The sequence below is a fragment of the Hydractinia symbiolongicarpus genome, chromosome 15 (genome assembly GCF_029227915.1).
Source record: "Hydractinia symbiolongicarpus strain clone_291-10 chromosome 15, HSymV2.1, whole genome shotgun sequence".
NCBI lineage: Eukaryota > Metazoa > Cnidaria > Hydrozoa > Anthoathecata > Hydractiniidae > Hydractinia > Hydractinia symbiolongicarpus.
Window position 1 is genome coordinate 4599556 of NC_079889.1, and position 72089 is coordinate 4671644.

A 72089-nucleotide genomic window follows, 5' to 3' on the forward strand; every position below is an offset into this window, starting at 1 on the left:
AATCAAATTCACCCAGCTAGCCAAACTTTTTGTGGAACTGGGGAAGCAGGTAATGGCTCAGCTATTATCCCATTTCTCAGAAAATTTAGTGCCTCACATCTTATTGATAATTTTTGTCAGTATTTAGCTATTTTCAGCGCAAATGTTTATAGGATATTTTTGTACTGTATCTGAAAATTTAATGTCGGTTATAGTATATATGGCTTGTGTTAGCCCATAATGTATTGTATGCTGGAGTTTCCAGTGAAGCAAAACAATCCATAATTAAATTCAGCTGTATTTTGCCATTGGAAAAGCCATTTTATAACAGCAGCAAAAAATTGTGTTTTACCAAAGCATGCCTGGGAATTGTGTGTAAGCAAGCCATAATTAATTACTAAGGGGTTCATTTGTTATAATTTTAGATATATTTAGCATGGCCAGCCTTACAATATTGCAGTCTATTATTTCTAGGAAGAGGCATGGCTTGATGGGGAGTCCTGGAGTATTTAATGCTTATTTTGTATTACAAAGACCCAATTAGCATTCACACTCTACCAGATAAGTCCCTACAATATCCAGCTTCTCTCACATGGCTTGGGTTAACTCAGGGCTACGGTCTCCTGCACAAAGTACAAGAGTTATAGTCAATTCACAAATATAACCTGTCAATTTTTTCAGGATTGACAGTTCCATGTGGCCATCATTCTTTTTTTCCTTCTCTAACAAAGTCTCACTACTGTACAACGTAACACTTCTTGCACAGGTCTCATACAATCTGCCTTTACCTACAATTACATAAACAATCAACCAACTTCCAATCTCTTGCTATCATCCTTTTCTTTTATCGCTCACACAATCGCAAAGTGACCTATGAATTAGTGTCTGATTTTGTGCAATAAATAAATGCTAGAAAGTGACAATTAACTATAAATGGGGCTTTCATGTTTGTCTAATAATTTCATTGTTTCATTGGGCATGTTCATGCTTAAAATTAGCAGGTGAGCATTAATATGAAGTGTTATTCTTTGTTACTGGGTAAAATTGTTTATCTCAACTTATAGTAATCTCCTTTCCACACTTTAATTCTGTTTTCATTATTTTTATAGAAGGAATAAAAATCAAATTAAATGTTGATAATTAAAAGAAGGAGCAGCACAGAGGAAATCTGAGTGTTTTACAATCGTGTAAAAATAATGGCAGATAGGTTGTATATGTACAGGTATATTTTTTAGATACATATAAAATTGTACTTAATTGTAATTAATTTTACCACACGAATCTCCATAATCTAGCTTTCTGTCTTTTTATAAGTAACTGTACTAAAATCGGTAAGATTAACAAGCAACTTTAGCGTAAAGTATTATCTAATAGGAACAATAAATACTAGATTGGCATTTCATTACTTCTAGCCGCAAAACCAATTGGTTTCTGAAAACATAGAAACAGCAAAACAAATTTAATTCGCTGCCCCAATTATGAAAACTTAACAAAACAAACAAGTGGAATTGTAGAATAAAAATATTCTGGTTCTTTTTTTCTTCTAATTTAATATCATTGAAATAAAATAATAACAATAATTTTTGGTGGATTGAATTTTTGTGGCGTCTTATGAAGGGTTGTCAGTTTGGAAATTGACAGTAAAATGATTTTTTAAATATACAAAGCATTTTATTTTTATAAATAACTAAACATAAAACAAATTTCTTGTTTCACAAAAACAGTCTTTTTACAGATATTCCCCTATTCTTGACTAGATTTCTAATATCCTATGGGTAAGAGAAAAACCATGACACTTTTTATTTAAAAGGTCCATCGCTTTCAGAATAAACTAAAAAAATTATTTTTTTTAAATGGAGGTTTAACCCTATTCGGTCCGGGGGGAGGGGTGGATTCTACCCCCCCTGACAGGTTTTTTTAATAACTCTTTAATGCTAAGTTGCATAGCTACAATACTTACTCAGTTTCAATATTTATCTATTAGACACTTGCATGCAAATTTTTTAGGTCCCATACCTTTCAGAGGCTTTGATATTGGCTGTTACTCGAAACTACCCCTAAAAATCTCTATGAAACTCTTATAATAGGAAAAATATAATAACTCTTGTTAGGATTATGTTTAGAACTTGAAACTTGCAACACAACTTTGTTTCATCAAGAAGAATCATTATGCATGTTTTGGTCACGTGGTTAATCCGATTTCCCAATTTTTTCGGATTTTATCTGAAAATCGAAAAAAACCCCGGATTTTCGGGCAATAATTGGCAATTTTTCATATGATCTATGTAAAAACCGGAAAATATGTTAAATAACATTTATTTAGCTTTCAGAAACTTCAAACAGAATGTAAAAATTCGCTCTAGAACTAAAGTAATTGAATTTTAAGCAGATAGTGCCATTTTGAACAAATCTCAAGCTTTTGATGACGTCACAGAAAATGTGCTGACACAAGCAAAAATTTATTGCTGCCATTTTGTTCCTTTTGTGACGTACTATAGGTGTGCCAAGTTTGATTTAATTCGGACAAGCCTATGAAAAGTTATTGAGGGGGGGGGGGGGGGTGGATTCAGCCCCTCCCGGTCATAATATGTTTGAAAAACCCCGGACCGAATAGGTTTAAAAAATAGTTTTTGCTGTTTAAATGATCACAATACATAGGATTAGGGTTCAGCTTTCCAAACCTGGTAAAAATTTACAATAAACACTACTAAAAAAATTGGTAGCACATTTTAAATTATGATTTCTGTCAAAATAATATTATTTTGTTAAGTTGGTATCATGGGGAAATTGGACGTTCAGCATCTGAAAGTATATTAATGTCGCAAAAGGCTGGCTTATTTTTGGTTCGCGACTCAAGTACATGTAAAGGAGGCTACGTTTTGTCTGTCAGGTGAGTAAGTTAGTAAATCCTTTCTTTAAGATTTAAGATTGATAAAATTTTGGACAAATAGTGACAAATAATAAACTTATTTTTGTTTGAGAGCTTATGTCAAAACCTTTTTCATGTTTGTAGTACCATATTTAAACCATTTATAGACTAAACCCAACAAACGTCCCTACTGAAATAAATGCACAGTGTTAATATTAATAAACTCTCAACCTGAATAATTGACAATACTTGAATCCCACACCCAATTTAATTTAAAATTAGTAAACTTTGACAAGTGTTTATCTGAAAAAGGTATAGCTGACTAGAGGACCAATGTATAGCTGAGTATTGATCAGTGCTTAAAGAATAATTGTGAACTTTATCTTGCAAAATATCCAAAGATAAATAATGTCTCCACTGATTCAACACTAAAAAGGAGAAAAAAATTTTAAGATGGTTGATGTAAAAAGATTTGATGAATAGATGTTATGCCTTCTCCAAATAAACTCCCATACTAAATCAACCAGGGTAAATTCTTAATTTTGGAAAACAGTCCCAAATGGTAGTGCAACTTTTTGTATCGGTTTTTAATTATGCTCAGAAACACTTAATGTGCCAGAACTACTGTACCGTAAATGTATCAATTAAAATTACGATGCTTTAGATTATGATTTGGAGTTTATAATACAGGCATTTATTTAGAAAAGAGAATTAAAATATCACTTTTTATTCAAGCAGAATGGATTTTACCATACAAGAGGCTTATTTAAGATATTCAAAAGTCCCAGGAAAAGGAGCCTGTATCAAAATCATTTTTGCTAAGCATTTCTAATGACAGGATTGCAAAATTATCATCTGTCAAAAATTTATTTAATTAATGCATTTAGTTAAAAAATATATAAGCACTCATTCTTATTTATTTTAGTGCATTTGTTTGCGCATTGACGTGCTGGGGTGTGTGTTATTTTAGTCGAATCTAGGAGATAGGATAATGTTCTGTTTTCTACCTAGTGAAAACCGCAAAGTGAGCCATTACATTATTACTCACCGAAATAATCAATACCAAATCGGCGACCAAACGTTCGATGATTTACCTGAAATAGTAGAATTTTATAAAAGACACTTTTTAGACACAACAACCTTAGTGGAACCAGTAAGTATATAAATGAATTTTCTGCAGACATTGGTAATATAGATAAATTTTAAATTTATAATGTCATGGAAAAGTTTTGAAGTAAAAAAAAAATATTTGCTCCCAGTTTGTTCCTTTTTTACATATTACAACTGTGCCAAGTTTGATTCTATTTGGAAATCAATCTAAGTTATGGATGTTGGGCTAAACAAGCCCCCTTTAAAATAATATGTTGAAAAAAAGACCTCAAAAAAAAATACTTAAGGTGCAAAAAACTTATTGTTTACATGCACTATAATATTAGTAAATAATAATAAATAATAAGTAAGTAGTAATAGTATTCAGTAGTCTAAATCTAGTAATTTCCTATATTTAGGCAGCTCGACAAATAGACAACAATGTACTACCTGGTCAGGCAGTTGTAGCACCACCAACCCCAGCTAACCTTCCAAAAGTGAAAGCATTGTACAATTTTCCTGGAAAGGTAGTTTCAGATTGATTGTGTATTCTGTTTGTGTCTGAAAGAGTTTTATCAATGTGATGTGTAGTATACAAGTTTTGTTGTAGGAAATGAATTTTTAAGCAATATCTTTTTTATTAGCGCAAACTACTGTTGGAAATTTTTTATGTCTGGTCAGAACCAAGGAAATGTCTTCTTTTATTATATCATTCTGTAATTGAGAAACGTCCAGAGTTGGTTTTCTTTGTAGCTGCAATGTTGTCATACATGCTTTCAATGAAGGGCAGTGAACAATACATTTAGGTTCATTGCTTTGTTTAAATTTGGTTAAGCTTATCACGTCAGCAATCGCAAAGTATAGATGTTGTTAGTGAAAGATTAAAATGTGCATTTCACATAGCAGCGATTTACATGTGCCAAGACGAGTGACTTAAATATAACAGTTTTGAAGTGTATTATTTTTTCAACTCAGGATCCAGAAGACTTACCATTCAAAAAGAATGATGTTCTGACAATATTAAAAAAAGAAGAAGCAGAATGGTGGGTGGCAAAAGACAGTATGGGGAAAGAAGGAATGATACCTGCAAATTATGTTGAACCTGTAAATTTTTTATTTTTTATACACTATTGTTGATTTTACTTCTACTACCAAATGAAGTTACATTGTGTGTTTTGCAAACCTAAACCATCACTCTCTTGAGAAAAAACTTGATTTATGTGGCGATTTCTGTTTGTGGTAAAATGTTGTGTTTGTAGTTTTTCAGTAATGCCATTTTTTGTGTATTTTGACATTAGCTCCCTTGTTGTGTAGCTAGTTATAGTTGTGTCTTGTGTGCTTCAAAAAACTGAAAACTGAAAAAGCATCACACTGTTAAAAATTTATTGCACTTACCCAATACTGAGATTGACTTTATTACATTACGCGTAAATCGTTTTAAACCTTTGAAAGCTTGTTAAAACTACAATTTCAATTATCTAACTTCACGCGTCTTGTATTTAAGGAATTAGTAGTGGCTCTGTACTAGTTACCATGCTCGGAATTTCGCCTAACAAAAAATTAAAAAAGGAAGGAAGCGTATATTCCGTCTTGTTCTTCTATAAGAAGCACAATGAACTGTTTTTGGTTGCACTTTTAAAGGGATGTAGGAATGACTAAAATACGACATGATTTCTAAAGCAGGCTATAAAGAAATTTTTGTAAAGTGTTGTAACATGCATTGCAGATGAGTCATGAAACTTTTTGTTTACACAGATCCCAAGTCGGACGTCATTCTCTGGAAATCAAATCGCACAAAGTAACCGAAATCGCACCAGCGCACAAACTGGTGGTTATACTACACCCAACACAGGGGGTATACTACCAACAACGGTGCGAATTAATTTGTTTTAATTTTGTTTTATATTATCAACAAAACAAAAGTGCTGTAAACGTTAACATATGTATTTTAACTTAGTAAACCACAAGTACTTCACGATTTACGAAGTGTTTAAACTTTTAAGTCTTTATTTCCCACTTCCTGCTTTGTTTTAACACTATGCACTGCTGTTCCTTTTTGCTGTTTCTTATCTTTTTTTGTCTGTTCTAGTAATATGGTACATATTACTAGAACAGACAAAAAAGGAAATGCATACTCGAACTGAATATTAGGTGTTCCATGTAGACCCCGAACTTACGTTTTTTGTGGTGAAATTAGGTATAGATTATACCTATGCAGCCTCTATCATCCATTTTTCTACTGGCAATTCTTTTTAATATGTTGTTTGATGATTTGAATTGTTTATATTATTTTTTTATAATTTTTGTCGATAGCACGGCTTCATTTTGCCGTTCTCTTAAATCGTGTCTTCATACTGTTACATATGAAATAAGGTTTTTGTGTTAAAACTGACCCTTGAGAACATATAAGGTTTAAGCGTGCGTGCGTACAGCTTTGTTTTTCAGTAACGTGCCACCAGATTGACGCATTTTTCAAGCTACATAGGTTGCTCCGCATTTCATGGGTGTAAAGTAACATGTAAAACAGAAGCAGAAACAAGCTTATTCTTTACATTGCATGTTTTTTTAGATTCCCACCACGGTACCCGCAATGACAGTACCCGCAATAGCTGAAGCTGTGCAAGATCGAACACCTAGTATATATGATCCAATGGAGCTGAAATTCCAGGTCAGTTTAAGTTAATATTTCAAGAAACGGTTTCAAAAGTATTTCAACCACCACTGATGTCAGTATTATGCAATGTTATGTCGCCTAAACTCTATTTTGTATCCTTCAAGTGGGTTTCAATTTGCTTTGCTTCATGTATTGTTTGTTATATGAGCAACTTTTTTTTTTATTTCACCTTCAGTTGCTAGGGGATAATATTGATTTTAGCTTAAGTTTTTTAGAACTTGCCTAGCGAAATATTGAAAAATTGTTTAATTATTTGGTTTTAAGTATTGACTGCTTACCATTTTAAATTCCAGGCTGGCTAGTTACTTAAACTATGATTTTTTTTAGACGATAAGCGTCGCGGTGTAAAGCATGTCGGATAGGAGTTGCGCTTCAATTGAAAAAGTGATCTTGATCATAATTTTTCTAGCGCATAACACGTTTTGTTTCCAAAATTACGTGTCGCGCAGAATTTGGAACGGTGCGCAAATTTTCTGTTCTCATTATGCTAAATAAAAACGTTATAACTTTAAAACGCAACGCAGCGCTGATCGTCAAAAAAAAACCTAGTCTTTTAACACTCAGCCCGGGTCACTCTCAAGAAAACTTGATGTACCTATCCCCCATTGATAATTGAATTTCTAACCTGTTTATACTGCCAATTAATTTTCGTTAATGGCTGGTATTGGTTCATTTGTACATTCCGTGTTCTTGGTACATGCATGAAAACGGAAATAACAAAAATGCCGAATGTTCTAGACTACTGGGATGTGTTAGTAACAATGACTTTCCTAAAAATATTTGTGTCAATGCTTTTAGCATGTCTTGTTTGTTGTAAGTGTGTTTTTTTGTTTTTTTTAGAAAGGAGAACGTATTTTAGTGACCAGTATGCGAGACGATGGTAGCTGGGAGGGACAGTTAGCTAACGGGAAGAAGGGAATATTTCCTTTCAGATATGTGAAAATTATAACGAGCTCGCCTGAAGAAATCGCGGCGTGGAATACGTCATGATACACGAGTATTATTCGTGACGTTGTAACAAGACTCGCCATAATAATGACAGAAGATCATGTTTTTTTTAATGGTCGAAATAATTTGGCCGTTGTCTAGCAACAACCAATAGAAATACATTACAGTAACAATGAATTCGCTCAGCTAATTTTTCATAAGTATTTTTTTCTGTTTTTTTTAATTTTATATTTTTATTTCTTTAAAGTAAAAAAATGAAACCTGTGTCCCTTCGTTGTGCATACGCGTTTAGTTTGTGTTTCGATTGCCGTAAGATTTACCGTCAATGTGTCCCTGAATGCTTTATACCTTACGTTGATTAATTTTTGTAAATTTCGCGAAGATTATTTGTTTGCACAAAAATTTTCGGAAAGGTCAATTCGCAAGAATTAAATTTCGCAAAACCAAATATGACTTATTTGCTAAAATTTAAAAAAATAAATTTGTCGCTTAATTTCGATCTCAATTAAGAAATAAATTGAAATTGCGAAATAATGGGAAATTCGCGAAAATAATTCGTCGCAAAAAATCTTAAAATGCGTTATTCGCAAAAAGTAATATTTGGGAAATATCTTTGCATGATGGATTCGCGAAAATATGTCTTCGCAAAAATAAGTCTTCGCCAAAATTAGTCTTTGCAGAAATAAGTCTTCTCGAAAATTGGCCAACGTTAGGTGGTGACTTGCTGTACTTTTTTCATCATTTCAACTATGTGGTCTCAAAGTATTACTTTTACTATTTATATATATTCTATTTTGCAAATTATTTTTTTTTATGTTATTAATGTGTGCATAGGTTGAAGGATGTTTTGTAGACCATAACGTCACGAACGTGTCGCTAGATTTAAAAAATTTGTCAATAATTTTCTTATTTTTGAATCAATGTATATTGTTACAAGTTTCATGTTGTTATAACAAGAAAACATAATGGTGGACGTCCAGAGAGTTAGATTATCATAAGGATTTGTGAATACCGGTGTGTAATAAAATAGCATTGAGATAATCCTTATACTTTGTTGACGACCTGTTAAGTTTTTATGTAAGTAAACTTTTCTGATTGGTTCAGAAATAGTAATTTCGCCTTAGCACAGAAATTCAAATTCTTTTTGTTAGGAAAATGTATGAATGTTAAACGTTATGAGAGACGTTATGTACGAGAAGTGAGAACAAACATGACTATACTCTTGAGAAGCCATTTCGAAAACAGCTATCTTCCTTGTTTGTGATTGGCTTAAATAGTTTAGTTCACCAAGTGAAGACCGGCCTTTAAGAATCATCAAAACGTTTAGAACGTCCATTCAGTCCGACATTTTATTAGTGGTATAAAACATCGGGGGAAGTGTCAAGGTTTTCTTAGGTTATTCAAAATAATTACGTACTAGTCTGACCAGTGGATAAATCCACGGGGTCGCCCGTCCTTTATTTACCGCATTTCTTGTCTCTTGGTACTTGCGGTACCATTTTGCGCAGAGACAGGCAGAGAGACGGCTATTTCATTACGTAGCTATTCTGTATATTCTAAGCTAGAAATTATATTGTCTAGGAATAATTTTGTGTGGCTGAAATTTTTTTGACTTCTGGACTAATTCATTGGGGAAAATTAGTTAGATTTTTTTTTCTTCACAAATTTGTTGTTTTTTGTTTTACTAAGCAAAAATCGATTTGCATGACCTACTAAAAGTTAACAATTTCCTGTTTTTTTGCTCCGGTCCTGGAATGACGTTATAAATCCTGTACACTACCCTCCCTAGGCGTCTATATGAAAAAGCGTTAATTTCACGGTTTTGATTTTATTCACAATACGGATATTGCTGATAGAAAATAAATGGAAAAATTATCTTTTGGAAAGGCGAATTGGTCTGGTGGTGAATCCACGTATCCTGACAAATTTGGCGACGTGGCGTCGTCCGGGATCTCAAAAAAGCCAAAAAGAAGCTCCGGAAATAAGGTTGACCTCTGTACATTGTGAAAGTTCTGGACCATAATCTTAGCTTCGGTGAATTTTTTATTTTCCATATTGTGGCTTAGATCAACAATATACTTTAATGGAATTATCCCTTCCTCGCCATGTTTATATATCTTCCTAACAATAGAGATAATTTAATAGAGATAATAAGAGCGTATTGCAACAATTCTTTGTCAAAACGAGATTAAATTTACGGCATATGTAGGAAAATATACTAATTAAGGAAAAAATTACATCTGGTGGATGTTGCATGTTTCGGGTTGAAAAGTTGGTTGTGTAGATTGATTGTGGAATACGTCTCTGCTTCCTATATCTCTGTATCGAAGTCGGATGAGAGCTTCAAGAGTGAGTATTGGATTAACCTTGTTCCCAGATTTTTTGCCTTTTTGACATCGAGGCCAGCGGCAAATAAGCGATAGCTGTTTTGACATCAGGCAACAAACTCTGTGGACTAGGATGAGTAGATAGGGAGAGGTTCGAGATAGAGAGACGTTCAAGATAGGGAGAGGTTCGAGATAGAGAGACGTTCAAGATAGGGAGAGGTTCGAGATAGAGAGACGTTCAAGATAGAAAGAGGTTCGAGATACGTTTAAGACAGGGAGAGGTTCAAGATAGGAAAAAGTTAAAGATAGGGATAGTTTAGAGATTGGGATAAGTTCGCGATAAGCAGAGGTTCGAGATAGGGATAGGTTAGAGATAGAGTAAATAAAGTATTTTCAATATAAAATGTTTAAAGCTTTTATGCTTATCGAAAGAAAACATGTGCAGTTTGATAGCCGAAAACATAGAATCACCTATCTAACCTTCTGATCACTGATTTTTCTTTTCGATGAACTTCATTTTCATTGTAAAACGGCGCTCGTCAAAGACCCTTTGTAATCGATTTTGTAAGGCTAATATTTTTTTTTAAATATACTTGCAGCCCTCGTCTATTTTTTTTTAAAATGTCCTGAAATTTTTTAAAATATTCTGTTGGCCATCCTGAGTTTGTAACTAATAGTTATTATACCGTTGAAACCATAGCAGACACTATCAGGACGTAAAAGCGCTAATAATTGCCGTTACTCAGAGGTTTCCGCTACACAGAGGTTCTTACCAAATCGACTGCTTTAATAACCCTCCTCTTGGTTGTCAGTGTATAGTATTTGAAAGGTATTTTCTTTATGTGATCAATATATTAGATTATGTTTAATTGTTGGGAACTTACGTCTTTATTACGCCCTCACATATTATTTTGCGCTATGTGGGCGTAATTTACGCCCGTATTTTGCGGTAAATAACTTTATATTTGTTTGGCAACCCATTTCTGACATAATTAACAGTTTTAACACAAAAGGCACCCTATTACATAAGTGTTGGCCTAAATAACATTCAAACACGAACGTATTATTATATAGAATCTGTTTTGAAATTTCCATAGTCAACATAAGATAATAAGATAATAATAAATATAGTCATTTTAGCGCCTCAATAAAATAATAGGTAGACCTGTAATGAAAACAAAAGACTAAAAATCCAATATTCTAAGTTAGAAAAAAAAAGGTTGGCAATTTGATCTTTTAGAGCAAATTTGCATATTTTATACTCAAACAAGAAGCCCTACGGCTTGAAGATTTCCGCCTTAAGCAAACATGTTGGAAAGCAATTATATGCGTTGCGATCGAGGACAGTATTAATTTAAAAGTTTAAAATGCAAAAAAAATAAAGGAGGTAAAAAACACGAAGAAAAAAGTTTTTGAAGTCGTCTGTAAAGATTTTATGTTCCATAGGTTGTTTTTTTCAAATCAGAGAGAGAGTTTAAGCCTGATTGCATCGTGATCACTGAAATAGACAGTTTTAACGAAGGTCTCGACATTAAAAGTATTTAAATCATTCTCACGGATATAGACATGGTCAATAAGTGAACCTGATATATGAGTTGGCGAGGTTACGACTTGTTTATATCCAGTAAGAAAATCAAGGAAATAGTTTTTATCGCTAAATGCATTCACATTAAAATCTCCGAGTATAATATCAACAATTTTATTTCCCAAAAAATGTTGAATAAGGTATAATGACTCATCTCTATTGAGGGAATTTTTACGATATAGAAGCAAAATATTAATAGCGTTTTTGTGAAACGTTCTTTTTGTCATTCTAAAAAATATTGCACCAGGAATTTTTACAATATCAAACAATTCTATAGTTTCATTATGACCAACTAAAAGACTAGAAAATTTGTCCACATTGTTGTTTGGAATTAAAGTAAAGTAATCTAGTTTTGAGTCGAAATGTGAGTTCAATGGTATCTGAGTTTCCGTTAGGCATAATAAATCACTTTCCATGAGAACGCGGTCGGACCTAATGTCGTTTTTATGCTTGTTGTAGGATCTTGTATTAAGCAAAGTGACCATAATAGAATTTTCGCTAATTACACCAGTTTCTTTTTGTGTCAATTTTGAATGTTCTCGCATGTAATTGTATTGCTCTGTTGCTCGTGTGTCTGACTTAATGGTTGACTTAGCAAATGTACCCGTTAGGTATAAACCGTCTAAACTTGTGACTCGACTTAATGCAACATATATTTGTCCTGAGTGAAAGGCTTGTTGTTTAAATAAATCAAAACAGACAACAATTTTATCAAACGTTTTTCCTTGAACCTTGTGAACAGTACAGGCCCATGACAGCATTAATGGGAATTGCAGCCGTTTCATAGAAGGTGAAGATGAATTATGTTTGTTAAATTTGATTTCTTTCTCTACTCTATTAATTGGAACAACATTTTCTTGAATAGCATATGGATCTGTTCTAATAGCTTTAAGTCCAGTATATATGTCTTCCATATTCAAATATATTCTTGTTACATTTCCTGAGCTATCGGTTTTCAACCGATGAACAGTAACTATCTGCCCGTTAATGAGTTTATCAGATACATCAATATTTGACGTCAACATGACTTTTGCATGAAGTTTTAGCAGAAGGTTTCGCGCAAGTTCACCTGTTTCCATTTGAGTGCGAGAATTAAAATTTTGGACTAATTGCACGGGTATATTTTCTGGAATTTGGTCAATAAGTAAATCTTCGTGTCGCGTTTCTAATTTTACCACTCTGATATTGTTTAATAATTCAATCAAATGTTAATCACCACGCTGTCTCATAACTTCCGTTAGTTCAGCAATCTTAAAATGCTTCCAGCAATGTGAAAGATTTAACACTGCATCGTTGTATTCTGCGTAAACTGTTCTTGCTTGAATTGGTGGAAGTTGGTAAAAATCGCCACATGCTATAACAGATATTCCTGCAAATGGAATGTCATCTGCGCATCCTAATATTTCGGTTAGCCGTTGATGAATATGTAAAAGTAGCTTGTTTGAAACCATTGAGATTTCATCTATTACAATAACGCTTAGTTCTGAAAGCTTGTTTCGCAGCATACATTTCTTTTTATCACTTAACTTAGAAATGTTTTTAGTGAAATTTCTATCCGCTGGTATACCTAAGGCTGAATGTATTGTATTTCCCTAAAATGAGAATTTTATCCTTTTCTAAGTTTCCTGCACGATAGGAAAGTGCTTTATTTAGCATGTCAGAAATTGTTGTTATTAAATGGGACTTTCCACAACCTGCACTTCCTGTTAGAAAAATGTGAATTGGCTTAATTTTATGGTGTGCGTTACATGCTAAACCTTTTACGTAAGTTCTAACCCAATCATTTACCACTTCAAAAATTTGCCTTTGTGTTTTATTTAATGTTCGAATCTTTTCATGGAGTTCGTCATCGGAAATTCCAGGCTCAGTAATAGATGAAAAAGTGTTTCCAAAAACTGGGATGTTTTCGGTTTCACTTCGAATTTCGTCAGTGTCATGGTTGTTTATATTACTAATCTCATTAGAAACATCGTCGTTTTCTGTTCGGCGAAGGAATCAAGATTATTTACATTTGCGTGAAAATTTATCATTGCTTCTTCAACAAGTTCACCAAATGGTTCGCATATTCTTTTATTTGTTTTTATAATTTCTAATACACCGTTTTCCAATAATTTCTCTGTGTAAGTACCCGAGTTTTCACTTAACAATTCTGCTTCCTGGCGAAAAGGATAAAACATAAAGAGCAAATGATGTGCATATCCTTCTGGATTTTTGTCTCGACTAGGTACATGGTGTCTTAGAACACATTTTTCTTTTCGCAAGTTCAACATTTCTTTTGATGACATCAGAGGTATAGTTTTTGGATAAGGAGATTCGACTAGAATCTCAGCTATTATTTCTTCAAGGACTTCTGGTTGACTGTCATTTTCTTCTTGTGGTTTCGGTTTTATTTTCATAGAGTAGCTTGACAAGAACTCAGCATAACACATTTGTTCCAACATGGGGTATCTGCCTTTTTTAAATTCTAAATTTGGTCTATCCATGTATCTATCCAACATGTTTCGTTTAAAAATATCCGTACTCTCTGGTGGTAAACTTAAAATTTCTTCTTCGTTACGACATACCCTGTATCGCTTCTCAGGAATGTTACTATTTGCAAAAACTACAGCTGGAAATGTCTTTCGTAACCATATTTCTGGCATTATAGTAACTACTGCTTCTTGAACTGACATTTCGCGATGATTTCGATACGCATTTGCAATTGACTTCATCTGTTCAAATAATGAATCACCAGTTTCTAGTGCTTGCGATGCAGCTTTTTTCATTGCCTCTGAAGATTCATTTTCAACTTTTGACAAATAAGCACACATGTAAGAAATTCCCATGCCTTCAAACCCTCAGTAAAATAATTATTGATAAAACAAGAATCTGGAAGCCTTCGGAAGTGAATTTGAAATCCAGTATCAGGTGAGATGCTTAGTGCGTTTTCATATTCTTTATTTGTTATCGCTAAACTTTGAAGGATTTGTTCAATTGTACCTGGTTGGTTATAATTCGGTTCGTCTGGATGAAGAATATTATTGAATCTTGGATTCAAATTTGAATCTATGTAAGTTTTTACTTTTTCTAGTATAGCCTTTCTTTCTTTTAACCGTGTTTCTCTTTCTTTCTTTGAGATGTTATCAAGTAAAGGCTCAGCAACAATTGTACGGTCTGTAAAAAACTTGCCTAAAGAGTATCGACAATTCTTGTTTTTATATTTGCGACAAGATTTAGAATGAGAATGTGTTTGATATGTCAAAACTAGTTTGTAGAGATCTGGGTTGCTGTCTTTATTAGGAAGCTGACATTTAACTATGTTATCCACAAAGGCAATATATTCTTTTTTGTTATCGCTACGTAAGATTGGTGCATTGACAACCCATAATAAAGAGTGGATGTGTGGGCTACCTCTAACCTGAAACTCAACTCTAATCGCGTAGTAGTTTACTTTACCTAATGGTCCGTTGACAACTATGGTTTTAAAAAACTACTCAACTCTGTATTGAAAATGTCTTGCTAGAAGAACTGGTTTACTGTTAAGAATCTCTGTTCTTTGATAATAATTTAGATTTTCGATTTCTTCTTCAGATATGTCATTACCTTTTAATTTAGTAATGATTTTAACCAGTTCATTCCATCTTAAGTCTGCACAGGACAAAGTCATAAAAAATGTTGGAAGTCCTAACTGTTTTACCATAGCCAAAACTTCAAAGAGAAATCGTTTCCAATATGCAGGAGTTCCTTTCAACGTGTTCATAAACGTGAAAGCGTCGTCACTGGCTATAAACGATTTAACTCTTTCTTTAAAATTCGCAGACATCATTCCTGCTGTAAGACCATCCGCTTTAATTTTTTGCATAGCGATGTTTATGCGACTATTTAAATTAAGATGTTGAGTCACTGCATGAGCAAAGAATATATAGTCAGTATCAGAGGCAAACTTCTGTCTATAATTCAGTAATCTTTGGTTGAAATACTTGGTCGGGGTAATTGGTACTTGTCTTTTCGTGTGATATCCGAATTTACCTGTTGGAAATAGATAGGAGTGGGAAAGTTCTTCACAATGCTCATCAAAAATTATTGGTATGGGAAATTTGTTCTCTCCTGGAGCAATAACAATATTTCCATCATCAATTTGGTCATGTGGTATAGTTGGAACAAAAGACGTTTCTTGGCAAGGCAAGCGATACTCGTTTAACGGGTTTTCATTCTCTTCTTCGCTATTGTCCAGGTAATCTTCATTCTTGGTTTTTACATCACCGATATTATTATTTGTTGTCGATTTTATTGCAAAATCAACGTTCATTTCATTTTCACTTTTTCCAGTTTCATGTTCAGATGTTAAATTAATCCAGGAAGGTGGTATGTTTGTGAGGTTAATTTCAATATTTGAATAAAGAGGGTTAACGAGTTTCAGATAACAAAGAACTTCCCGAATAGCATCTGGCCTTACCGATTCTAAATAAACGTTAGATTTGAAATTCAGTTTTTTTCTTTAACGCAACTTGCACTACACCATTATTATCCATTCCTCTTGGTAAGACATTGCTTATTTCATCGGCTTTTATTGGAACATTACATATTGCACCTTTTATTTTAGGACACTGACCTTTAGGCATTATTGCAATTCGTTTAAATAAAATTCTTTTAGATATAATAATTTTTTCTAATCGTCGTAATGTGCTCATTGATTCTGGGAGATCAAACATTTGGAGATTATTAGATACAGCCTGGGAAGGAATTTTTCGTTTTGTAAGTTTTGAATGGCATGTTGCACATATGTATTCTTTGCCATCAAAACTTTGTACTCTGAAGCAAAAATGCTCTTCTGAAATGGCAGGATAATCGACGTGGCGAAAAAATTTAATTGACCGCCTATATAAAGAACGATTACATATGACACATATAAAAAATGGCCCATTCTCAATGCATTTTTTAAATTGGTTTATTTTTTCATCAGAATCAGGCAGATTGTTAACACGCTTACGTTTTGTTGCTTTACCTTCCACTACATGGCGTTTCTTTGCAGTTTTTTGTCCCTGTTGGCCCTGCTCAGTTTCCCGATATTTTCCTACGGACTCCCTTTGCTTCGCTTGGCCCTGTTCCGTTTTTTTGTATTTACTTTTCGACTCTCTTAGCTTGGATCGACCATTTACTGTATTTTGATATTTGCCTATAGACTCTTTTATCTTAGCGTGTCCCTTTTCTGTTTTCTGATATTTGCCTATTGACTTTTTTACTTTAGCTTGACCCTGTTCTGTTTTTTGATATTTGCCTATCGACTTTTTCACCTTAGCTTGTCCCTGTTCCGTTTTCCGATATTTGCTTATCGACTCGCTCAACTTAGCTTGGCCGTGTTCCGTTTTCTGATATTTGCCTATTGAATTTTTTTGTTTCACTCGGCCTCTCTCGGATTCACGGTACTTCCTGTTTTGTTCTAGTTTTCTTTTCCTGCGAATGTTAAGCATAATGTTACCAGTTATCTGTTCAGTTGTGAGTATTTTGAAATATTGAGTTTCAAAACACATTGCTTCGCCAGGGGTGACGTATATTTCGCGTATGTAGCTTTCAACATGTTGCAATGAATCAAATTTTAAAAGGACTGACGTACCCTGTTCTGTTATTTGTCCTAAACTAGTTCGGCTATGAGGATCAAATAAATAAATTTGCGGGTGGTCCCAAACTATAGCAAAACTAACACCGCTAATAATGCCCACCATTCCTTGCCCTTTATGGGAATCAGATGAATTATGAAAAGTGCGTAATGAAGTGCTATCGTCTGTAATAATATGAGAAACATTTTCTAAACTTTGTATTTGTATGACCTCATTTTCAAGAACGAAACTATTTGGGAGCTCACTTAAGTACTGGTTTGTGTATCCTAGGTTTGTGTACCACTTTGTTCCTTCGGAAAGGATATGATCAAGATCACCTGGATTCCAAAAAGAAATTTTTTTAAGAGCCGACCAAACGATCGCAAACAGGGAATTACACATACATTGTATACCAGTAAAAGTTCCAAGCCTAACATCCCCTTGATGAAAAGATCCCTGTACCGACTTTAGAATAGTGCAAGGCCCCGGATTAGTTTCAACATCACCAGAAAGTAAAAGTACCATACGGCGACAGCTTTTATATGCGAGGTTCATATTAGCGGTGGTAACGTGTGATTGAGAAAAAAAAATCTTAAAAGCTAGAGAAACCTCCGTTTTGTAATTTCACCATTAAATTCACTACTAAATTTACCGATAAGTTCACTATTAAGTTCACCGATAAGTAAATTCAAGTTCAGTAAGTTCAATTAATTCTGAATATCTGAATGTTCTGAATAACTAGCTTTTATACTCTGTCGAGTTTCTTCTCTTTTATACTCTGCCGAGTCACGGTTGTCGAACCTAAAAAAAGAAAAGAAATTCATTGTAATTTTTTGTTTCAATAGCACGGTATAAAAATTAACAAACTTATGTCTGCTAAGATACCAATACCTCACAAAATCAAGTTAAAAAGTATGTGACGCTAATTTTAATTGAAACATGCACTTAAAGCAGCTTACCTCACACTCCTAAATACTAGCTGTTAACCTGTTGTAATCCACAAGTTTGCTAGATTAGCTGGTTGTATACACGTTTTTTTTCCTATAAGAAAAGCGTTTTTGACCTGCTTCAATTTTACTAGCAAAATGCTTCTAGGCTGAAACTTTCTTACTTTTTATTCTTCTCTTTTCTTTGTTTTAAAACACATTTTCGTTGAGAAAAAAAGACTTATTTTTAGAATAAATTTTTCAGGATATAACTTCAGTAAAAAAATTGTGTTGTTTCTTGACCTGTAATTGAAAATACGCGGGGTTTTTTTTCAATATAAGAAATTTTTAAAATCTTAAAAATGTTAAGACAATGCCCAGCCTCGGTATGACAGGATTCAATTCCTGGAGACCTTCATATTTACATTTTTATACAGTTATTTAATCACCATAATTTCAAAACAGCATATATCATGCTATATCGTTTGTGTGGAAAAATCCATGGGGTCACCCGTCCTCGACTTGATACAGAGGAAGTTGAGTTTAGATCTAACACAGTCTAGATCAGATTGGAAGAGGGTCATTAATATACCCCGTCCAACCCATGCTAGCATGGAAAACGGATGTTAAGCCGAGAATGATGATGATTTCGCTTGTGGTTTTACACAAGTCCCTTTTGGTCGACAAACAGACAAAATACGGCTAGTATCAATATAAAGACTAATCGTTTAAACCTGAAAAAATCCATGGGGTCACCCGTCCTTTATATATCACATTTCATTTCGCTTGTGGTTTTACACAAGTCCCTTTTGGTCGACAAAAAGACAAAATACGGCTAGTATCAATATAAAGACTAATCGTTTAACCCTGAAAAAATTCATGGGGTCGCCCGTCCTTTATAAAATAATATCTTTACATCCGTTTCGGAATGGACGGGTAAATGACGTCATAAAAACACCTTTGTCACAAGTACACGATCCTATACATTTTCTTGATCAGCGTTTCAAGATCTATACGATGAATGAAACAGGCATACACATTTTCTGAAAAAAAAAATTTGTGTTCTGACATGTCTGCTGACGTCAGCAAAATTTAAATGATGGTTGTTTTTCTCTATTATCCTGCCTAAGTGGATTTTTCCACGGGCGTTATCGACTAGTAAACTTATATAATATATGGTAGCGAAGTTCTAAAAAGAACTGTTTTCGATAGTTTTCAATAAGATTTACTTGATAAAAACTGATATATTAACTTCTTTATGGACAAGTTCATAAATATCAGACACCGATTTGGACATTGCAAAAAAGCAAAAAAGAAAAATTTTCTCATAATTTGTTTATAAATCCGCCTAGTTTGCTAAAATTTTGAGGGATGCTGCGTATGCTTGTTCTTTAAAAGCTAAGTTGGTCAAAATACTAAAAAAACCTGTTTACACAAATTTATCAGAGTATTTGAACAATATACTGATAAATTTTTAACAAACGAAAATTATTAAAATGTCAGAATGATACTCATTTTCAATTAGATATAAATGTCCTGTATTTTGTAAAGAGCATTAAAATCATATTAAGTTTTATTTAATAATGCCTAAAAACAATTTTAGGGGTAATAAAATGATAAAATCTTAACAATTTACATAACCAAACTCTACTTTATTATTGCCCTTTAAAGTTTTTTAGACTGTTATGTTAGACTCATTGAGTATTGAGTGCATAAATGGTTACTGCCACATATGGTTAAAAATAATTACTATGTATGTTTACCATACTATGTTTACTATGTATGAATGAATTGGACAGGATTTGATAACAAAATAACTAGAAGTGCAGTATTTGCAAAGAAAAATATCCCGATTCAGATTTGTTAAGAAATTATCACATTTTTGCTCTACATGGGATATATATTCAGTATTGTTCCAGTTAACTGTATTTTCATATAAAATAAGTACAAAAAAATAGTTATTTGTCTCTTTTTGTTTTGGGGTCACAAGCTGATAAAACCTAACAATTTTGCAGCTTTAAAGTGTTATATTTTTATCAATTTTGTGTCCTGGAAATAAAAAAATATGCAAAATTGCTCAGAAAGTTCCTAAAAACATCATATTCAAAGCAAAATACATAACTCATAAAAATAAGGAGTTTAGAGCATTTTTTATCAATTTCAAAATTCTGGGCTTGTTAATTTTTTATCAATTTATTGTTCCTGAAACAAAAGATAATAACTATGTTAATATTTGCTGTTATGAAACAGGGATTTCATATTCAGGAACTTCTGACTATAATGCTAAGTCTAAAATCAAATTGTTTTTTTAACTTATTCTCCATAAACATTTTCTGATAAACTTAAAACAACTGATACCAATGTCCAAAAATCATCAAAATATGGTCTGATATTAATGAACTTGTCCTTATCTTCAAGCGCCTTCTTTCAACTATCGACTGCGTGAACGAGGGTGCCGACTCGCCGGAAACCATGGGGCTGTCGGGCAAGTTCCGGCAATATAACAAAAACTTGAAATTTCGCCTGGAGAAACCAGAAATCAACCCGAAACAACATTTTTTAAACATTTATTACCATGTATAATTTATTCTTTTAATGTCGAGGAATGGTAGTGGAAGACTGTTTTTTATAACATTTATTTCATAAATAGCTGTAATAAAATCCCACAAATAATAAACTAAGTACGACCACAAAATAGCACCTCCCTTCTTCTCGTAAGAATTTAAGGAGCTTGCCGGCGTTGCATTTCGGGCCGTTTTGGACAGACCCAGGCTTTTTAGGGCGGTTACAGACGAAAAAAACCCCAAAAAACCCCGAAAAAACGCCCGCGGCCGCCCTCACATACACAGCGTTTTTGGCGAGTTGGAACTCTGCATGATGTTACAAGAAATTGCACTTCAGGAATGCTCCGGCCGAGTTCGTGCGGGCGGTTTTGGGCCAATTTAATTCGAAAAATTCCCAAATTCGTCTCTACCTATGCGGGCGTTTGCGGCTTATCAGCAACCTCTTCTAACCTCAGCAAAATTTTTGTTAGGATCTAGAGAGAAGCTCAAAATCAGCTCAAAATTTTTTCCCTTGGCACTAACTATGGCAGCACCCCACAGAAAGTCTAAACAAAGTTCACGCAATCTCCCATTTTACAGGATTCCAGGGTTGGAAGGTATGTAATTAGCAAAAGTGGTAGCTACATATATAGCTAGCTATACTTTATTTTTTCCCAGTCAGCATAAATGATGGCATGGGCATAACTTTGTAAAATACTTAAAGATTTATATATTTAGCCTAGATACTTAAAATTCTATTCCCTGTTAAGTTAGAAAAATACTGTACCTACAGGGAAGTTTTAAATTAAAATATTAATTACCCATAATTCAGTTCAACACCACCAAAATTTAAAATTTCTTCAATGTTAGCTAGCTAGCTATTTGGAATGTTCTAGGTGATACCTAGCTCAACTTTTCGGTATGCTCGGTTGGTTCTGGAACGTTTAACAGACAGGAATTCAATATTATCTTTTTCGTCGTTTTTTTTAATGCAGATATAGCAGTTGTAGTCTTTCACCAGCAAGAAAATGGCTTTCTGGCTACTACCTAAAAAATTGCGACTTTGGGACGGGTCGTAAATGTTAATACCGTATGTCATTGGTTGAAAACTATTAGCCTGTAAACCATGCAATAAACTGAAAAAGTACACAGTATCTATACTAGGACTAACTACCCGCGGCTTCGAGGCTCTGTGCTGTCTCTATATATCTATATATATATATCTCTATCTTCCATCCGGTGATTTTAAAGATTCCGCCCCGCGTGGCGATGGCGGAAATCAAAAAATTAAGAACTAGCAAGTTTCAAAATTTTGCTGACGTCAGCAATTTATCAGGTGAGCAAAACTAAAAATTTTATGTGCCAAATATTTTTTCAAATAAGCAAGTAGATCAGAAAATACAGGGGTAGGGCATTTTTGACTCACCCCCTCCAGCCTTTGACATGGTCACTCAGACCCAAACCTGAATAGGGCGGTTAAGGGGCCATTTTGTGCAGGGGAAAGAGCATAAAATTAACATATTTTCTATTTAAGCTTGGAAAGTAAAACAGATTCAAGACATCCTCGTAAGGTTTGTTTTTATAATCCTAAAAAAGCCTGGATAAGAAAAGCCAAAAAAATACTTACACGATAATGCAAAACACTGCAATAGGGAAAATAAAGACAAACTAGTCGGTGGCCCGTGGATGCATCCAGTTGTTTATTTACCGCATTTTGTGTGTCTCGCTATTGCGGTTACCATTTTACGTGACAGACAGACAGACGGAATATGGCTATTATTAAAGAGATATTGTCCATTTTTGGTCGTGTCCACTTTGCAGAGGTTATTTCTCGGGGAACCTTAAAATGACGACTGCTATGGAGCAGTGTCCGCTATAAAGTGTCTACTTTAAGGGTAGAAATTTTCGCAGGGAGAAAATTTTTGCGAGGATAAAAATTCGCGAAATTTCGCGATGTTAATTTTCGCGAATTCTACTTTTGTAAGAAAATTTACAGAAAAAACTTTTGCGAATTTTCCAAAATTTTCATTTTTGGGAACAAAAACTTTCGCGAATCATCACAATGAATTTCAATGAAATATTATATAGAAAAAATTCACCAAATTATTGTCTTATTCTTCTATTCGTTTTTTTGTCTTGAAACTTGAAATTTCTGATACGAAGATATTCAAACCCTTCCTTTTTTCGATTTTCTGCTGATTTCCCTTCATTAAGTCGGGCTTTGGAGCAACTTTAAAGTTAGAGTTTTAGAGCCATTTTTCAGTCTGTTTTTTTTTTTTCGTTGTTATTCTATTTTTTCTACCCTTGTCATCGGAGTTCTTGTTATTTAAGAGTTTTCGGATTTTAAAACTTGAAAAAACTTTCGCGATTTTTCAAGGAAGTTGATTTTTCGCGAAAATAACTTTCGCGAATTTCAGGTTAAAATTCTTACTAGGCAGAAATTTTCGCGAAAAAGGGCCAAAAATGCGAAAACCACGAAAATCTCTGCCCCTTGAATATTTCTGCTCTTAAAGTATTAGATAATTTATGAGAGTTTGACAATCGCATGGCGCATCCTTTTCTCTGAGCTTAACGATGTAGAGAGCCGTTATACTGTATAATGACAGGAAACTGCATGTCAATAATTATTTTTAACTATAGTTGCCTAAATAAAAATCCCTCAAAAAAGCTATAATTACGTAACAATATATACATAAGAATTAAATATAAATAATAAATTACAAATGAACTAATACATTTACAAAATCAGGTATTGTTTTCAATACAAATTGATTGACTAATGAGTTTATAAGAGAAAAGACTATTTTGTTCTTCTGTTAAAGATTTTGTTGCTTTTCACATCTTAAACTCTGTTGTGTAAAGTCTGTTGCGTTATTTCACGTTTCGTTATTGTACCCTGTAAATGGTTTCACTTACTTAAATATACTACACAGAACTATCATCATAACCTCTATTTACATAAGTATTCCTCGTGTGTCCAGTACTTTTTAGTTCATATACTCTTCGCACTCCTCCTGAGCGACGATTTGTCACTGCATATTCCCTACTTGCATTGTAATGTCTATTATGAGGAATGACAGCGAACTCGGACGCGGAGTCGCCCGTTGTCGAAGTGTCCCTCATGTAATACCTTCTACCCAATCCACTACGATCCCGATCATCGACATGTCGTACAACATAACGGCCACTGTCGTAAGATGAACCTGAGCTGTATCCACCATCATTGTACGTTCTGACTCGGTCGTCTAATTTGAATGTGACGTTCCTCGGCGTTATAACAACATCTTTGCCATTTTCATTAACGGCAATGAGATCCGACAATGAGGACGTGCTATAGCTGCGACTGCGACCTCCATTTGATTCATAATCTGTTCGTATCAATTGCCGATCGATTAAGGCATCGGATAAACGTGAGTCGGATCGTATTACACGTCTTTCACGATTATGATAATCACCTCCTACTCCACGGATTGAAAGCTTCGGATTTCGATGCATCAGACGTTCGATATCTTTTGAATTGAGGACAATTTTCCCATCACGTCCTTGAGTTTTTACATAGTCGTCTAATTCCGATCTTCTAACTCTCACTGCAACCGGTTGCTTTACACGAATGCGTTTTCCAGCCTTATATCCGTCGTGTTGGACACGTCTAATTCCTGATTTATAGCGGTTGTCGTGGTGATACTGATGACGTGAAATATCTCTTCGTGGTCGACTGTCGTACGAATAGTATTCGTCATAGTGCGGTCGGTCACCATAAGTATAACCAGAATATCCGTAATTATCGCTACCTTTATTATATCTAACATTTTCGTTGGCGTAGTTGCTGCCACTATTGATATACGTGACATTTCTCCCGTCGTCATAGTGATAGTTGCCATATAAGCGTGAGTGACGGTTATAATAATCGTCATTTAAACTTCGCTGGCGACCGTGTTCATACCGTTCATAGACGTCAGGGATTCTTTTGTCGCTCCACGATTCAGTGTGGAAGTGGTGGTCAGTATTGTCCCGTCCTCCTCCATCTACATGATCATCAGTATCGTACCTATTTGACTTACCTCCACCACTGCTGCTACCGCCGCCACTGCTGCCGCCGCCACTACCCTTATTAATCACTGCAGGTGGTGGGTATACCGGAGGCAGTGGTGCTATAGGTAATTGTCCACCGCTGTGATTACTATGGCTACCCATGCTTTCAATTCCGGAAGAATTTGAATGGGTATCGATTTCTTTATTACCTGTAAATCTAGTACTCCCCCCACCTGGGCTTGAAGGTGTTGGTTCAGGTGAAGGAGAACCCTCAACTTCGGGTTCAGGGACTGGCTCAGGAAGAGGAGTTGGTTCAGAACTAATCAATTGTTCATCTTTGTCCGCTCCCATTGATGAACAGGTACCACCCTTCGAACAGCAAGGTAAACAGCCAGGACAGAACCTTCCACAACATGTTGGACAGCATCTTGGTATGCAACACCACAAACACCAGAGTAAAAGCAGCAAAAGCAATAAAGCTAGGATGAGTATTAGTATCCACCATGGCCAAGTTGTGCATTGTGAGTCAAAATAATCCCAAATATCTTCAACTTCCATGTCGTTGTTTCGCATGACTTCCTTAAACACTTCATTATCCTGATCATCTTTGATAAACTTTTCACGGAATGTTTCAAACTCCTCATGGTCACAGTCTTCGCCGGTAAATTTACGAACACCCCATACAAAGTAGGTCGCATTCACCGTGCCATTTACGGAATCGTTGTATGCAGATAATTGTTGAACAAGGATATCCGATTTTGGGACTTCAGCGTAATTAGCTATGGTTTGAAGTAGTTCGTCTATTTTAGAACAGTTACCTTGAAAGGACGAGTATGGATAGTTGAGTCGAATATGAACCCGGTAACTTAAATCGGGGAAATTGTTGACGAAATTAACAGTGAACTTGTCATAGGATTCCTTTCCACACATATCGATCGCAACTACTAAGTAATCAATTTTAGTGTTCTTTGTGTATCCCTTTTCGGTGTAGTCATAGTAATCCATTAATCCGCATATTTTGTTGTTATACACCGTCATCCAATCAATGTCGGTCAATTCGTTGTTGTTTACGTCACGGACTATAATGGTCAAATTTCGATTTGTTCCATCTTCCGCATCGGAAAACTGATTATTTGGCAGAACAGTTTCATAAACTTGGCCAACTTTCACAGTAACTTCCGATATACCGTTTTCCAGAGTCGGTTTGTTTGTTTTGGCGCAGTCACCGTACAGTTTATAGGTAACATCCCTTGACACGCTAACACACTCACGCATTGTGTTTTTAAATCGATCCATGTCCTTTAACAAATCTTGAGTTTTCTTCACCATCATGCAATCGCATGGAGAATCACGTTGCTCACAAAAACTCCAGTTAAGTCGTATTCTTCTCTGGTTCACATTTCCACGGTCAAACGCGATATTGTTGATGCCAAGATTATTAAAAAAGACGCTTAATCTGTTCGTTATACAAATCCTATGATCAACAAATGGCGATGCCGATGCTTTGTTTAATTCTCCTATTAAGGTTAGCTGGTAATCCGCTGCAGTGGTTTTTCCCTTTAAGTACACGCAAATAGAAATTATAGTTTTATTACCGTCACTGTCCTGAACTTCTAACGTCAGATCATAACGTACTGTAGAGTTTGTGTTATCATAAAGCGGATAACCATAGATTCTGCGAGACGTTTGATTGAACTGCAGCCACGATGACAATGGTAACGGCGTTAAACTTGGTGTCAGTAATTTTAACCTTAGATTTTTCATAGCGCCATCTTCTTCATCTCTGCAAACATCTGGAAGCTGGTAGGACAGTTCGGAGCATCTTGTCGCGTTAATGACGAGTTTCTTCACCGTGCATGTTGGACCACCAGGGGTGTCACCGCATGGATATTGACGTGTTCCTTCTATCGTGCTGACTGGCATGACGTCAGAGAAAATCTTTTTTAATTCGGGATTTGGAACTTTATCATCAATAAACAAAGCATTGACGATTTTTGATACTGCTGATTGGTTGCACGGCTTATATACTATGCCACATTCAGCGAAAGTAAATCTGTTGTCGTTCTTTTTTAGTTCATACGATAAAACTTGCACATTGTTTTCTTCGTATGTTGGACCAAGCATCTGTTTCAAATAATTAACCATCCTTGTTCTCACTTGACTTACATAGTAAACATCAGGATATGACGTATTTGAAGTGACGTCATTATTAACAACGGTCCATTTGTAACCGAACGGTCCTTTATGCACGCAAGTGAGATCGACTGTTACCGGAATTGTTACCGTGCTGCCGCAATTATCCATAGCTTCCAATGAAAACTCGTATTTGCCAACGGTAAGGTTTGACCAAGGATACACACAAATTTGGTCATTTACTATTTGAGTCCAATATTTCAATGAGACATCTTTATCGTTTGATTTTAATTTATATATCAAATTGGTTTGTTCAGCATCGTAAAAATTATTTTTAATGCTTACACAAGTCACCTGGCAACAAGACAAAACAATAATATTGATGTTGTCTAAAACGATAGGTGGTTGGTCAACTTGAACAGTGGACGTAACACGTGACATGCTACGCCCGGTGAAATATCTCTGGATGTATCTTGAAAAACTAGCAGTCAGTTGATCCGAACTTGTCTTTAATTTTGATTCAATTTCTTCGATGGCTTCTTCCTCTTTCTTGCATATTTTCTTTCGGATTGAGCAGTCTCCATATTTCATGTAGTAAACATTGTCCAGACCGTTGTCGGTAACTGAAAAGACTGATACGCGGTATTCCTCAAGAGCAATTCCTCCTTTTGTGAACGTAGAAATGAGTTCTAACATTTTGATTTGCATATCAAGGTAAGCTGTCGATGCTGGCATTTGACTTAAGAAGCTTATACTCATTTCGTAGTAAACCTCCTTGCTATCGTTCACAGTAACGTACACAGGCATTGTAGCTGTACCGCCCTCGGTGTCTTGGAAAGAGAGGCGGAAGGCGTATTGTCTACTTCCGGCTAGGATAGCCTCTGTGGGAAAGCCATACAATTCCTGCCCTGATGCATTGTACCTAATCCATGAATCTCTTGGTAAAGCAGTACCGTCTGATTGAAGTAGAGTTATTGTCAGCGCATCTATGTTTTTGCCGTCATCTGTTGCAATGTCTTTTTCTAATTTGTACTTGTATAAACCGCAGACCGGAATGGTTAAATTTAGGGAGGACTTCGTTTTGGGTGGTGTGTTTTCGCATTTGTTATCCAGTTCTTTGATAGTATAACCCGGAAAGTATTTTTGGATAGGATACCCTGCTACACTATCAGTACCGTACAAGATTTTATTCACTTCGTCAATTTCAGTTGTGCCACAACTTGTTGGTAAAGAGCAATTCTGCCAGCGTACTTCGAACGTAAATGGGTTATCTTGGAGTATTTGGAAAGATACGAAATGTAAACCAACTCCTGTGCCAACAAGATCTTTTAAAGCGTTCATCACTTTACTTATGTAGAAATTGTCCATTCTTTCCTGTCGTGGACCAGGTTGAGAAAGTCGCATTTTGAACTCGATCAAGTTGTCTGGCTTTTTACCTAAATAAAAAAATTCGTGGAAGCTAACCATACGGTTGGGGTTGGGTGTCTATAATTACAACCACCGGACACATTACACATTTTATAAGCTACTTAGAAAACTTTATGTGCTGGCCTTGGGAGCAAAAATATTACAGAGTGCGGAAATGCAAATATTCACCAAATTTGCCTTAAAACGGTAAAGGTGGCAAAACATCAAATTTTTATTGTCACTATTTGGTAAAAATGTTTTTGTTATGTTAAAAACAATGTTGTCAACAATGAAGCCAACTTCAAACGGTATTTAGGTTGTGCACTGTTTAAAACGGAAAGGAAACCTAGTCAGTCAGGAAGATCTAAAAGACAACACGATATACATGTTACGAGAAAGAGCACTCGTGAGGTAGAGGTAAATGAACGAAAGCAAGGAAAGAAAGGCAGGCAAAGGCAGTCATGATTTAATAGAGTGCTCTTTTTCGGGGCGTGTTTTTTTTATATTATTGAAACAATCAACCTACCTGGTATTAAAACAATTGTCATGTTAGTAGGTCTGCTGATTATTTGCGTCCCATTCTTTATTGTGTAAACAAAATTCCACGACGTTTGCGAGCTAGACCAAAAACTTTCTGGAGGGTATCCTTCAATCGTATAGTTGTAAAGCCATATCCATGAATCCGATGGCAACGGGTTATCATTGACGTCGTTTAGCTGCACTGTGTATTGCAAAATAAGATTAGTTTCTCGTTCTCTCAAGTCAATCACCCAATGGTCACAATACGTCAGGTTCTCTTTGATCAATTTAAGTGGACCGTGTACAACACTACACGGGTTTATCGCGTTGATTAACGGTGGATACGCTGTTATCTCTGGTGCGAGCATTTCTTTTAAAACGTTGAAATTATGCGCCAAGGTTAATTCTCCAACGACTAGTTCTAACTTCTGTCGGCATGCCAAACAGTTTGTGATTTTCAAATTGGTAAACAATGCATTCAGCGGGATGTATTCGGTCACGTAGAAACTGACGTTGCTAACGCGTTGCGTTGTTGTTAGGTATTCATTCATGGCTGTCACAATTTGAAGCTGTGGTATCAGATCGTATGGGTAATCGACAGTGTAGGAGGCAGCTAGCAGTACTTCCATTACTACAGGTACAAAAGGCTCTGGCATTATAATAGTAACCGTCGTCTCCCCCCTCTGTTGAGCAGAATCTTCTGCAATTAGTTTAAACTTGTACTCGCTTGCTGCAAAAATGGTGGCGTTATTAAATAAACATTTTATTTCTCTAGTGAACGTATCCAGTATTACCCATGTATTCTTTGGTAAAGGTTGGTTTTCCATGGTTAACAGAGTTAGTGAAAGCTGACTTGCACTCGGAACAAACGTATCACTTGGTATAGGGAAGGTATTTATACCGCAACTAGCAGTGAACACTAATTTTTGGGGATTCGGTACCGGTGGTGGGTTTTTTGGTTCTGAACAATTCTTGTTGATGACGATTTGAGTAACTTCAAAGAGGGAATTGTCATTAAAGTAATTAGTAATCTGTTGTCTCATGCTGTACTGACCATTTGAGAATATCATCATACTGTTGATGATTTGAGAGAACTGCGAATAATAAGTTCGAGCAAAATTCTCTCTTTGAAATAAAGCGGTGAGAGTACAATTAGTCCATGTGATAACCATGTTATATGGATAGCCTCCTCCTCTGCTGTAGCTGAAGATCTGTATGGTGTTGTAGTTAGCATTCAAGTATCCTGCCAGCATCTGCATGAACAACCTAAGTGTAGATACATCATCCAAACCTGGATTATATTTCACTGTAAGATGAAAGGTGATGTAGCACAGCTTCGATGAGACTTTAGAGATCTCATTGAAATCTCTTATAGTGAAGGTTGTTTGAACGCTCACTGTGTTTCCAGAGCCTGGGTGGACAGCTTGTAAGGTAAAATACGAAGACTGGCTTAATTGTGATAGGATAGGGATGGCGTAAACATACTGGAAGGTTTGGTTAAATCTGATCCATGATGAAGTTGGGATAGACTGTCCTGTTGTGTAGAAGAATTTCAAGAGAAAGTAGTAGGTTCCTCTGCCAAATATATCAGTAAATAAGTTATTCGGAATTTGATAGGTGAAGTAGCCACAATTCGGTATGGTCTCGTTAGGTGGTGGCGGATTCGGGATGACCGTGGTGTTGCTGTCTCCACACGTCTTTTCTATAGTGACGCGTGTCGTAACAGGTGTGACCTGAGGCTCCATAGCTTGCACAAAGTCTGTAGTAATAACACCAGCATCCGTGGTCAGCTTTTTCCTAAGGTTTGTTACGTCTGTTTTTCTGCAAGGTTGCAAACTGCAGTGTGTCCATAGAAGTGTAGAAGGATAATGGTATTCTTTAACATAGATCTTTCCTAGCTATAACATAAAATAAATCTATTTGTTTAAATAAAATGCAATCGTATACCTGTAGCACTTTACCAACTATCTTAGCTTCTAAACATTTCACTATATTATCTTATGTATATGAGAAGACACAATGCGCCTAAACCGAAAATAGAATTTTGCTCGCCCAGCAACTTTGAATCTATAATCATATGAAGCGCCTGTTTCTTTTTACAAAAAAATGTTTTTATTTTTAGTATGCTCAGCCAATTTGCTAGAAAAACGCTAAAAGCGCTAAAAGAAAAATAATACCAATAAAAACAGCCACGACAAGTGTTGACGACGTTGGCCTTTAAACTGAAACTATTTTAAAACTAATTAACAAAATCTTGCAGAGATAATTTAGTTTTCAAAATAAATCAACTGAGTAAACTAATTAATACCTTATCAGTGGGATCAATGTATTTTGATAATTTATCGACAATAGTATACAGCATAAGCGCAGTACTGTCCAAGTAACCGAAACGACTTGTAAATCCTGTTTGGTAGTATACGTCGTAATGTCGCCGTGCCGAAGCAACTACGATGGTGTATGTTACGTTTGCCGAACGTCCCGAAGAATCGGTAGCTACTATCAAGTAGTTATATTCTGACGAAACAGCGTTGCTTTTTACGGTCTCTGTTACGACGCCATACACATTTTGTTTCGAGTCTATTTGCACCCAGTTGTTTATTGAAAGTGCGCGACCATTTAAATCGGTGAGGGTAAGCTTAAGGTTTCGAGTGTTACCGTCTTGTTTGTCTTCAAATAAATTTGGCGAAATGTTGTCGATAAAGAGCTCGCAAAATCGACCATACACCTTTAGCGACTTTTTTAATGGTATGGGTGGCTCTTCGATGCAGTCGTAACTAGGCTGGATTGACGTGATTTGGAAATACGAGCTCATGAATGTTTGGAATTTTGATACAATTTGATTACTGCTTGACACCATTTGAGAGAATATATAAGTTAATGCGCTTCGATCTGCTTCTGTCAACCCATAGGACGCTTGTTGTTTGGTTTCGAATTTAAACGAGCAGTTACTCCATACGATACGATACGAACCGTTACCAAGTCCCGTAAACGATAGAACTTTCACCATTGTTGTTTTGTCTTGATAGTATTCTGTTAACATGGAAATAAATCTTCTGATTATGTCCAGATCGACTAAGGTTGAAGTTTCATACTTATAAGCGAACTGCATCGTTATTTTGCAGTCGCTTGTAAACGGTTCATCTCTAATCACAGCCGTGAGATCGATTGTATTAGATTCCTTGCCGCTGTTTGTAGCCTGGATTTTATATGAATAACTAGACTGGACTTGCATTGCGGATTTTATAGCTACAGCATAAAGTTGCATTGTCACTGTGTTCAATTGGAACCAAGATGATCGAGACACAGCGTTCCCTAAAACAACAAAATCATTTGTCTTTTTCAAACTGATTGGATTTAAAATCTAATATTCTTCTTCTTGAAGTTTCAACCGATGAGAAAAGGTTGGTTAAATTTTAAAACATGACTTTCTTCAATTTGTTTAATAGTCAAATTTGTCCTCAAAAATTTTGTTTAATTTGGTAAACTGGGGAAACTTATTTCCCACATAAAAATGTTACGAATCTAAAATTAAAATCGTCAACAGCACTTACCACTAGAATCTAGCAGTTCCAACTTTAGTTTGTCTGCTTCTCCATCCAAGTCGTCATAAAATAACGACACGCTTAGCTGATACGTAAACACAGAACAGTATGTGATATTGAAAGTCGGCAGCACAGTTGGTGGTGACGGTGGCGTCGGAGGTTGTGGATCACATGACGTTTGATAATAAAGTCGTCGCAATGTAAACATGCCGGATAAGGATTGAACCAAGGTAGAGTCCAGGCCTCCTAGAGAAACAAGCTGAGTGATAAATGACATTCCCAATCAGGCTTACTCAGGCCGGAAATATTCTCATATTATTTTGTTTTAAAAGCATTAGAAGTCAATGTTTTTGCAAAATAAAAAGAATCAACTTGACTTAATATCACAAGGCCTACCATTTTGGTTGTATATTCTTCGGATTGTTGACAAGACAGTTGATTGACATGTATGATCAGCAACTGTCCACGTGATCTCGCGATAATGACCATAACCAATCGTTTTGTAGTACCATCGAACAAGAACGAATTTTGATTGGCTTATGGAAGTGAAATATCTTGTTATTGTGTTTATAATGTGGCTGCTCTGATTGGCATATACTAAGCCAGCCTGTCCATTGTACTGCAAAAGATATGTTATACTAAACGGTGCGAAGCCATAAAATGTGCCATCTTTCGTTACCGTAACTTTTATTCTTGCATACAATCCTTGTGTGTCAGTGGCTTGTAAATAAAAGATATAATTTGAGGTAGAAGAGAACCGGACTGTATCCATGACAACAGCATAAATATTGCGCGACGTTACATCTACATTAATCCAGCTGTCAATCAAAAGAGTTTGATGGGTAGAGCTTAGCATGGTGAGATAAAGGTCATATGCCCAACCATCCTCGAAATCATAAAAATAACTGTTTTGATAAAAATGAAACGCATAGCCGCCGAAGCCGATTGTGATGGAGATTTCAGTACCCGGGTCCACAACTGGTGGGAGATTTTTACATCTAGCTGTGAAAACAGGGACGACGCTTATCACAGAGTAATCGGATTGAAAAGCAGACATGAAGTTGGCGTGGATTGTTTTACGATCTTGGTGGTAAAGTTTTTGCAGAATTTTCGTTTGAAGGCCAACGTAGTCGACGCTTAACGTGGCTGAGTTTGATTGGTAGGATTCTTGTTGATACATGGACGAGCAGTAACTCCACGAAAAAAAGAACTGATTTGAACTTTTGGTATAAAAATCAACTACGCCAATCTCATTTTGTTGGATTTGGAAGTAACTCATTAGACGTTGTATAACAAACGTCATTGCCTCGACACTTGTACGGCTAGTTTGCGACGTCGTAAGTTGCTGTAATGTAACTTGTATTTGACATTCCGTTAAAAGGCTGTACGGTCCTTGAATTTTAAACATCAGATCAGTGTTAACAGACAAACCAGACGTATCTGTCGCCTTTAGAGAGAACAGGTAATCTCTACCGTAAGTTGCAAGCAGCTGAGCTTTCGGAACTATATTTACAGTCTGTGTAGACGAAACATACTGTACATAGTTTGACATACTAAATGTAGCACTGCTTTTTACGGAAACTGATAAAGCCAGGTTTCTTGTGTTTCCATCTTCGAGATCATAAAACGTATAAACAGGAATTTGGTATGCGTGATATCCGCACATTGTAATAACGACCACTGGAGGAGTGGCATTAACATTGGGTCGATTTGGTCCACCGCACGGTGACAGCTTGTTTCCGGTTACACTTGCAACATTAAACTCCGGTTGCATTGCACTTCTTAACTGCGTCCGAGGTATACCACTTTCATCTGAATACAAGCTCTTAATTGTTTTGAGTTGATATAGATCGCAAGGTGAGTAAGGAATTGAACAGTTAAAATAGTCGATCTGTGTTGATTTTATTGATGTGAATCCAACGTTGACTCTACCAGAGTCTCCAAGAAACGAAGCCACCTTGTTCATGTACGCAAAACGTAACGCGACGTCACTTGTCTGGAATGACGACATGATGAACACAAAGGAATACTTTGGTTCTTGAGGTAAAGTAAACTTGATATAAGCTGATATGGTTGTTTCCTGACCTGACGAATCTCTAGCTGTGAGTAAAAATTTCGTGTTGGCGACGTTAAGTTCTTTTGCTTCAGCGTAAGTAGGCATCCCTTGTAGGCGTTGAGATGCTTGGTCGTATGACAGCCATGAATAGCTTGATGATACATCTTGTCCTGGAAGAACAGAATGCACATTGCTTTTTTTAACTAGTCTTTTTGAAACACAACTTTGTGGTATACTATCCAGGTACAGATTTTTAATAAAATGAAAGAACTGTGGATGTAACAACCGGGGTGAAAGAGGATGACAAAAGGGGATAGGGGGAGGGGGGTTGTGGGTTGTGAGTTGTGGGAGTAGACAGGGTAAATACCCTTCTGATGCTTTTAAAAGCTTTAATAATAATAATGAAAAAAATATTCATTATTATTATTATTTTTTTTTAAAGAATTGCAGAATAATTGATTACATTTGTTCATGTTTTTAGTTTTTTATAATGTTAATTTTGCGAACTGCCCGACTACTTGTGAACACAATTGTTCCTGCTCACACCCCATATCCATCTTTACTTGACCGAGAAAATAAGTAACACTATACATAGCTTGAAAATGCCTTAAATGTAGAGCTTAGCAGACTTTTTTTATATTTTATAAAAAAGAAGCGTACACTTTTTCAGACGAAAAATGTCTGCAGAAAAATTCGCCTCATTTTTGAAATTTCTTTTTACCTGTTTTTTTCAGTCACTTTCTTATGCAGACGATTAAATTATAAAGTATAATTTTTAAATCCTTTTTTTTATAAGTGATAATCCTCCAATATTTTTATACCATTTGTCCGATATTCTGTTGTACGCTAAAGAATTCAAAATTTTTGTTCCCCTGTACTATTCTTCTTAAATTTCTGTCAATATTATTTCTCTTTATATTTGCAGCGAATATAATAAAGCTTACCTCTTGTAACTTCGAAAAATAATGTCAGTTGTCTTGTTCCACCATCTTCTTGGTCTGTAAATAAGTCAGCCGGGATTACATAATCAAGCCCTCCACAGTAAACAGTATTTATTGTCAAAGGGTTCCTTGTCTCTCTGGGTGGATTGATGGTATCGCAGTCGGGAAAATTATTTTCTGTGATTGTGTTCAACGCAAAATTTGGTCCGAAGGCATTCTTAAACGTCTGACTAGGTTGATTACTCGCAAATATCTGACTTGAATAACTGCTGGCACCAGTTGTTGTACATCTGTTTGGTAATGGGCACACGCTCCACTGTATTGCAAAGTTATTTCCTGTTTGTTTGCTGTAGGACACAATGTTGATAACTTTGTTTTGAAAAAAGCCATTTAGTTGTTTCGTAATTGCAATTTGCCTTGCTAAGTCAGTATTCAATGTGGAGGTTAAAGTGAGTTTGTCCTCAATCGTCATATCGTATTTGTAAAATAACTGAGGCAGTTCTCCGCTTACGGTCATCATCACCCATGTTTCCGCCCATAAGTTGTACTGATTGATCGCTCGAAGGGTCAAGTTGTATTTGCTATTTTCTGTTCTGGCTTTTAACACTTCGTTTGTGATGATGCCTGAGAAAAGCAAAGAAATTAAGATGTCAACGCACTGACAATTAACTTGTCGTATGTTGTGAGAAACTTTAATTTCCTTTGATTTTTGAAGGAAACAAAATCTTTTCTATCATCACGTTTTTGGAGAGAAGAATTTAAAAGCTAATATAGATATAGATAATAACCTGTAATATGGAGAACCTTACCCAGTAAGATGGAAAGCCTAAACCAGTAGGATGGAGAACCTTAACCAGTAGGATGGAGAAACTTAACCAGTAAAATGGAATACTTTAACCAGTAAACCAATAAGATTGAGTACCTGAACCGTTAAGATGAAACAAATGCTAAGACACATACACTCTCGTTAAACACATCGAGTAACCAAGACATTTGTTTAAAGTCTAATTGGTTACCTTGAAAGTTGGGTCGTTGTTTTACTTTATGAAGGAATGAGCAATATTATGTTGAGCATAAACCTTTTGGAAATTTGGAATGAATTATCCCAATTGAAAAGAAGTTATTCGATTATTAACAACTTTTATGTAGCGCGGCCTAGCGAAGAGCTTCTTTGTTTGTCTGGACTTTATCTTTTTTGGATTGTGCCGCTCTGTGTGAAAGTCGGTAATTCAAGACTGTACTTTTTGTTCCCTTACAAGAAGTAACGAAGTGTAGAGTAAACAAAAAACAAATAAATAAAACGTTTTAAAGTACTGGATGAATACTTCCGTTTCCGTTTTTGCGACATTTGCAAAGTAGTACCAACTTTTTATCTTCCCGTAACTGAGAGTTGATATACTGACTTTGCAGTCTGATTTGGTAATAAACAAATTATGTCCCTTAACCAAACAATAAAAAGACAGAGGATTAATATATTATACAGAAATTAACTCACCGACAATCTTCATACCATCTGTTGATATCCAATCATGAACTGTGTTGCCATTTACTTCAGTGATGACGTAATTTAAGTTTTCGGCACCATTGTTATCTGTAAATATCTCATTTGATATACCAACGCTGAACTGAGCGCATCTGTTAACCGTAAACGGATTTGGAGGCTGTATCAACACAGGAGGCTTTGCTAAGCATGATCGTCCAACACGAACTGACACGGTTGGTGTTTCAAACTCAGGTTGAAACTTTGTCGTATCGTACAGACTAAGTATAGATTCCAGTGTTTGTATTGTTTGCTTTGAACATTCAATATCACAATTCATGACTTCTGCTATTACATAACCTGCAGCGTAATTTCCAGAGTTCAGAGTAATGTCGTTTACAGGCGACGCGTATACAATGAAGATCTTGTCAAAAAGTGCTATATACAATTCACTGGCTTTAGTTGTAGTAAGCGCTTTAGTTTGCACGACAAACCTGAAGTAGGTTTTTTCTTCTGATGGCTTGCCAGTTATATTAACCGTCATGAGAGTAGAAACACTCCGCCCTCTTTTAGTTCTTGCAGTTAAATTAAACACATAAGTTTGCTGAGTCAGCGGTTTGCTAGATTGTAATATGGCGGAAACTGTTTGTTGAATCTCATCAAAAACAAGCCAGTTGTCGTTAGGTATAACAGATCCATCTTGGTTGGTTAGAGTTAACGCCAGACTACGCGTACCGCCGTCGATACCATCTAAAAATGTATTCTCAGGTATGCGGTATCTCAAGTAACCGCAGTAGCTAATATATTGTCTTGGGATCTCATTTAAAACTTTTGGATCTTCTTTGGCTTTCTTACAAACTCCACTTGTAACAAAGGTTGCTTTAACTAAAGCGAAATCGTTAGTTAACGCATTGATAAAAGAAGGACTGGCTTGACCATTGCTTAACACTCTGTTTTCAATAAAGTCTAGTTTCGCCTGCTCGCATATTGATCGCGACACAGTACAATTTGTCCAATGAACTGTATAAGTCGTTGAAGGGTACTGAGTCAGAAAAATGTACTCCACAGTATTTCCAGTATCACCAAAATAGAATTTAATTTTTTCCCTAAGATTTTCATAGATGTCGATGAAATTATTTAATGAATTGGACGTTACTCTTAACGTCATTTCAACGGTATGTGACGGTTCTTCAGAATAGGTTGCAAGGTTGGTGACCAAGCTTTGAGAAGTAGCCTTTCCCTCGATATCTTGTGCTGTCAAGGAAAACAAATATACGGTGGATGCAATGGTAAGATTGGAATATGCTAACATTGTTAATTCTTGTCTCTGCGTATCGAACCTCACCCATGATGGCGTTGTTGTTGCAGCATTCGATCCAGTTAACGAACATTGTAAATTTCTTGTGTTTCCTTGTTCGGTATCGTAGAACGTATTCTCTGGTACCTGCTGTTTAAATAGGCTACACGAGCTGAGAGATAGTGGTCCCCATCCAGCGACTATTTCGGGTGGTTTGTTATTCGCACATGAACCGGACAGAGTCTGCGTTACAACGACATTCTGGAATTCAGGACTAAATATGCTGACAAATGCATTAGATGCCGTATTGCCATCTGGGAAAATACTTTTCTTGTACGCGTCTACTTTTAATGCGTCACAAGGGTTAGTGCGCCATGAGCAATTCGTAAACGATGCATACTGTTCGTTGTTTGACGTCACACCTTGAGAAATCAACTGAAACTTGTCACTATCCTTAAACCAATTAGTAACTTTTGTTGAAATCACCTGAGCTGGATTCGTTTGTTGATTAGACGAGTAGATTCCTCGAACAGTGACACGATATGTTATAGCCTTGGGTGTGCCAATAATATTTACAATGACGTCACATGTCGTGGCTTGGTTAGTGCTGTCTGTTGCAACAAGTTTAAAAATGTTCGAGGGTGTTATGCTTGATTGAGCTTCTGTAGGAAGAATAGCTGTTATTGTTTGATCTTTAGTGTTAAATTGTATCCATGAAGAGGTTCCCACAGGGGAATTGTCACTGTTAAGTAACTTCAATGTTAGGTTTCTAGTGCCTCCTTCCTGGTTATCATAGAAAGTGTTCGCAGGGATTATATACGTGTATATTCCACAAAATTCGATATTTAACGGAGGTATTGCATTAACTTTAGTGGGAGGCTCCAAGGCGCACGGTCCTGAAAATGTTTCTTGTATTTGATTTAAGGTGAAAGCAAATTTCAAGTTGTTTTGGAATGTAGAACTTATCGTTTTTGCGTTTTCTGAAACAAACATAATCCGTTGCGTGGCAACAATAAGAGAGAAATTGCATTTCGGATTGACTTTCAATCCCCATACAGCGACTCCACTTGTACTTCCCGTTGATGAGAATGAAAACGACTTTAAAAAAATCCATGATCTGTATGATTCACCGAGCACTGTGATTAAACTGTTTAAGAAAAATCTCATATTCAACACCTTGATGCTTGAACTTTGTAGAACAAAATTTGTAAAGGTGAATGTGACCACGTAATAGGAAAGAGGAGCCTGTTTTATATTTAATATAGTGTCGAAGTTGTTTCCGCTGTTAACAGGTGTCAAACCCATCGCTTGGTAGAGGACCTTGTTTGTATTTGATTGGTAGGCAGCATCGATCATAACAACGTAGAGGGTGTATTGAAATGTGACCGAGCCTTCTCTTGTGATGTAAGCCCAATGTGTTTTGGAAATTGGTAGCTTCAGCTTATTTTCGTACTCAACATACAGTTCAATTCGTATTTCATCGACTGTTTCAGGCATGTAAAATGTATTATTTGGAAATGCATATTCAAACATACCAGGGTATTGCCCGATATCCACGCCACCAAATATCAATTGCAAGAGAACTGGTTCATAAGACGGGTTATCTTCTCTTAGCAAATCATAGTTTATTTGTGGCTGGAAGGTTTCCTTGCAGGGATCAATTAACCTTACATCAATGCTCTGTAAGTTAAACGAATAGGTCTTCATTAGCGCGTCCAGACGGGCTGGCACAGCATAGGTAACGTTAAAAAGACCATATAATGATTTTGTGTTTCGCATAGCAAGCAAATCACACACGTCTCCCGCGGTACAATTTTGGTAACTTAATTCCATCGTTGTTTGAGAACCTCCAGTACCATCAAATTTCGTGTACCAGTATATTTGAATTTGATTTTGATTTTGTGCAGACCCTCCAGCAGGTGGATAAAGAAATAGATACAAGGTATTTATAAAATGGTAAAGATTCTCCATGTCGCTTAAATTTGGTTTAAGTAATTCTGTTTTAAAAATGACACCGTACTTGCGGCTGAGAACGTTACCGGAAATTTCGACAGAGAAGTAATCGTCCTCGTAAACTTGCGATGGGTTAATCGCACGAAGTATATAATTTAGCAAGATTTTCTCTCCGGTACTGGTTGTATCTGATGCTGATGAGGCTACGTAAACTGGTACGATATACAAAGTTCGATCTGCTGCATTAAGCTGGACATACTTGGCGTTTAATGGTACGGGTTTTCGGTTTTGATCAAGGAGCTGCAACTCGAGAGAGTTGGAGTTTCGCACATCATCGTAATAAGCATTTAGAGGAATGACCTTTTTCAAAATTTGACAATATTGTATGGAGATGTTCCCAACTGGTTGGCGAATTAATACAGCAGAGTAAACGAAACTCTCTCTAAAAGTAAACAAATTTTTGTTGATTCTGTGAAGGGGTTACTAGTTTCCCCTTTAGCTACAGAAACCGTGTAACTATAAGCGGCTAACTTTCTGGTTAGCCAAAAGCAGTCCACAAAAATTTATTGGTAAATAAATTTATTGGTTCGTTATAAAACATCAATTCGGATAATCTGCAGAAAAAATAATTTGAAGAAAATTAATAAAATTTAATGATAGCATTATTGGTGTCATATTGTAACCAGTCTTCAACGTTTCTTTTTGAAAAATAAAAATTATTTAAATAATGAAAGCTTGAGAGTTGATAAAGATCCAGCATGGTAGTTTAAAAGCTTATATGAGAAATCCTTAAGCATTGATAATAAACACACAAAAAAATCAAGTTTTTTTGTCAATTTTGTAATGTTTGCAAGGTAAAATAAGGATTTAGCATACCTTAAGAGTAAGCAAAACAGAACGGAGCGTGATAATAATGTCACAGACATTCTCATATTGTCATACCAACTTTAATTAACTTTCTTTTCAACTGTTATTTACTCCATTACCATCAAACATTCGACACTTTGACAGACAACAACATCTCCGATAAAGAAACAAGCCTGACTAATTCATTTCAGCTTTTTCTGCAAAAAAGCACTCCATCGCAGATTTCATAAAAGGAAAACACTGCCGCAAGTATGGCAGTGCTGGACTTGGACTGAATTGATATTGATATCCCAGGAGGAGTACAAATCAAAATTGAAATTTAGTTAGTGTACAATAAAATCGGTGTAGCGAAAAAAAATATGTCATATTGAAAGCATTCAAGAAATGTTAGCATTTTGAATACAAAAGCGTAAATTTATTTATTTGAAATCATACATGAATTGAGCGAGTTGTGTTATATTTAATAAATAATAAGGTTAAAATTTTTCACATTTCGTCGTGAATGTGGAGATTGAGTCTCGGATGCGTCCTTTGAAATGTGTGGCTTCATTTTTATTTCAAATAGGTGTGATTTTAGAATACACGTTTTTGTTGAAATTTTAGAAAATATTAATTATTGAAATGGATTAAGAATTTTGAAATATTTTTGTTTCCGAAGAATTGGATAATTTTTGACATTTTCATTTCAGGTTACGAATGTAATACACTTGTTGTTATATAAGAACAACTTTTTTAGTATCAGGATCAAAATAACTTAAATAAAAACAAAAAGAACAATTTGCATCGCTGGAATTTTGTAAAAAATAAATAAAAAAAACAGGAAAAAAAGCTTTAAGAACAAATAATATCGGCTGAAACTGAAGCTAAATTTCTCGTTTAAAAAAATAAAAGGGGACCTGGAGCTTACTAAAATAACGATTTTGTTTATTTTAAACACGATGCATTTGTGTGTACCTTGACACAAGAAAAATCTAAATATGTAAAAACCATGACAAAAATATTGCAGCGACGAAAAACAAAATTTCTCTCCAATAGCTGCGTTTCCAGGCAAGCCGCGCTAACGGAAACTAAAAAAACACTGTGAACGAGGTTGCACTCTATATAAAAAGTGTAGTTAGGGTGCGGTCTAATATTATTTTAAAGGTTAAAATTTGGTGTTAATTCCTGGTTTAAAATTTATTTGTTGCATAGTTAAAACAGAAAGTTCTACCAGCCAATTACAATGCAGAGATTTAGTTCGTTTTGGAATGTCTTTATAGCCTATAATAACTAAATAATTTTTAATTTTAAATTTGCCCCGACTTTTTTTTTGAAAAAAATATCTTTGTATGCATGCGGTTAAATAAATCATGTTTTAAATTAAACGTTTTTCTTTTAATACATAATTTATGCATTGGTTATTTTATAATGGCTTCCCCATCGTGATAGAGGGGTAGGCAGGTTGAATAAACTCCCCGCAACTTCAAACTATCTTAGCAATGTGTCTCCTAGTTTCTTATCCAATTCACGTTTTATCTATCTAGATAAGGAGTTCGGGGACGAATTTGGACACTTAGGCGATATCAATGTTCGTGCGCCTCCTATGGAGTACATCTCTCCACCTTATTTATTTTTAGCAGAGGGAGTAAGTTATGTCTGATGTTTTGAGTTTAAGAATTGTAAAATGACACATTTTAAATTTTTAGCTAAATTTTAGAACACCTTTCTTTCGATACCCTAGCCCATTAATTTAACCATTTTTCAACATTTTTTTTGACTTTAACCAAGTTAAAAACACACGGTAGAATGCACGTTTCCCGAATTACATGTTTTTTAAAATTTTGGAATTTTGATGTTTTGACCTTAACTTCATTTTCAGCATCAGAAAATTGGGGTTAATGTATAAATTTTCAACTTCATCCGACATTGGAAAGTGCTGTTTTGGTGGCATCATTGTTACGGTCAAAGCATTCTTAATTTTCGACTTGTTCTAATAAGCCTTATATTCGAGCAAAGGTTAATTAGTACAAAATTAAAAAAACTGTTGTAGCATGTTGTTTGTTTGATGTATGAATATGAAAATTTCACGATTTATCATTTTTTATGTGAGGATTTCGAAAAGTACATTCATTTTCTTTAAAAAAATTGAGAAAGAGCTGCGGCACATCTTTTTGACATGAGTATTTTATAATTTTTCGCAAATCTCAGAGTTAATAATTAATTAATTAGCAAGAACTGAAATTAGCTTTCTTGCCGCAACATATCTTTCCCGAATTTCCTAATTATGCCAAACTTAATTAGAGAGGTCGATACTAAAAATGATCCTCATCCCTAAGTTCCTTATCAAAAGGTAGAACAAATTACCTAATTTCGTAAATATTTCTATTCTTTAATATAGCCGATCTTTCTAAAAATAGCCTTGTTTTCGAAATATATACTTTTCTAAATTAAAACAAAATCCAACCAGAATATTATATTGCTCTAAAAACTTCAGCTTTGTCATGGTAATTTGATATTCTACTTGAAAATCATTATTTAAAGAGCATAGAATCATTTTGAAATTTTTGATGACGTCATAATTATGATAATTTATGAAATTCGCGAAAGGTGTATTTATCTCTCTTCTTTAAAACTCATTCATGACAACCAGATCGTAATAATGGTGCCTGCAAGAAGAAATGACTTAACGATCAAAATTGTGTTAAAAACGCCGTGAAAAATGCTGAAGTTAACAGTTCTGTTCAACGGTTACTAAAAAAAACTAATTCTTTAAAAAACGTGTTTATATATGGCTCACTTTTCCTGCACAATAATATGCCCAAAATCGTTTCTTGCGGTAGAAATTGTTTTTGCGTTAAATTCCGTTAATTTTCGGGTCGTGAATGAAACCTCTTATGGTATTTAATTTCAGAACTTCTCTGCACATTCAGAAGTTTCTAACCTGACCACACCCTCATTGGTTATCCATCTATTTTATCCAAAAAAACTTTATCACAAACAGGCGTATATTAAGTTTGGCCAACGATTACATTGCCTACAAGGGCAGACGTTATTCTTCAAATAAGTCAAAAGGCAGGAAGTTTCAGGCTTTTGGCAAAGTATAAACCCAAACGCATCTCCTTTTTGTTGTGTAAATTAAGAAATTAGAAAATTGGAATAACGAAGATTTCATAGGAAATAATAATTAACAGTTAACACACAAATATGTGACTTAACAAATATTATAACACGCAAAAATGCGAGTTAACAATTAACACACAAATATGTGACTTAACAAATAATATAATACGCAAAAATGCGAGTCAACAATTAACACACAAATATGTGACTTAACAAATAATATAATACGCAAAAATGTGACTTAACAAATAATATAATACGCAAAAATGCGAGTTAAGAATTAACACACAAATATGTGACTTAACAAATAATATAATACGCAAAAATGCGAGTTAACAGTTAACACACTAATATGTGACTTAACAAATATTATAATACGCAAAAATGCGAGTTAACAATTAACACACTAATATGTGACTTAACAAATAATATTATACGCAAAAATTCGAGTAAACAGTTAACACACAAATATGTGACTTAACAAATAATATTATACGCAAAAATGCGAGTTAACAATTAACACACAAATATGTGACTTAACAAATAATATAATACGCAAAAATTCGAGTAAACAGTTAACACACAAATATGTGACTTAACAAATAATATTATACGCAAAAATGCGAGTTAACAATTAACACACAAATATGTGACTTAACAAATATTATAATACGCAAAAATGCGAGTTAACAATTAACACACAAATATGTGACTTAACAAATAATATAATACGCAAAAATGCGAGTTAACAATTAACACACAAATATGTGACTTAACAAATAATATAATACGCAAAAATTCGAGTAAACAGTTAACACACAAATATGTGACTTAACAAATAATATTATACGCAAAAATGCGAGTTAACAATTAACACACAAATATGTGACGTAACAAATATTATAATACGCAAAAATGCGACTTAACAAAAAAATGCGTGTTAAAAATTAACATGCAAAAAATTTAACACGCACAAATACCGGATACTAAAAAATTCGTGTTAACACAAACAATTTGTTTATATGATAAATCATATAAACAAATATGGCGGATGTAGAAAGCGTGGAAAAAGGGAACTGCTCCTTCTCTTTTCCTTTTTTGTCTTGATCCTCTCTGTTTCTGTACATAAAGACCTATCTTCTCTTTTTAGGTATGATCATTTCTGAAAGAACGTGGTGTGAGGGATAGTGTGGTAGAAAACTTTTGCCAGAACCGGGTAAAAAGGGAAACACAGACAGTTGGTACTTACATGATGCAAAACCATGATGAATTTTGTACTGCTGTAGCTGCTACATACTTTATAGTTGACATATTTTATATTTTCTTTTGGTTTTTTATTATGTTGTGTTATATTTTTGCTGAAGAAGAGATTGTTCATTCTTGACATGCCTTATCGAAGAAAAATGTCTGCGAAAATATTTTATTTTTAGTGAGAAAACTTTTATCTGAATAAAATTTTGCTTTTTTAATCATTTTGTACTTTGTTTTTGAAACAATGCTGATAAACACACGTTCAAATAAAATAAACATAAAAATTCCGTATAGCCGTATTCAGTATTCACAATAGTTTAAATATTATCTAATTTTCCTTCTTGTGCCGATGTTGGAAAGTCCATATTATTTCCTTTCATCACGACTGAGGCGAACTCCATCATTTCGTCTGTACATCCCAACAAGGTCGAGTTTTCTGTATAGGATTTGGCTAACGAGAAATCAGTGCCACTGAGAAGAAACTTACACTCGTAGCCACGGCTTAATGCTGGAGTATAGTATAGTACATCTGGTCTCCCCGGCGGTGCATCTGCATTTTCCACAAAGTTCGTGTTCGATCAAGTTTTGCCTGAATCAGTCCAGTAACACAAAATCGCACAAAATCAACATGATGTGGTAAGCTTGCATCAAAATCGACTTCCTCACAAAAATCCTTGAAAAACGTTATCCACCAGTCACAACTCGTTCTACGAAATACTGACCACCACGATTCAATTCTCTGGTTTCTAGTGGAAGGATCAAATCAAAAACTTGCATGTCCCGAAGCATTGCCTGGAGTGAGTGCACCTGTCAACATTTAAAATAATTCTGATTGCATGCTTTTATTTATTTTGTAATTTTATCAACTTTTTATACTTATATTATTAATAGATAAATCAGGAAATTTCAATATTATATCCCTTTTTTTATTTTGCCTGTGAAAAAGTGTGTGTTTGCCTTAAACCATTCTGCCAGCTCAATTTATGATGCATCAGCCGATAGCCAAAGCACGATCCTGAGCCTGAAAGTTCTTTCTGAACTGCCTGTAAAACAACATTTGATGACACATGATTATGTCTTCTAAACAAGCTATTTTTTTCTCAAAATTTGGTTCAGTTGACGAACTGAAAGAGCTATTCCATGAACCGACCACAGTTGGTGAACAATTTCTTTATATGAACAACCAGACATGAAGTAATCTTTTATGATATCTTTTCTTGACAAAACCATTCCACATTGCAAGACGTGATCTCTTCGACAAAAAAACAAACACTTGTTTTTCGTGTGTCTCCACCAATAATCATCACCATAAAGCTCCGACATGCGCCGAATAAACTACCCTGTACCCTGTAAGGAGAAGCGTTGTACCCTGGAAGAAAGACACTTAGCAACAATAGTTCCATTCATGAACACGCACTTATGTGTTACCAATAACTCGCATTTTTGCTTCTTAATAATAAAAAGCCACTTTGCATGTTAACAATAACTCGCATTTTTGCGTGTTAATACTAACTCGCACTTTTGCGTCTTAATGATCACACGCACTTTTACGTGTTAATAAAAACTCGCACTTTTGCGTGTTAATCATAACATGCCATTAGCGTGTTAATAATAACTCGCATTTTTGCGTGTTAATAATAACTCGCATTTTTACGTGTTAACAATGACTTGCATTTTTGTATGTTGACTATACTAGTGAGTGAAATATTTGCATGATTTAAATTAAAATGTTATAAGTGGTATATTTGCATGTTAATCATACAACTCAATAATATTGTATATTTTGCGTGTTATTATAACAATAACTTGCTTTTTATGGATGTCACTTATGGGCCACCGTGGAAATCACAAACAAGAAGCCTTAAGGCTTGAAGATTTCCGCCTTGTCAAGAGAAACTTTCCACAGAGCAAAACGTCCAATGGTCGACCCAAGGCTGAGATTTCCAATTTAAAAACAGGATAAATGATTGAATAATTGCGCAAAACTATGTGACTTAACCGCTTTTTGAGGCTTTTTGACTATTCCATTTCTTGAGTAGTTTTAGTTGTAAAAACAATGATTTGAGTCTGGGATTGTGAGTCTAAGGTTCATGTTCTTATAACATTGTTCTTATATAAAAAAGGGGTTAAAGTAACCTGGTCTGAAAAGTATTAAATATGGGCGACAAATAACGCAATTTAGATATACTTCAATTTAATTACACCTGAATAAATAACAAAAATATACAGATTTACACACAGTTATAAAAAGTATAAAAACTTGGGATCTACCTAGAAAGTTCTAAAAATTTTAATGATACAAATTCTGTAAAATCATAGAAGAACCATAGACGTCTAGTTTCCCTTAAAAATAATGTGAAGTAAATACTATTAACCAAAGACTATAATAAATTATATAAATATATATTAGTTTTAGTGATTCATTTTTCACAAATTAATGTTTGCAGTTTACTCTGTCAACATTTTTTTGGAAATGCTGATAATGGCTGTGTTAGATTATGGCTGACCTAAAAAAGAAAGAAAAATACTAAAAAAACATATATGAAGAACTAAAATAATCTTAGCACATTAATGTGATATTGTTCTGTGCCCTATATATTTAAAGATGACAGGTATAAATGCAAGATAAAATAAAATATTTCACCATTTTATGAAGTTTTGATAAAAAAAATCAGGTGATACTGTGAAACGCCAAGTATTTGTGATGTCTGTCTTTCCAAAAAGAATACCTGCGTGTTCAAAGACAAATTTTGGAAGTTTTATAAATATTTAATTTTTTTGAAAGTTCCTAAACTTGCCTAAAAGCATCCCTAAAATGTTATATTCAACAGTGACCAAGAATACCATATTTACTCTAGTCTATTATTACTTCACCACTGGATTAGTGTGTTAACCTACAAATAAAGGTGGGTTTAGCAGGAATCCTATATTGCAGGATATATAGGCCAGATATGTTGAATTATTTTTGGGTAAAAAACCTGAGTGTAGTATTGTTTTTAGCAAAACTTAGGAATTTTTTAACAAAGTTTGGAAATATGAAGCATAAGAAGTATAAACACCTACCTCAAATCTTTTCCAGGCTATAAGCAATACCTTTATAACTTTTTTTTTTCAATTTCAATATGCATTCAAACTTGTTGTAAGAGCCTAAACTTGCCAAGGGTACAAATTATTTGCACAATAAATTTTCCTGAAATTTATTTTTGTGGGTGAGTGGTACACAAAAATGCTTTAATTTGCAGAATATATGCGAAATGTGCAATATTAATTTTTGGGTGCCTAAAGTTCAATTATTTCAGCAGAGGCAAAATCAGTATTTTGCCTAACATAGTATTCAGAAGTTAGGGCATTTACAAATGAGAAACATAGAACCCAATAACTTAGATCCTAAAGAAATCAAAGTATGAAGAAATAAAAAAATTTTTAATTGTTGCGGCTAGCTGAAATGGAAAATTTTGCAGAATAATTTTTCAGAACCGATGTTTGACTGATTTCTAAAATTTCTGTGGAACATTTTTACAGATTTGGCCTAAAGTTCTGCAAAAAAGAGTTCCACAAAAATTTCTTCCACAGATAGTGTATGCTAATTTTGAAAATATTTTTTACAATCCATGGCAAAAAAAGGCAGGATTACTTGAAAAACAGGGAAACTGGATAATAGAGTAAATATGTACAGTATACTTGATGCTACATTCACATGTTTTTGTGCACATCAGGGAGAATTTTTATTCATAACCTCATTTATATATGTAAGTTACGACACACTTACATACAACTTAAGCTCGTATGTCAGGTTTTTTATGGAGCAATATGTTTTGCTTGTTACACAATGTAACACAATGTAGTCCATAGGCCAAAATATATAAGAAAAAATGTTCGATTTAGGATTAAAATTTATAAAAATGTTTTTTGAATATTTGTGTACAAAACAAAATAGCAATTAATAAAGGACATGTTATCTTAGTACAAAAGTACACAGCCCTTTTCATAAAGTTCATGAAGAATATTATCAGAAAATTGCACTGTAGATTTGCTTGTCAAAGTTTGTAATTCTGATCTGCTGCTGATGCTGCATTTTAACGATGGTCGTGTTAAATATAAGAAAACACTTATTTTACATTCTTTATGTGAAACTTTATATGCAATACAGTCTGTAGCTAGCTAGCTACATGACATGCAAATGTAGCTTAAATCGGTCAAACTTTCCTGAAAACTACTGCACCTTTTAGGCTATTAATCATCAGTTTTGGTTCCCAAACTGTTAAGTCAGGTAATGGGTTTGATCCCTAACTACGTATAAGGAAGGTCATTTTATAGTTGGACAGAAATGCTAGGGAAATGCGTAGCTTAAATAAGAGCTTTAAACACTCTGAAGAATCGCAAATGTAAATTACTTTAACATAGCTAAGTAACAAACTAGCTAGAACATACAGCATTTTTTACCTGAGAAGTCTCATCGACCAAACATCCTGTTTTGCAAAACATTGATTCGGAGTTTCGGTTAGCAATAAATAACAGTAGCCAAAAGTACACGGGATTTTTTGTAGAAACCCGATTTTACTGGGTTAAATTAAGTTTCCTGCGCCCCTTCACCTTATCCCCAAGGCTCTTAAGCTTGGACTTACGCGGGATATACAACAAGTTAGCGAAGACTATGTTTTACTTATATTAGTGAAACAACAGTAACAATACCACAGACTTTTACAATTTTCCACCTCAAATACAGAGTCCGCTATCCGTTCACACATTCTGTGAAACCATCCTCCACAGTTACTACATTCAGCCATTTGCTTGTCTAAAATATAGCTTTCTGCGGCTCTCCATGGCATTCGGCAACTGCAGTAGAGGTCGATGGATATTTCCTTGGACGCACATCTTCGAGCTATTATGTGGCTATCACATTGAGGAAACTTGGTGATTTGATTTGCAGTTAAACATTGCAGCATATGGTTTCTCATTTTTGATGTTTCAAAATTGATATCTATAGGAAGTTTTTTGGTCGCGACAGTGTGATATGCAAATGCTACTGCGAAAGCCCCACAGTCAACCCCGTTCTTTTGTTGCTGAACGGGAATTACTTTAACTGAGTTGATCCTCACAACAATTAATAATTGAGCATATTTGGGTTTTTGTGTGACCAGCAACCTTTCCACGAAACATGCTGTACAAGCTGGACATAGACTTCCATCCCCAACACGGAAATTTCTTAAAAACAGCAAAAAAATGTTTACAAGGATACGCAGATGATTTCCAATCGGGGCATGAACAACTTGGCATATGTTTGTCATCACCAAAATTTACTTCATAATTGCGTTCATCTCTACCATCCTTGTAATATTTTATAGAAAATTTGCCATTCTCTATGATTTTTATACCGGTTGAGTCCAACTGTTCACCCAAAGATTTTTCAATAAACAATGCTTAATCATGTCACGAGGGCGATCTTTCAACCATTCATCAATGTCATCTGCATATCGCATGTATTGAGAACTCATCATTTGATTCTGATCCGAATAGCTGTGAAGAAATATTTTTTACAAATAGATTTTATTGTCTTGGTCGTCAGGCATTGAATTTAAAGACATAATTACCTCTCGTATTTATCTGGCAGAAAATCCTCAATCACCACGGTGAACATGCCATTCAAAGAGCTGTGACGATGATTTGATAAATAGTTATGCTTCAAGAGACTGTTCTCTCGTTCCACACCATTATTAGTATTGCAGTCAACCAAAAACCGATTTTGTCTAAACGCGACTACCCAACGCTATAAAACGAAACATAATATTAATAGTAATAGTAACATAACATGAATAGTAATAATTCCTATAAGTAAATTATAGTAAGTTAGAACTGTCATAATACCTGTTTGATGCCAAGCCAATACTTAGAGATGTAGTGTCCCTTTTGTTCAGACCAGAATGAAGACTTCTTCAAATTTTCTATCGCGTTTTCACATGAGCAGAGGGTCTCAGAGCGCGCAATCAGTCTTAGTAAGGTCAATATTTTTAGTCTGTCAGCGGAGCAGCTATTCACCTTCTTTTTCAGCGAACGATCCCAACCTGCTCCCGATGAAAATGACATATAAATACGGTACACCCTAAAAACAAAAATAAAATATCCAACAAACATAAATGGCAAACCGGAAAGCTTTACTCCATCACTTGACCAGTAAACCTTGTGTTTTTTCTTTCTTAAATCTGGAATTAATTTTATAATGTCTCAAATTATCCATTTAGTTAGAATGTTCTTTAAAAAGAAAAGCCTACCAGTGGATCCAAAGTCTTTCGTTGAGAATATAGTACTAAATCGAACAGTGTTTTCAATTTCATGTGTTTTGATTATATCGACTGCCTCAACCAAATACAGAGCAATGTGATACTGTTTAGTATGACTGCTGCCACCTAAAAAAAGTCAAAGAATTAAGTACCAAAGTTGAACGAAACTCACCTTCGGCATTTGAAAAGAGTTGTAGTAAAGGTTTATTAATTTATAGAAAAAATATCAAATTTTTGAGTACATTTTTAAAAATAATTATAATAAAATACGCAATATAATAAAAAATGTGCTACTTGTAAAATTATTCGGTGTGCATAAACATTTATACAACCATAGTCACAAGAAATCTTATGACTATGATACAACGCATCTTAGCTGCAACAAGGAAAACAACTCCATATAAAAACAGAAGTATTTTTACCATACCAAGATAATGGCGATATTGTAGGAATATCTTCTTCATTCATATTGCATACGTATTTATTTAAAAAAAGAATCGAATAACATGATAATCTTTAATTTTTTAAGTTACTCTTCTCTATAATGTTAACAGAGAGCACATGTTGTATCTGCCATTTACTACAACTTTCCCGCGTGTTGTTTCAGTTACGTAATCACATTTTGTCATTACGTAATTTTTATCGGGAAACAAGTGTACTTTTGGCTACTGTTATTTATTGCTAACCTGGAGTTTCAAACATATCAAGAGGAACGGTAACCGATTGTTTTGGGCAAGAAACTTTGGCCTGTGGGACCTGAAACTCAAAGAACTTCGAGACAATGCATCACAGGAAGCCACGATATCAGGTTCTGACAATCTGAGACCCTATTGGCTAAAAAATCAAATAACGCATTTCTATTGGCAAATTAAACAACTTCCAGGCCCAGGGTAAAATACTTTAATCTGGACACCGCGCGTTCAGGCTATAGGTGGTCCCTATCTCTCTATCTTCCAAGGCGATTTTAAAGATTCCGCCTTACGCGGATCAATGACTGAAATGTGATTTTTAAAAGCTGCTAAAACCACAATTTTTGTCTTCTTTTGAAAATAAATAAATATGGTAAGACTTACATTGTCAACTATTGTTTCACAAGCACTGTCAGTAAGCCTAGTTACGTTAATTTTAAAGATGTTGTTTGGGAAGTGTCTAGTAGATAAAAAAATTGCTCATAACTAATCTCGTTTTCATGATATTCAGTATTTTGAGATGTCCACTTCGCAAAACGAAAATGGATATGGAAATAGGTCTATTATAATTAGAGAACTTAATTTTTGTAACTGTAAAAACGAATGCTTATAAAAATAAGTCGAAAAAAGTCTCGCTTAAACCTGTGATAAAGACAACCTAAGCTGAAGCCAGATTTCCTGGTTCTTGATACCTTTTGTGAAAACTACAAGTCTCATGCGTTTTAGTGGTGAAAACCACATTTAAAGAATCGTTCAGGAAATAATTTTACTCGCCGGGTACTTTCTTATAAGAATATATATATAAAGCATAAAGATGCGATAAGACTGCTGCAATTCATAAAATTATATTTAAAAATTTTTTGTGATTTTCACATTTTTCGAACAGTGGCAAAAATGCTTTGAGAAAAGTTAATCTAATTTGTACCATTTTTCTGTGTATTTTTACAACTTTTGGCTGAGTGCAACCCTCTAGTATATACCGTTTTGACATGTATAAAAACGTTATGTCACTCCCCTACGTAAAAAATTGTGCGTAATTTCAGTTTTGTCCATGCAATGTAATGAAAGTGGACCGCAACCGATCAGGAACGTTAAAGCTTGCCACCCACTTTAAGTCAACCTAATTTATCTTTTTGCATGATTTACATCTATCAGAAAGTATTAAGATTAAAGAAATAAGGTTAAACCAGTAGAATTTGTTGCTCCACCCAAAAATTAAGTCGCCAGAAATGGGTATAGCGACTGTAAAAGCTCATCTATCGGAACTTTCATATAACAAGCGTATCCCTGAGAAACGTAGTGACGTCAAAATCTGATTAAATCCAAAATAAGTTTGAACGAAAAACTATTTCAACATGGCGGTGGAGAAGTGACCAAAATAATAAAAAACAGAATGGTAAATTTCTGATTCTCTTAATATGTGCGAAACAAGTATTTCTCTTGTTCAATACTAACATATTTTTAAGATGATACTACATAGTAGCACTGCACTAGTACAGTGTCTATATACCAAGTTTTCCGATCCAACACTGTTGTTTTTTTTAGTCATCTTTGCCACGAAATCATTTTTTAATTACCAGCCATTCGGAGATGGTTGCTATGACACTGTTGGAGTTGCTTCGAAAACAAACTAAAATTTCTCATTCTTTTGTATTATACTATCAATTTGTAAATGAAAATATGATGACTTATTATATTAAAAAGATTCATGTTAAGGGGTTGTGCTATCATCACCCTATGTGATCTTGGGTTTTTCAGGACATATTATGACGGCCTCCTTCATTCATAACTCCATACAGGCTTTTTCAAATTAAATAAAATTTGCACACTTATAGTACGCCATAAAAGAGACAAAATGGCAGCTATAAATCTTTGCTTATGTCACCACTTTTTTGTGACGTCATCAGAAGCTTGAAATTTGCCAAAATAACACTATATGCTTAAAATTCAATTACATGATTTAATTAGTTCTCATACGGATGTAGGCATCCTGCTTGACTTTCTGATAGCCTATTAAAAGTTATTCAATATACTTCATTGCTATAATACTTTGAGTTTTTATATTTATCTGTTAGACAGAAAGCATAACTTTGCCTGTGATCTTGAAACTCACGCTATTTCTAATTAATATGTACAGTCATATGGAGCAAAAACAAAAAACATAGTGGTGTTACTTTTATATTAAACAAAATGTTAAAAAAATATAATCGAAAAAATTTTTCATATCCTTTTAAAAAAACTCTTCGTGTGATTTGATCAAGAGATTTTTAACTGAATCTTCAGCTTTCTACACTGAGTTCAGTTGTTTTTAGAAATCGTGTCCAAAAAGGAACTGTTTTTCTTGTCGTATCACTTCTTGATAGGCTCGACCTTTTGGTTACTGCCAGGAATGTTGGGTGTCTTTCTTACAAGACTTTATTTACAGCTTAAGCGAGTAAAACCACTGCGAAATTCAAGTTTTGAACATATTCTTTACAGTCAAGTTGGTGTTTATTCTGCCTGTAATAAAGGTTTGTATGTCTGACCATACCTTGCCAAGTGGTCCCATAACCCGGTAACCAAGTTCCTTATCTGTGTTAACAACTTTATATTGCCCCCTTTTTTCTAGAAGGTTTTCATAAACGGGTCTAATTTTGATTGTTTGTCCACATTCATTGGAGAAGCAATCTCTATAAATTGGTCTAGGATTTTTTGTTTAGATGTTTGTTTCATATCTCCCGGAAAAGGTCTAACAGCTCGCCAGGCATCTATCACTCCTCTCCCTGTAATGGCTGGGGAGTAGAATCGTTTAGCGTCCCTTCCCTCACAGCCTGGGTTATCCTCATGTGGACGCTTTTTCCTTCGGTATGTGTAGTATCCACTTTGGAAAATATCACTGTCATTCTCGTGTTCGTTATTGCCTACCATTTATAAGCAACGAGAAATAATGATTTCAATTGTAGAAAGAGATCATTTACAAAACTTGTTTGTTGCTTTTGTTCGTGCTTGTTTTTTTTCTCGAACTTTAAAAAAGACGACGAGAAACGGCCCGATAGAGCGTTTGGGGCCGTTTTTGGACCTTAAGTGCATCATGAAATCTTGCATTTTTATGACATCCATTTGACAATTCGATAAAATGTTATCTGAAAATATCATTGATAGTTTAGTTTTCACACAGGAAAATTGAAAAGGCGTATTACATGGTTAAGAATACATGATTTTTATAATTTTTTTAAAGCTTAACCTTATTCTTGCTGGGTTATTTGAAGCTCAGCATTGCGGGGGCAACGGTGGCAGATTCGTCCCCCTCCTCCTCCTTTGTAATTTCTACAATTGTTGCTTGTTTGTCAGACATTAAACTTACCACTAATGTTGCCATGGCTTCAAGTAACACCTTGGTTAAAAAAAATTGCTGATATCAGCATTTTTGCGAATGCTTTCATCAAATCCACAAAAAAGTGAAAAAGTTTCAAATGTGTAGTTCGTAGAAGATTTGTAAATTGTTAGTAAAGTCGTCACGCGAATATGAAACATGTACAAAATGTAGTAGTTGTGGCATAGTGCCGAGAAAAATATCGGAAATATTTTTTTGAGTTTTTTATGTTCTTGTTACATATTATACGAAAAATAAAGAACGAAAAAAATATGACAATATTTTTTGAGAACGAGTGCGACATCACAGTGCGAAAAAAACTCTAACCATATGATAATATAATAAACTAACAAGTTCCCGAAACATTGTAAATATTTTTTTCCTAAAAATTAAAACTTAAAAAAAGTTAAGAAAAGTATCAAAATTTGAAGACTGCAGGCGTCGAACGCGTGATTTACTGTCATGAAAGAGAAATTGCAGCGGGAATCCACCACTACGAATAGTGGTTAAAATTTAAGATTTCAAATTGCTCAATATTTGTTTTTAAACTAATTTCCTCTTCATAATAAGAACTTTATGCGCAACATATCATTTAAATTTTTTATAACCAGCAGCGATTTATAGTTGCGCCATTAATTTCAAAATATTAAATATTATTCGTTGTCAAGCCATCAAATATATCTGCTGTTGTTATCATTATATAAACACTAGGATGGAAAAATTTTGCATAAAAGCGCTAATTGATGTTGGAGAGTATGCGAAAAAAAAAAGATACAAGCAACGTCATTAAAAATGGAAAGTAACTTTAACGTTCAACTAATTATTATACGTTTTTTTATAAACAACACAGAATTTTTGTCTGAGGTTCAATGGTGTTGAATAGCATCTCTTTTATAGACTCAACTGCTACTTGCTTGATGACTATCTACCTAATAAGACAAGATTTTTCGTGTTTGCTTGCTTTGTTAGATTGCTAACACCAATCGCAATCAACTTTAGTCCTAATCACGTTTTTGGTATAAAACCAGCATACAATCAAAACACTTCAGGCTCTTCTAAGCTGTGCCAAATCAGTTGTATTGTTTGAAAGGTTAGTGGTTAACCCGTGAAATATTCCACAGGGTCGCTGTTGTATATATTTTTTGACCTTGCTACTTTGTTTACATTAAGTAATGAAATTTACTTGCACGGGGGTTATTACTATAATTATAGGTGAAATTATAATGGCGTTTGTGATTACAAAACCCTTGAGTTTTAAATTTGCTCACAGACACAGCGAGCATTATAATATTGTTTTAAGCTTTGCGCTGGTTATAAAACGTTGATAAATAATAAAAAGCGTGGTCACGAGTTCTCCACTTGCATTTACGTAGAGCATGTACGGGTAATAGTTGGAAAGGAATGGTTTCCTAAATTAATTCAAATTTTTAGGAGGGAGACAAGACAATTCAAGCGGGTTTTATTCGAACAAATTTTTTTAAGAAGGTGCATTTTGGTTAAAAAATGATTACTACTAACTATTCGTTTCTTATGCATAAATGCAATGATTAAAAAATGGGGATCCACTTCACCCAAATATAAATCACCTGAATATATGTATGTTTTGTTTTAGGTCTCATGACATCATTTTTATCATACTTATCTACGTCACGCCTTGCGTTGCATACGTCTACTATTCGTTTCTTATGCATAAATGCAATGATTAAAAAATGGGGATCCACTTCACCCAAATATAAATCACCTGAATATATGTATGTTTTGTTTTAGGTCTCATGACATCATTTTTATCATACTTATCTACGTCACGCCTTGCGTTGCATACGTCACGAGACTAACGTGCAAGCGTCATGCAAATTTCACTATCATGAAACCAGATATAAAATACGCTGGTACAGTGCTCGAAACACACGCAGATGTCATAGCGCGTGGTTGCGCTCTGTTGTGCCTCTCGCGCGATGCTTGCGCTTATTTCAATCATAAAATGGATAACACATCGTGTGAGCTGTTAGCAATCAATTCTGGTACAGAACAAAGTGCATCTGGTTGGTACTTCTACTTAACAAACTATGGCACATGTATTTTTTGTCTTTGAAGTTTATGTTTAATCTAAAATCGACGTATCATACTTACGTGTTTGTTCTGCAAATGTACTGACCTAAGAATTTGATATTCGTGACATATGAATAAGCAACAAGTCTACCAAGGAAACAAACAAAAACAAAATATTTTGGTTAGTAATGTGAAGTTACTTAATCTTATCAATCATTTAAAAACGATGAGCTGGAGATAATATAACTGTCTTGAGTATTAAAAATAGAAATATTATTGCTATCTTTTTAGTATATGCAGTAAACTGTAGTGGGAATTTAAAGTTAATACAGCCCAAAAAAAATTCATTTAAGATTTTTAATGCTGACACCTTGTGTAATCACATTTCCGCTAATTAGAGAGTTTCAGAGTTTCCATTAATAAGAGATTTTTCGCTAATTAGAGACTTTCAGAGTTTCCATTAATAAGAGAGTATAAGAGAGGCGACTGTACATCTATAGACCTTGTTGTTTACAAAATAATATGGTGAACATTTTATAATCCACATTGTAAAAGCCAAAACAAGAATATTATGAAAGTTATCAGTCAAACTAGCTTATTATGAAAAAACATGCACTTCTCTCTAAAGAACTTTATCTCGCTAACCCTTTTTGCGGTTTTTTTTTAACTTCGCGAACAGCATTAATTAAAAATATTCACAATTTTTTAAAATTTGAATTTGTAAGGTTTTGCAAAAGTTTTAATATACTTCCTTTAGAGAGGTCAAGTGTGTCGATCTTTAGCACCTTGTCCGAACACGTCAGCTTGTATTGATATTTGCAAAAGTCCTGGATACGAATGCATCGGTAAGCTTTAATGTTGCTAACATAAAAAAAGCAAGAAGCATTCCACATGAGACATCCTCTTTTTCAAATTTTTGTGTCGATATCGACTCAAAACCTCTTGTCTTGTCGTTTCTTTTATTGCACAACCCTTGTACTTTTTCAAATTTGCATATGATACCTTGATTGATTTGTATAAGAATACATTCTAAGTTCTAGCTAAGTCTTATAAAAAAAAGCATGCTTCTTAACTTCTTCACCTTCATTTTGAAGAAAATTCTTGGTCCTTTTTCTTCCCAGGCTGTTACACATAATCTTGTTGTGTGATTCTAGCATTTGCTTATTATACGAAGTTTTTTTTGTTAAACAAGGTTTGGAATTTGTGGGCATAAGGAATGTAATAAACATTCCTATGTATGATTAAGAAAAGTGGATCAAATGTGTTTACGTTTTAAATTTTAAATTTAAGCTCATCAATTCCAAGGAATGTATGGAACAGGTCACATATCTCCAGGCAGTGTTGACAGTTATGACGTTTTAAAACTAACTAATGGTGATTTAACAACTTTTGCTGCCACGCTCTGGTAGACGCCTTCATGTTGTTAGATTTTGGAACGGAACAGTTAGTGAGATTTGTAACAGTTATGATATACAGTAGTAGCAATAATTATGAAATAAATATCGGTAACGCGAACTCAACAACAGGCAATACATTTTGCTCATTGCTCCCACCATACGTGAATGCTCAAATTTTGGTGGAATGCGCTGACCACTTGTCGTGATGATATGTCGTGTTGTACCATACAACAAATGCTAATACTATACACTGTTTTGATATGAAAGCTTATGTTGATGTGCAAACGGAAATAGTTTCGGAAAAATTCAGCCGTGATATAAACAGCTGATATTCACATGATTTATTTATTTATTTAAGCTTAGGGAAATAAGAATATATATATAAAAAGTGTAATGGTATTTTACAGTGGAATCCTTTAAAGTGGACACCATCCGTTCAAGAAAAAATTTAGTTTTAGCTAGGATTGTCCGATTGTTCACGACAAATGTAAATTTGAGATTGTGTTCGGAAACATTTAAATATTCTTTTTAAAAAATGGACTAAAACCTGTTTACAAGCTTTAGGTAAAGTAATCTTGAAGACTGAAATGATTAAGGACTGTTTTTTTGATTTTTCAGTTGATGAAATTACTTCATCACGTCCGCTTCACAGAAAGTGTTTACAATAGAAATTTTTATTTGGTGCAAAAAACTGTCCGCCTTAACGAGTGTTTATGATTGTCCGCTTTATGGGGATTTTTCTATTCGAGTTTAACCTAACATCAATTCGTTCCAAGCATCACTGCCCGTTTTAACGGGATGTCCGATTTTAAAGGGTGTCCGTGTTAACGGTATCCCTCTGTAGTAACCTATGTCGTAGTTATCGTACAGTTGCACCAAATCTGGTTGTCATTTGAATTCTTGCGTTTGCAAATTACATAGATTATTGCGCACCCACATGTGCAAATGCGAGAATTGAACAATAAGCAAATGATGACGACATTTATGATTCAGACGATGATGTCAGCGACATTGATTATGCACTAACGATGCTGACGATGACAAGGGTAATGAGCAAGGTATGAAGGACATAACTGACTCGGTAGATATTGAGTTAGATCAAGATTGTAAGCTAAGTTCCATTGAAAATTATGGAGATGTGTGACGTCATCGAACTGTTTTTAGAGCTCTGTTATTTACCAACTGTTAATTTTTAACACATGGTTTTTTTGTAAATATTGTGTATGATATTCTTAGCTTGGTATATTTGATTTGTATATGTATTTGTAAATGTTTTTTTTCTATGGAATAATGCCATCATATGTTATTGTCATCCGTCAGAACGCCTTAAATATTTTCATGGACGCTATTAGTGATGTTATGCGCACGGAAATTAAATCAGCGTAAAGTTAGAAAAGGGTGGAAATCATAAATTATCCGATAGTTGGTTTTACCTACGAGTATATAATATTAAAACTTACTAGTTACACAGAGATTACATTTTATTGTAAAAATGTTTCAGGTAAAACATTGAAACAAATATGTAAGAGGAATATAAAAACAGGATAGGGTAGATTAAAAGCACGAGAAACAAGATTTCTAAAACAGTTTAAGTCAGAAATCCGCTTATATATAAAATATAATCACCTTACTTTTCTCTCTTAATAAGTCTCGCTTGCTAGACTAAGAAATTTGCTTTTAAATCTTTGAAGCTCTATAAATAGTTGACGTGCGTTACTTCCAGATCAGAAAATAAACATAATATTTTTTCCCAATTTTTAGAAATATTTACATCGACATCCGAATTTATCGTGCCGTCAGTAGGGCTAGCTATTAATGGAGATGTTCTGCATCTTCTCCGTCACAACAATTACTAACAATTTTTTCTATATGAGAATATTTGGATTTTCGAATGTTTTTCTTCTTAAAATTAGTATCACGATTTGTATGAAGCATAGGAATGTTAATCCTACCAAAAATGGGTAACAATATGCCACAATATATCCAGTTACCAAACCTGCAAGGATGGATCCAATGCATCTCAACATACCTCTTATACCTTCAATGTAAGCTTGATGTTTTGATGAAACCATTTTTGCTGACACAATAATGAGGAATACTTGTTCTCCAATTTCTGCCAGAGTTATACACACAGCTAATAAAATTGTAAATGCTATTTTACTTGAAAGATTTAGCCGTCCTTTTATTAACAGGGCTTGAAAGCTTCCTGATATAAAAACAAACAAGACACTGCCCACACCGGCAATATAGACAGATTTGTGTTGCAGACTTGTTGATATAAGTCCAAAAATAATTCCAAATAAAGTGATCGAGTAACTGATGTAACATATTGTAATAAAGTAGTAAGGAAGCTGCAACAAACCAACGATTACTGGAAAACTTCTCACAAATGTCACTTGGAAAAATGAAGAAACGATCGTCATTATCATCAAAAAAAAAACGTCAAACGTCCGAACAACTTTCTTGAGTACGAACAACGAAGTTTCTTTTTTATGAACTTGAAGTTTGTTTTTTTCTCCTCCAGTTGCTTCCTTCAAATCAAACTCTTTTGATAGATCACTTGCTAGAAGTATGATGCTTATTTGAGTAAGAATAATAAAAATTAGCGACACGATGCCAGAGATGTTACCAACTGTTATACGCAAGCCAAAAACTACGGTGTCAAGGTGCTGAAAAAAATCGCCAATTAGTGGACCAAATGCATAACCAACGAAATAAAATGCCATCATTATTGGCATTTTATTCTTCATTTCGTCTGCAGAATACGATCTAGCTATTTCAGCTGACGTCAATGGCTTTAAAATCAAGTTAAAACCCAGTAAGGTTTGACCAATCAAAGGATAGTAAGCCGATATGGGAATTACATATATAATACAACCAACCATACTGATAAAATTGCATATTACCATTATTAATTTTATTCTTCTTGTTCTATCTGCAAATCTTGCAACCAACATTGAGAACAAGGAAGGAGGCACAAAGTATACCAGAGTAATTATTCCGTAAAATAATTCAGGATTTTCACATCTCAACAACGTTGTTAAGTAGATCCACAATGTTACTCCATTACTCGATCTTTCAATTCCTATTGTGAAGTATTGAAGTACGTAGATAATTAGTGTACGTGTTCTGTTTCTTTTCCACTCTTCGGAAACCAACATCGTAATTTTGTTAGCGGGAATAGTCATCTAGATCAGATGCTGAATTAACCTGATTCTAGTAACGTTTAACAACCGGATAACTATTGTGCTATAGAATTTGCTACTTTAGTTAGAGCTTTATATGCAGCAGGTAATATCTGATTATTTACCATTTAAAAAGATATTAACTAATATTACATAGCGCGAAATTAAATTTCACAAATTGCTTTAAATGACGCAGTTTGCTTATGTAAAAAGAGAGCGGTACAGGGCGACAGAAACAATGATACCAACACTCAATTTGATTCTAAGAATCTTGCTAGAATGCATCTAAGCCGTACCATTTAATAGCATATTTAATAAGACGTATTTGTCTCACTTCTGTATGACACCTTAGCCAACTGAGCCTTTACGCCTTGAGTTGAAACGTTTAATTCGACGGCTTTTATATGAATTATTCCTCGAAAGAAAGATTATTTGTAAAAGCGGTTCAAAAGCTGGCAAATTATGTCGCTAAACAAAAAATGATTTATTGATGGGAATTTTTGATTTTTTTATCCGTTGCCGTTTTTGTGCCGATCTTAAAACGCTAATAAAAATCATGTATAAAGTCATGCTTTAGACGAACTCTTAAAACGAGATAGCATAGAGCTTCAAAGCTGCTCAAGAAAATGTGCAGCTAGATGACCATACGTTTTATGTTTTAACGAATGGTTACATAAATTATTTGGTGCCCAAAGGTTTTAAGATAACATCATCAATTTGTCCGTTTAAAATTCTTGCCATTTCGTGACAATGATGTCCCCTCAAAAATAAATTTCTAGCTGTTTTATTTAGCTCGGCACTATACGTATGACACGGGAGTGGAGAAATTAACAGTTGTTAAGACATTGTTATTTATATAGATTTTTCAGTTAGCTTTTACGAACATAAGTAATCTGCGCGGATATTAATCTGCGTCATCAGGTATATTCTTTTACAAAAAATATTCAATAGTGTTAAGCAATCAATTTACTGTGAAATTTTAATAAGTCTACTATGCTCAACTGTTGTTTTGATTTTTCATTAATCTTAACAATACAGGGCGTCGTCTTCTGTGATTTTCACGCAAATAAGTTGTTGTTGCAAATGTAAATTTAATTTGACATATTGAATTTTTTTGGTTTTTAATTTAGAAAGACCGAACATTCTAGGATAAAAAACTCCTTTTGCCAGCTTGATTAGAATTTCCACCGAAACTTGAACTGCTGAAACTCTAAATACAAACATTACTACACCCACAATTCTAAAAAAATCTGTCTTAGGCTACTTTTCGGTGTTCTAAACTATTTCTTTGCCCAATGAACTTAGAACACAAAAAACAGGTTTAGCGTTACTTTCTACTTTGTTAACGGTAGCAATAACATCACATATATTTTGATTGATTATTATTTTCTAAGTCCAGGTTTTAGTGAAGCCCTTGCGTCAGGATTTTCAGAGAACGCTAGAGGATGAAACGGTGGATGAAAGACGTTTGTAGCCTCTTCTGAGGTAGACGTCTTCAGGTTCAAGGGTCATTCAATACGGTCTGCCTCCACCTTAGGGGTGGAAGTGGAAGCACATTTGATATATAAAGCCAAGGTCGGTGACCTAAACAATAAAGAGAAAGGTTTATACTTCGCGTTACATATTTTGCATGGGGTTAATTCTTTGCAAATTTTAAAAAATGCTAACATCCAAAGTTTTTTTAGCATTTGTTATATGATCATTTTTGCTGTTTATTTTGTTGTTTATTTGGTGTTAAGACGTTGCTAAGGTGCAATCTGTCGTATGGATAAATTACAAAGCAGATTTGAGTATCGATCTAGCGAAATGACGTCTTTGTATTGTTCCCTTTAACCCTATTCGGGCCGGGGGAGGGGCTAAAAAAGCCCCCCTCTCACTTTTTTATTTTGAAGTAGGCTTATTATAATCTAAATTTTTTTGACTTTTTATCAAATTTAATAAGCTCCACGAATATATAAAAAAAATTGATATGGCGTCACACCCGTTGGCATGGTGACACATCTGTCAACAGGTTGTATAAAAAAAAACTTAATTTTTTGTAGAAATTGTTTTACGTTCATTTTATGCATTACCTATACGTTTTTTTAAAAATATTTATTTGTTTATGGGTTCTATTTTTGTGATGACTTCCTTGCTGACAGAATGACGTTTTTTTTTATCCAAATCAAGTTCCAATGCCAACATGTGTACGAAGTTTCAATAAAATACCATGTTTTCTTCATCGTTTTTGGAGAAAAGATCTTTTAGAATAGAATAAAATGCAAAGAAGAACACAACGCCTAAATTTGAAAGTAAACAATAACTATGTTGAGTTTTGTTATCTTCTTCAAACTTCTCTAATACACGTAAATTATTTGAACTTTGATAAAAAAAAAACTTTATAACTTGAAACGTGAAAAAATTACCTATAGAAATTCTATTAATGATAATAGCACGCTTGAGACACGAACATAAGACACAAGTTGATACGCAATACACTCCAAAAGAACAATGAAACTTACACATGATATACATAAAATATACGTAACATATTGAACACGAAACGAACATATAGTAACATATATAACACCAAAGCAAAACAAAATCCAGTGTTAACTGTACAACATACACCATAAAGCTTTATCTGTGGATGCACCAAGTTTAGTGACAAGGATTACATTTGGCGATTTTGCGAATTTTTGTGCTTTTCGCGTATCGTAAATGACCTATTAAGCCCCCACTCCCGAATAAGTCCCCCTTCTGAATAAACCCCCTCCCCCATAATTCATTTTGACAAATAAGCCCCCACTGAATTCGAATTCACAGTAATTTCAATATAGTTGATAGGGACTGAGAAAATACTACTATTGATTAAATGGTATTTATTTCGCAGGTTGAGGTATTAATAATACTCGTGGTTATAATATCCAATTCAAAGTTAGGGTTTTTTTCTTTCTTTTTTTTCAACTTGTCGAAAAAATATATTTCCGAATAACTTGCTCCCTGTCAAAGCAACATACTTTTTTAGAACAACAAGTCCGACCACCCTTCTTTCCAACCACAAATGCTTCAAGTTTGTTTTCAGACGCTGCGTTAAGAAAGTTTTGAAGTAAACATGACATTTCTGTTGGTAGATGTCCAACCAGTAGTGTTACTTCTTCGGTTGATTTAAAAACGCCAATAGCATTCCCGGGTGTCTGTTCTCCATATTAATTTTTGTCCAATATGTAGTGCCCAAGCGTCTTTATAAAATGAGATCTACAAATAGCTGTCTGGAACTCAATTCTAAAATTCATTTCATACGATACTGACAATGCTCTAGACATCTTTGAAAGCTTTATTCGTCGTTACAAATAAAACCAACGTTATATTCGCTCTTGCTCTGAGAATTCGAATTCAAACGTTTAGGTAATTCAAATGTTTTGTTTTTGAATAGAATTTTGTTTCAATTTTTTTTATTTTCATCGCGAAAATGGAACTAGAAGAGCCAGCAACAATTTCTCACAAAAGAGAGAAAATAAATTCTTATGCGATTAAGTTTAAACTTGAAGTTGTTGAATTTGCAGAAAACAAATCAATTGGAGCTACTGCGGTGAAATATAAAGTTGACTGCCATTGTATTCGTGATTAGAAGAAGATTTTGGGAGATTACCGCCCAAAATATGCGTTAAAATACGCCAAATGGGCGTACCTAATACTAACAAAATTTATCACCTTGTTCAGGCTTTTTCCAGCGTTAAAAAGTACAAGTATAAGTAATATATAAAACATGTAAACTTTGTATAAATAAACCTATAAACGCAATCAGTATAAATCAATCAGCAAGTATATGTATTTAAAAAAACCTTTAACTCTTATTCTATTCAGTAAACTCATCTATTACTTCATCAGAAAACACAGTGATTGACCTGTTAAACATGATAACTGCTAGGCTGCTTAACCTTTCCTATGACATCCTGTTTTGCATCGGGGTCTTTAAACGCCTTAGCCCAGAGATACTTCTCTCACAAGTGCATGAGGTTACAGGAATTGTAGCCAAAATTCTAAAACTTCACGGATTGATGGAAATGTGTACCTATTTGTGGTTTTAAGTAAAGAGGTGATATCTGTTGGTAGAGCACCTTGATAGTTTTTCCAAAATATCCCCCACATATCTAACTGGGCACATGTTACTAAGGGCCGGAATATCACTCGCAAATCGCAGAAATTCTTGAAACTTAACCTTCTAGTTAAATCCAAATACCTTCACAAAAATACCAGCAACACCTTTCCTGGGCTCAACAAATGTGTTGAATAAATTGCCCATTTGTTTATATCATAAGCTTTGATAGGTGGTTTTAATAGAATGCTACAAAATTAAAAAATATATAGAGTGACACAAATTTTAAAGGTACTGTCTGCATCACATATAGTTTACTCCTGTCAGAAATCGAACCTGAACCTTTTACGAAATTGTATCATAAATATCATACCATTTGATCACAGGAGTTTAGACATTTAGTAAAAAAAATAAATGTGCATATTCCATACAAAACTCATTATATACCTGAATAACAATAAAAATTAATAAAACGCACAAAAATGATGACCAAATGAAGGATTTTGAAACACATTCTGCATACTCAATTATGGCCAGTTCTCTTGACTTGGTCTTTGTACACACATCACAACCATCCGATAATCATTACACAAAAATATTGTTAGGTGATTGATCAAAATTCTCAAACGCCAGGATTTCATCACGAATCAGCAACACAGAAATAGATCTGTAAAGAGAGTTGCCATCTCCACTGACACTGCATAACAAAAAAATACATCAGAAGATTAGTAAGATTTTTTCTATCCATATTGTTATAGCTATATAACATATCTCAAGTAGTCTTGGCGGAGGGCACCACTACGATGACTTGGCTTTAAAATTGATGGATACGTTTTCCATCCTTAATACAGCTTTCGTTTCCACTCATCATACTGGCTCAATATTCTCTCAACAAACTCATTTTGTTAAAAAAATATAGCACCAGAAGTTTCATACAGGACAGGACCAGTGAAAAAACTTGTATACACACATTTTCAAATAGTAAATAATAAATAAGTATCTCATATTCACTAGAGATATTTTTGCAGAGAGAAACCTGGCTAGCAACCCTCAAATAATCTTCCCAAGCCAAATTTTTTTTTGATATTATTTTTGATGTTAGGGAATAAACTACATACTACTATACACTGGTTACTTGAAATTTATAAGAAATAGTGAAAAAGACATCTAGGCGGTGGGCCAATCCGTCTTAAAAGCTCGGAAAAAAGGTTTCGTACCCTAAATCTCGGGACAAAAGTATCTATATATAAATTAGCGATTTTAAACATGCTGAATTCAAAAGTAAATGTTACCAAGCTGGTAACCCCGCAGTTTTCGAGAAATTGAGCATCAAAAATACATTATTCGTGTGTTATCGTGTTTTATCGTGTTAAGTGCTTTGCAAAGTATTTCTTTGTAATATATAGTTTAAAAAATTCAAAAACACAATATAAATATTAACAGACACAGACAAATTTTTACAGCTTTAAAAAACTAGAAAAAACTAGGTAAATATTTAATTATCGGGTCGTATCGAGAACTTTTCGATGAACTAAAATCTCCAGCGTCCCTATCCCAGTTTTTTATTTTTTCTTCTACCTAATATTATTTTCATGTATATCGACTGAAAAATACAAAAAGGTCAGTAAGTAGCTTAATTATAAGTTAAATAATCTATTGAAAAAAGCAGATCGTGTGTTATCGATATTTAGTAAAAAAACAACAACAACTTTATTCCACTATTTCAGCGTCTGATAATATCTGACTCATCAATTAAAAAGTCGACGTTACTAAAATTCACATCAACCTCATCATCGCAATCTTCTTTGCTTGATTCTGCATTTACATATCTTTGTACATGAGGGTTCATTCTTTAAACATTCGAAACTTCTTTTTTTAAACCCACTTTTGCATCCACAGCAATTCTTTCAGCATCTCTACAGCACAATCTGTATCCATCCAATCTACAACAATTTTGTCTTTTTCAATGTTCCAGTCATGATTTTTTTACATCAGGAGCATCGATAACCTGAGATAAACACCTCTTCCAGATAAAAGCTTTGTGTGTTTTTGCGATGCATCGAACGTCGATGGCAGTAATTCTTCGGCAAACTTGCCTTGTTCAAAAAGTTCCACTCGAGCTTAATTACACCGTTTTTTACTGCTTTCATATAATGAGTATACGAAATCTTCAACTGTTGAGGCGTCAAAACATTCGCTATCCCCACAACAGCCGATTACGTGCTGAAAAGATATGCTTGTATTAAGGCATTGCCAGCACTTTTGCTTCCCCTTGCTGTAAAAGCAGCTGGTGGTATCGCAGCCTTGAAGATGAGTTGAAAATTAAAAGTGTATTTATATTTTTGAGTCACTACACTCTTTTACGAACATTTGAATTTTTGCAGTTTGTCCTCACATTAGAGAAAAACACCACATAAAATTAGTCATGTAGAGGAATTGTTTATTTTAACAGAATTTGTATTTTTTACCACTTGTTTTCTTCTAAAAAATTATTTAGCTACTACTTAAAATTTTGAATTCCGGATTGTTTATACAACAAATGAGTTTATTGTATCCCCTTACCTGTAAATGCATGAAATCCGATAATTGAATTAATTTTTATGTCTGAAAGGGAAGATGCAATAGCTTTGATGTCCAAAATACGTTTCCTGTCACCAACTCCAGTTTCGACGAACAGGTTTGAAGGTATTGAACTGTAAGTTGCACCCAGGATAACAATAACATCTGTATCTGGTGTGTTAACAAGAATGCTTCTAAAGCGTTTTGCTGCGTGACTGCTGTGAAGGACTAGTCTTGTGTCTGCCTCTTCGTGGTCGCATGATAATTCTTGAGCAACTATTGATGTCAGCGTATCTTTTGGTGTCGTTGCAGAAAGTAGCTTGTAACAAAGGTCTTTGTTTGTTACGAACATTGTTATGTTTTTTAACTGCGATATTCTTGCCACGATGTCGCCAGAAAAGATAGCAGATTTTCCTTGTTTTCTCCGACACCAAGGTACTTTCTCCATTGAATGGGAACTTTCTTATTTAGATGAAGAATGGTAATACTTTGCCACCTTTTTGAAGAACGCCTAGCTCTTTCTGCGTTTTTTATACTTGTGGGGAAATACCTGTGGCCAACAAAATCTACTTTCTTTGCATTTTATCGACCGGCCATATGGACAAGAGAATTGAAAACTTGTAGTGCCAATTGTCCAAACGTAAATAACGGGTTTTTTTACATTTGTTTGTGAGCCATGGCATCAACAATGATCATAGGTGTTTCAACTTCTTCAAGAATATGTAACAGCTTTGATTTAACTGTTTTACGCAAATTTCCTTCTGGCGTTGCCAAACTAGCTGTGTATTGAGACAAACTGTGAGAAAGTAATTGTTCCAGATCGATATCACGAGTAGGTTTGGAACCTTTCAAAGTAGTCGTTGCTGTATCTTTCCTTTTCTCCTTAGTCACGAATGATTTTAGATTTAATTTTTTTATTGTTTTAAAAAGATCTGAAGACTGACTCATTAAGTTTTTTTCGACAAAATTAATAAAGTGCATAGTTCCAAGCTCTTCTGCTATAATAATGTCATCAAATGCCTCTGAATTGACAACGCGGCTTGTAGAAACATTGACTTAATTTGACTGGAAGTACTCGAACAGATTTACCATTGACTCTAAAGTGCAGATGACATTCTGGACATTTTGTTCGTGTCTATCTCGAGAACTACAATCCAAATTTTTTTCTTTTTCTGAAAGTGAGTATCAAAATGGGGATTATTGAATCATTTTGTGGAAAGAAAACAAAGCACAGTCTACGCTGTTCCAAAATAAAATATCTCACGTTTAATATTTGGTTAACACCGTTGATCGTTGATGATCTCTGTTAAAAAATAAGACAGTATTTTTATACCAAAGAAGAACTATACACTCTTCATAACAAGCCTGAGGACTTCTTCTTAGAAGTATATATGATTATATACTACAACTACTGTATTTTCAAATATACCGGTATAAATTAGCAGTTTCTTATTATAAACATATTCTTTTTCTTTCTTTGACCATAGCTTAAGTCTTTTCTAATAACAGACTGCTTAAGACTTCATTCTAATTTCACACATTTTTGGCACATTTAGCAACCCTAAACAATATTACCTATTTCTTTCTGATTCTAAGTTACTAAATTCTACTGGATTTTTTAAAAACTGATTTCTCTAACAAAGTATATATTACATCTATTTACATATATATGTGCAATGTTCTGCATGGAATGGGCCACCCAGCATTATGCCCATATTACTGTGACCAGACATTACGTGAAGCTGAGCGAAGGAATTGAATATTAAGACCATGCAGAACTTACCTTCAAAACTTTCATTTACTTCTAACTGACTACATCTTTCTTCAACTTGACTAGATGATTGAGTATCTGTTTCCATAACTTATTGTTCATGCAGCAAATCTCCAGCAACTATAACTTCATGAAATACTAACTCACTACTACTTCTTACACTTGGTCGATGAAAAACAACATGTGGAAAACTCTGTTGTATACGGGCCTTTAATCTCTCTGATTTGTAGCTGGAAGCATGTAATTGCTCTACAGTCTGAACAATTTTCACAAATCTATTGTGCAAATGTTTTAAAAAATATACTTTTCCTTGATTAACTAACTGTTCGTTGATATACTTGTCAAAAAACTTCATGAATGATTTTTCATACATCAATGTTTTCCCTTTTTTTCATCCTAAAGTATTTTGGTGTAGCTGTTGTAACATGGCCTATGATATCTTACTTCCAATGCCACCATATCTTGTCCACACCCCAGCTTGCACAGTATGCCACTATAATAAATTGTTGCATTATACTATAATATCAGGTTTTATTTTGATACACATAAAACAATTCCACTTTGTCATTCAAAACATCACATTCATATATGTAAAATGACTTAATTAGAACATATATATAGAATAAATCTCCATGTTTTTCTGCTGCATCTTTTAATGTCTGTTGATTTAAAGTTTCTACATTTGACAAGCCAATTTTAACTCTCTTGCTATTTTGCTTAAATAACATATGCATAAATATAATATAGATAAACTTTGACAGAGTCTTTGTCTAAAAAAACCCGAAAAAGTCCCCCAGTTCGCCCTCATATATGCAAAGTTTTTGGCACGTCGACACCCTCATGCATAATGGAGCTATTAAAAATTTTTTGCCATCATTATAAAAATTAATATACAAAATAATCAATATAAGCAGTTACAGTTTTAAAAATAGTTTCCTTGTTGCATATAATACATACTGCTGGTAAAACATGACCAGATCTTGCACCAATACTACATGTTGATGGCTTCTTTACTGATGAATGTAGATGTTTGACTTACACAACATCATTCTAGGTCAATAGGTAAAAAAAGTTAAGGAACTACTTTTGTCAAACAAAAATAAAAATGTATAAGCGAAACCTAAGCAATTAAGGCTTCTTTAAACAAATTTATCATCAAACAATATTTTATTTTTCGTAAAAATTAGAGTGCCTTTTTTTTGCAGTGGATACTTACAGAACCGGTTTTTTTTTCGTAAAAGTTAGTGTTGTTTTTTGAAAGATACTCATTTTAATATCGGGAGAATAGGTTAAATAAGAACACGTGTTTACAATATATCTCTGTTTATCTCTTTCTCCCTATTCACTATCATAACTCTCGTGTCAATCAAAATCGTCCCTCTTCTTCTGCCCAAGTCCTCTCCATTGTCGATGTCTTTACGACATTACACTCATTAGAGTGCCAATTACTTTGTATGAGACAAGGTTACCTTTAGAGTGTCGTTTTTTGTAGAAGACAAGTTTACATTTAGAGTACCATTTTTTTTGTGGAGATATTAGAGCACCGGTTTTTTTCGTAAGACTCATTGGGATTGCCGGTTTTTTCGCGCGATTCAATAGACTAAAGCACCGGTTTTTTCAGAGATACTTAGAGTGCTG

At 34.4% G+C, this 72089-nt stretch overlaps 4 protein-coding genes across 8 annotated transcripts; 1 reads left to right on the forward strand and 3 right to left on the reverse strand.

Annotated features, from left to right (window-relative positions):
- Positions 1 to 1045: 1045 nt before the first annotated feature.
- LOC130628724 (crk-like protein) lies at positions 1046 to 8532 on the forward strand. Its single transcript, XM_057441709.1, has 8 exons — positions 1046 to 1201; positions 2750 to 2869; positions 3860 to 4001; positions 4357 to 4464; positions 4913 to 5041; positions 5693 to 5809; positions 6507 to 6605; positions 7452 to 8532. Exons 1-8 carry the CDS (start codon positions 1176 to 1178, stop codon positions 7599 to 7601), a joined length of 891 nt encoding a protein of 296 aa, XP_057297692.1. The 5' UTR covers positions 1046 to 1175; the 3' UTR covers positions 7602 to 8532.
- Positions 8533 to 15906: 7374 nt separating this feature from the next.
- LOC130628722 (uncharacterized) lies at positions 15907 to 21583 on the reverse strand. Of its 3 annotated transcripts, none has more exons than XM_057441706.1 (3): positions 21338 to 21583; positions 18007 to 18088; positions 15907 to 17848 (listed from the first exon to the last, which is right to left on the reverse strand). In XM_057441706.1, the coding sequence occupies exon 3, from the start codon at positions 17600 to 17602 to the stop codon at positions 15923 to 15925; it is 1680 nt and encodes a 559-aa protein (XP_057297689.1). In that variant the 5' UTR covers positions 17603 to 17848; positions 18007 to 18088; positions 21338 to 21583; the 3' UTR covers positions 15907 to 15922. The 3 variants fall into 3 exon arrangements, with proteins under 3 accessions (XP_057297689.1, XP_057297691.1, XP_057297690.1); XM_057441708.1 differs by lacking the exon at positions 21338 to 21583 and adding an exon at positions 20948 to 21327; XM_057441707.1 differs by lacking the exon at positions 18007 to 18088.
- Positions 21584 to 23127: 1544 nt separating this feature from the next.
- On the reverse strand, positions 23128 to 41325 carry LOC130628558 (uncharacterized). Its single transcript, XM_057441504.1, has 8 exons — positions 40753 to 41325; positions 36642 to 40318; positions 35150 to 35770; positions 32546 to 34375; positions 32159 to 32395; positions 30916 to 31919; positions 28615 to 30505; positions 23128 to 28117 (listed from the first exon to the last, which is right to left on the reverse strand). The coding sequence occupies exons 1-8, from the start codon at positions 40806 to 40808 to the stop codon at positions 23442 to 23444; spliced, it is 13992 nt and encodes a 4663-aa protein (XP_057297487.1). The 5' UTR covers positions 40809 to 41325; the 3' UTR covers positions 23128 to 23441.
- A 5945-nt stretch (positions 41326 to 47270) lies between these two features.
- LOC130628955 (uncharacterized) lies at positions 47271 to 50538 on the reverse strand. 3 transcript variants are annotated; one of them, XM_057442022.1, is made up of 2 exons: positions 49537 to 50538; positions 47271 to 47600 (listed from the first exon to the last, which is right to left on the reverse strand). In XM_057442022.1, the coding sequence occupies exon 1, from the start codon at positions 50379 to 50381 to the stop codon at positions 49746 to 49748; it is 636 nt and encodes a 211-aa protein (XP_057298005.1). In that variant the 5' UTR covers positions 50382 to 50538; the 3' UTR covers positions 47271 to 47600; positions 49537 to 49745. The 3 variants fall into 3 exon arrangements, with proteins under 3 accessions (XP_057298005.1, XP_057298003.1, XP_057298004.1); XM_057442020.1 differs by having other exon boundaries at positions 47271 to 48240; XM_057442021.1 differs by having other exon boundaries at positions 48157 to 50538.
- Between the last annotated feature and the right edge of the window lie 21551 nt (positions 50539 to 72089).

Coding starts and splice junctions, on each gene's coding strand:
- LOC130628724 (XM_057441709.1), top strand. CDS start 1,176: ATGGCAGATAGGTTGTATATGTACAG. Junction 4,465..4,912: donor TGTACAATTTTCCTGGAAAG/GTAGTTTCAGAT, acceptor TTTTCAACTCAG/GATCCAGAAGACTTACCATT. Junction 6,606..7,451: donor CAATGGAGCTGAAATTCCAG/GTCAGTTTAAGT, acceptor TGTTTTTTTTAG/AAAGGAGAACGTATTTTAGT.
- LOC130628722 (XM_057441707.1), bottom strand. CDS start 17,602: ATGAACCTCGCATATAAAAGCTGTCGCCGTATGGTACTTTTACTTTCT.
- LOC130628558 (XM_057441504.1), bottom strand. CDS start 40,808: ATGAGAATGTCTGTGACATTATTATCACGCTCCGTTCTGTTTTGCTTA. Junction 34,376..35,149: donor ATTTTTCGAAGTTACAAGAG/GTAAGCTTTATT, acceptor CTGTTCTTCCAG/GACAAGATGTATCATCAAGC. Junction 30,506..30,915: donor ACATTGATCCCACTGATAAG/GTATTAATTAGT, acceptor TTTATGTTATAG/CTAGGAAAGATCTATGTTAA.
- LOC130628955 (XM_057442022.1), bottom strand. CDS start 50,381: ATGACAAACATATGCCAAGTTGTTCATGCCCCGATTGGAAATCATCTG.